This window comes from Zingiber officinale, chromosome 2B (genome assembly GCF_018446385.1).
Source record: "Zingiber officinale cultivar Zhangliang chromosome 2B, Zo_v1.1, whole genome shotgun sequence".
Classification (NCBI taxonomy): Eukaryota; Viridiplantae; Streptophyta; class Magnoliopsida; order Zingiberales; family Zingiberaceae; genus Zingiber; species Zingiber officinale.
The window spans coordinates 89,169,015-89,241,103 of NC_055989.1; the positions used below are offsets into that span (position 1 = coordinate 89,169,015).

Genomic DNA, 72,089 nt, shown 5'->3' on the forward strand with positions numbered 1-72,089 from the left:
TAAATAGATGTTGTACATATACTATAAAAGACAACAGTTAAAGATGTTGATGTGTTTACTAATTAATTTTGTAAAAGATGTTGTATATTATAAATAGATGTTGTGTACAATTTGTCTTACAAAGAATTGAATTTTTAACTATTGAAAAAATGAATAAAAACAATTGTTATAAACTATTGTGGAAAAAAAAATCGAAGATAACGATTTTTAACTATTGTCAAAATATTTTCTAATCAAGATATTTCTTGTTGTCAAAATTAAGTATTCAAATATAATAATTTTTAAATGTTACAAAATTGTTATGTATTAAAAGATAATAATTTAAAATATCTATCACATTCAAAGATAATGATTTTAATATTATTATTAGTTTAATATACTAATAATAGAATAGTTTTTAAAGAATAAAGATAAGAATAAATTTTATTATGGTGGGGGACTCCTGAGAAGAAATTCCTATGAACCGAATCGAATGCCTTGAGAATTAATTGGACAGTACACCTGACTTGTAGAAAACACGGAAAGAAACACTTTGGCTCAAGCCAATTATATATGTTGCTGAAGCAGAGAGAGCAGGATTCAGGATTCAGGATTCAGGATTCAGGAGTGATCCTGAGAACAATGGACAGTGAGTGAAACACACATGGAAAGAAGTGGATATGACAAGCCGTCCGTTGCTAGTGACGATAACAGTTGCTACGTACAAGGATCACCCATATTTATTGAAATTGATGCATGGCCATTGTAGTAGATGGGAATGATAAATATTTTACAATTGCAAAGTTATGTACGAGCTTATCTGTGGGAGTGATTCCTTTGAGGCGTGCAAACTCCCAAATGTTCGATTTAGAGATATTATCCATCTATTTTCATTCACACATTCAATAAATATTGACTCGTACACAATGGCTACTATCACTGTGGTATTATATATATTAACCTTGTGTACAATTTTTCTAGAGCCTAATCATGCTACGTACTATTGATATCACTTAGTTTGTAATACCATCATGGATACACAAGATTGGCCTACTTTGAGTCTTTTAAGCTATAGTTGTTCAATATGATCAAGTTATGCAAAACTATATTGGAGACACATGCATAAGCATATAAGTGACTACAAATTATAAATCCTATAAAATGGGTTAATACATACTTCCCTAAATGAAGCTTGATCATCTCTGAAATTGGGAAGATGATGGGTTGAGTAGGTGGCTTTGATGTTAACTATGAGAAGATTTTGAACTGAAAGCAGAGGGCGTCGATCGATTTTGCATGTCAAAAAAGAGAAATAGAGAAAAGAAAACGTTAACAACCGAGCCAGAGAAGGATTCTGATGCACTCTGATGCTCAAGTCAATCAGATGGCCGAAAGGAAAAACAATGCAATGAATAGTAAAAAGAAACAATGGACTCTGAGTGTGTAATATTGCATACTAACGCCTTTAGGAGGAGTCCTTTTATATAATGCCAATTTTCCTCTATACATGAATATCGATGTATTTCCCAAAAAGGTCCAATCATTCTAACACTCTGACACCTTTCTAAAAATAGACTTGCCTATTCTACGCTTTGCAGGGTAGAAGCTTCCATCGTAAAACTGTCCAAGTAATATTCCCCTGATTCTCTGACAACCATTACATAAAATATCAAAAAGGAATATTAGGTCGTTGGGTTGACGGACCCTCAATATGTTTTGCTGGTAGGCCGATTGAGTCTGTTCTTTTGTCCACTTGGACTTCGCTTGTGGATGGGATTGGGTCGGCTAAAGAATGATGACCCTCTCGAGGACTCAGCTTTCGCTCAGCTTCTCCACTCGGCCAAAGAGTTCAATCTGATCGGGACATTGTCTATCACGTTCAATTGGACCAACAGCCTGATCGGCCAGACCATTCGGCCGAGACACGTGACTTAGCTCTGAATGACACTAATATAACTCGAGGTTTTCTTGGTCCTAAGGGACTCGGGATCCAATCGGACTAGTGGACTGATTGGCTAAATCACTCGGTCGAGACATATAACCATGCTAACCCCGAGTATTGATCCCTCTTTGACTTGAAATGCCATGTTAGTCAATTTTCTTGACTTTGACCTTGACTTTGGGGGATTCCATTATTCATCGTATCAAAAATGATGTGGGAATATAGGAGCCTACATATGGCAAGGTTAAGTCAAGAGTTGAGCCACTAGATCAAAAGTTAAGCCAAGGTGTAAGTCGAAAAGATCAGATCAGTAATGACACAGATTGGATCAGGTTCGAAACCTATAGCCGACACCCGACTCTCTCAGTCCGGTACACCTAACTTCCTTAGTTTGATACACCCGACTTCCTCAGTTCAATATACCTTACTTCTTCAATTCGGTACATCTAACTCTCTCAATTCGATACACATGACTCCCTCAGTTCGCCATAGTTAGTCTCCTTCAACATAAGTTTCCTAAACCTCTCCAACTCGGGCCTCTTTGACTCGGTTCACTAGACTCCTTTAGTTCGGTCATCTGACTTTTCCTACTCGGTCAACAGACCTCTTCGACTCGGTTCACCAAGCTATTTCAGCTCAATCGTCCTCGGCTGGGACCTACATTCTACGTGGCTTGTTGTACCATTTTTCAGAAAACGTGGGTAATATAGTCTTTTCTCTTAGAAGATATGGGCAAACGCGTGGGTAACGTAAGAGCACAGCTACATCCATATATAAAGTTGTCCGCTCCGGCAGGAGTAGGTACGCACACATAATTATCTAGAGTGGTCACATCGAGTCCCATCTCGACGATCGTCGTAATATCTGGTTGAGTATCGTAGATATCTTAGATATTTTCTTTATCACTGAAGCATCTAAGATTGCCCCCTTAGCAATTACCTCCTGTTGACTCATCGAACCGCGATCTCATATAGGAATATAAGATAAAATTTAATATGGAAGATTGTTTAGTAGTTCTATAACCATAGGGGCAGAGGAATCAAATGTCGTAATCGATATCTATTAAGTAAATTTTGTTCGATAGTTTAACAAAAACTTTCACATGTATTTAGTTGGTAGATTGGTTGGACGATGCCTATAAAATAATTTTTAGATAGAAGTATTAGAAGAAGCCCTCTGTTTAGTTTAGTTGACATATTAGTCGGTTGACGGGTCTCCATAGGAAGCGCTCTCATCTTGAACCGATCCGCATCCGTTATCCTTACCCGCATGCGGCGTAAATCCATTACGGCGATATCCGAAAAAAAATTGCCCGCACCGTAAATTCGCACGCGTGGAATTTACGCTCGACACGTTCTCCGCATAAACAAATTTGGTAATCCTCGCCACCTCAGAGCGAACACATGAGGCAGTACGGACAACAGTTCTGGAAACTATTCTTCGGTCACTGTGACACATGTACGCCAATGGGCTTTCCTCCTCGTACTCCTTGATAAAGCGCGGGACCCACTCGGATCACGAGAGCACATGACCGGTGGCCAATGGGAGCAGCGAACGCCGGGCTCCACCGGCTCTAGCCAATCAAAAATTGACAACGAAATTACCCAAACCAGCCGGTTTTGCCAAACCACCTTGTACGTTCTCGATCAAGGTCTTGCGCCCCGTTCGCTCCTTCTATAAATAACGCCATGGCAAAGAAGCGATGAATGAAAGCGAGAGGAAGGGGAAAACATAAGGCGAAAATTCCAAAAAGATAGGGTTTCGGTGAAGGACGACGAGGGGAGACATGGGGAGGGGGAGGGTTCAGCTGAAGCGGATCGAGAACAAGGTCAATCGGCAGGTGACGTTCTCCAAGCGCCGATCTGGGTTGCTCAAGAAGGCGCACGAGATCTCGGTGCTATGCGACGCCGAGGTGGCCCTGATCGTGTTCTCCACCAAGGGAAAACTCTACGAGTACTCCTCCGACACCAGGTAGTCCTCGACCTCCCTTCCTCTGTCCGTCTCTTGCTTTAAATTTCTACCTAATTGGATGCGTGGTTGTGATTCTAGAATTGGAAAGATTTAGTTATTGTCACCAAGCTACTCACTGATTTTGAATCTCTTTGCTACGTATTCTTACATTTTTCTGGTTCAATATTGTTCTCGCCGTAATTTTTTTGGTCATAGAGATCCAATTTATTGGTCGTCCCTATCGCTTGCTAACGCACGACTAATCGTTGTTCTTGAGGTTAATTCGTTTTCCCCCTTTTTTTTTTTTTTTCTTTCTTTCTCATTAAATCTTCAATCTCTAATCCTCTTAACTTATATTTTCTCCATCGTACTCTGTACGAATCGTTCTTTTCATTGATGCGGGAGGGTCTATCCAGTCCGGATATTTATCCTGAACCCTGTCTAATTTCGAACTTAGCATCTTCCTTTCTGTTCACTAACTTTTAGACTGTATTCCCAGTAAGGCTAGTTACGATAAAGTTAATACACAGTCTCTCTCACACACGATAAAGTTCTTACATCTACAATCCATTTCTGATCAGATTGGTACCGTACGGTCATCTAGACATGGTGAGGAAAAATAGCGAGAAAAAATAGATAATTCTCACTCTTTGGTGACCATGTAAAAAACATATTAAAATGTTCCTTATTTCACTATAAATGAGAAATCAATACCAAGAGATATTAGAGTCTCCGGATCATAAAACTTAAAGTTGAGCAGACTAATGGAAGAATACGAAGAGCCTAAAACAAGTTATAGCGAACTATATGAATTCTAATAAATCATATGATCTCGAACAAGATTTATGCACATGATTTAGTAATATTAAAAATATTAAAATTTACCACAATAACTGAAAATAAATACTAAGATGACAAATTTGAATATAGTGAAATTGTCATCGTCATTCACAAAATTCCATAATTCTAGAAGAATAAACAATAGACGGATGGATGGTTAGGATGACAAAGTCGTATTCTCCTCATCAATTAAAAGTAGGGATATCATTCTACTATCAGTCCATCATTAATAACATAATACGGATGAATATATATATATAGATTAAATCTAACATAATAATAAACCTAAGGAATAGTTAAATGCCATGTCTTTTTTTTTAAAAAAATTTGATTATATTTTCTAATATATTGTGTGTTCTAATATATTTAGTATTGGAGATAATTTTTCCTTTTTTCTTTTTTTGAAAGGAGACCCTCTTAGTAGTGCCGAAAAGCATTTCAACATATATTTTTATCTCATTAACAAAAAATCAATCTCCAGTAACAGAAAATCATCGCAATTGATCTCATCCGTCGCAAACATCAACGACAATACAACTATTGACGAAGATTTCGTCACCTATAAATTTTTGACCAAACAAAAAGTTTTAGTGCACGGTGACTAGGCAAAAGTTATCATAAATTGTGATAGAAAATGCAATTGAAAATTTTTTTCTCACATATGATTAATCAAATCATTGTGACAAAATGTTGCCCCGGGCTACGGTGTAATAGAAAGATGTCAAGTTATTCATGGTTTGATCCCTAGTTATAAGTTACGATGTATTTATAGGGATTTTTTTTCTCTAAATAACCACGTAATCAGGGGATGTTGGACTTCCGGACTGCCCACCGCTAGCACTTCCCGATTTATGCTAACGACTGGTGAAAAATTGGACTGGACCATCTACCGTGTTACCTAATTCATCTTTCTTTTTCTTTTTTCTTTTTTCTTTTTTTTTTTAAATGTTTCAAACTGCAAAGCCCTTGTAGTTAATTACTTAATTATTCTCTCTCAAATCCAATGTAGAAGACTATTACGTAGCTTTTCTATCCCAATATCCTTAATGCCATCTTAAAACGGTATTAAGGATTCAAAATCTCCCACACAAAGATATAAAACATATTAATTTTACATTCATATTCAAACATATCAACTATTCAACAACAAACAGCAAATACAAATATTATCATATCCAATCATTATTTAATTTTACAAATTGTTCTATTTACAGTCACGTGCACGTAACACATTGAATCAATCATCTCATGAACAATATTTGACGGTATTACATATTAGATAGCTAGTCTAATATGACATTTAGCAATAAGGAAAAAAGATTAATATTTTGACTAAGGCTAACTTTATGTAAATTTATCTAGATCAATTAAGTAATAGTGATATAAGATGGGCTCGAAAAAAAGACTTGATCCAAGATAGCCAGTGTTAGGACATGTGCAAGTTAGAGGGGAGGGTGAATAGTTCCGATTACTTGTCGTCTTAATTTTGTGTTCGTCGTTTGAATGCACAATGGAAACTTAAATCAATACCAATGCCACATGTACAACTTCGGGATTTACTTGGTATCAATTTTTTAGGTGGCTAATCCAATACCTACTCCTAGTGATCTCCCTCCACTATGAATTTTTCATTTTCGGATACCTTCCGAAGGAGAAGAAGTCTCTTACAACATGTTCTTACATGAACACAACAACAAAACGAATACAAAGACAAAATAAAATCGAAAATGACTTTACAATAAGAAACTGGCTTTGAATGCTTTCTTGTTGCTTGGAAATATCTCTTGTTAATTCAAAAATATACCAACACTTTGCCTTAGAATCTCCAAGGACCGTCACCTTCAAATCTTCACGAAACCCTCTTTTATAGGGTTGCAGTCGGGCTGATTTCCATCTACTAATTGATTGGTAGATTTCACCGATTAATTGCCACATTAGATCTTATCATTTAAAATGTAAAACAACTATTTTTATCTTACCAATCAATTGGTTGATACTGATCGATCTAGTCAATCAATTCCGCAATGTTCCTATTCATTGCTACAGTGATACAAATTGAACCAACCTTTTGGCACAATCTATTGGTACAATAGCAAAACTCCCTAGACTAGGTCACTGCAACAACTCCTAAAATTAGTGCAACAACTTAAAGTTATTGTACCAACCCCTAAGTTACTATAGCAACTCTAGGAATTATTGTAGCAATTATATTTTCCGGGGTTTAAGACTTGCAACGAACCTTAGCTACTGTAGCAGAACCTTAGACTCTAAAAATACCTCAAAATATCAATTTCGAGATTTAGAGTTATCGGTCGATCGATCGATGAGCCCTATCAATCAACTAATACTCCTGATTCAACATTACCAAGTTGAATTACCATATTGCTTGGTATTCGGTTAATTTTAACATACCAGGATTTCTTTTGCTCGACATTTGGTCAACATTAACCTGTCGAGACTTCTCGTTGCCTAGCATCAGGTCAACCTTGACCTGCTAGGACTTTCGTCATGACCAAGTGTTCGATCCTTCATGATCCACTCGAACTTTCTGTCTCTTGCCAACTCCATGTTGAACTTTGGATCACCAAGTGTCTAGTCACCCATGATCCACTTGGACTTTTCGTATTTTGTCAAGTATCAGTCAAACTTGACTTACTTGACTATTCGCTCAACCAACTTAACATATTAATCAAACATCGTAATCTCAATTTGAGTTTGGTCAACCTGATCAATATTGACTAGAGGTCGATTGCACCAACAACTAGTATTTGGCCGAGATGTATTTTGTGGGAGATGATCATTTATGTTAGCTCTAGTATTTGGCCGAGATGTATAAGTTTGTGGGAGATCATCATTTATGTTAGCTCTGCACTCAAATCACTTGGGTAACATCAAAGCATTCGTTTGCTAGTAGTGTAAGGGATTTATGGTTAGTATCCTAATGTGAGAAAAGATGATTCGCTCACCCCAACGCCCTTGTCAATCCGTCCCTACGTCAACACGGGAGAGGTAAATCACGGGTGACTACTAGCCATTAGTGCAGTGGCCAAGACATGGGGGAAGACATACTCGGTCGCACCGAGTTTTAACCCCAGAGTCGAATGTGGCAACACCTCATCCCTAACCACCATATTGCCTCGAGGGAGCCTATGGAAAATGATTAATTAGGCTAGGTAACATCGACGCTGGGGTGACCAGTCCGATTCCACGAAAGTTTTCCACCTGCCACCAAGGTAAATCGGGAAGCACTTGGGCGGGCAGCCCAGAAGCCCAGCATCCCTTAGTTGCAAGTCCCATTTGGAGAAAAAATGTCTACAAATACGCCATAGCTAGGAGTTGAACCGTGGGTGTCTATGAGATAACTGAGCGCCCTTACAGCTACACCATAGCCCTTGAGACTTTATGGTTAGTGTTGGAATACAAACAATCTGCTGCCGGAGATTTTTAGGGGACTTAGTTGAATTTAAAATATTACACAGAATTTAAATTCAACTTACAGTTGAGCTGATCTGAGCAGATGATCTTAGGCTACCAGGAGGGGCTGGGTTTTATCCAAGCGTCAACCTCAGAGTGACCGAGTGAGCAGAGCGTCTGAGTAAAGAGGCCGTCAGACGAGGCAGATAGGCCTAACAGGAGAGGCCGGTCGGACGAGGCAGACAGGCCGAGCAAGAGAGGCCGATCGGGTCGAGCGGACAGACCGGGCGGACAGAGAGGTCAGCCGGGTCGAGTAGACATGCCGGGTGGACAGAGAGGATGGCCAGGTCGAGCAGACAAGTTGAGCGGACAGAGAGGTCGGCCGGGTCGAGCAGACAGGCCGGTCGAAGCAGACAGGTCGGGCTGCCAGAGGTCGGTCGGGTCGAGCAGACAGGCCGAAAGAAGCAGACAGGTCGGGCTGTCAAAGAGACTGGCCGATCGCGTGAAGATCCCGAGCGGGCAGAGAAGTCTGTCGGTATGACAAAGAGACCGACCGGGCGAGCTGACCGAGGCCTGTGAGTCGTAGTTTCCTTGAAACAAATTCGCCCACCTCCGGCTGTGCTTCGAGGCTTACAAGAGTCGTCTGTTTCCCAGAATACAACGACCGACTATGAATCCGACCAAACACGGGTAGTCACAGCGAGCTAAGTGGTACTCAAATGCTATCACGGGCACTTCGCCGAGCAGGAGATGCACGACAGAGGAGGAAGAAAAATGGGGAGCCTTTGCTTTGCTTGTCGTGTGTTCTCTGCCTATGATCGGAGCCTCCTTATATAGGAGCTCGGATCAATGACCAGAGTTAATGATCTTAATGGTCATTATTATGCATCCGTTTCACAGTAGCAAAAGATCTACGTGGCAAAATATTGGTTGTTCCACTTGGGCAAATTTTGCCCCGATCGGTCCGGTATTCGAGTCAACTTGGTTCAGTGCAATCCGGGCCCTGGATTTGCACCCTCCCCCCCCCCCTACGCACTCACACGTGAGAGAGAGTCTCTTCCCATGCATTTGTTCACATCCTCAATGTATGTGAATCAATATAAACCAACAAAAATACCTTGAAACTTCCAATGTGGGACTAAAGTCCCATTCACAATGGAACCTCTTTCCTCTTCCATTTCTTCTCCATTCATTTATTCAACAGTTAGTATCCTAGAACATAGATGGAGAGGAGCTTTGGTGCAACAGTAAGTTTATTATCATGTGATCTAGAGGTCATGGGTTCAAGTTGCGAAAATAACATCTTGCAAAGTAGGATAAGGTTGCATGATCACTCTCTAGAATTCCACATTAATAAGAGTTTCTTCGTACACTGGATTACCTTTATCTAGAGTTGTTAAACAGGCTAACTCGAAGTCGGGCGGGTTGGCCAGTGGCGGACCAACCATTTGGCGAGGCGAGCGAACCCATCATCTTAGAGGGTTGCAAGTTAGGTGGGCGGCCCTTCAAAAATTTAAAAAAAAAATAAAAATATTTTATATCTTCGACGTTTTACTTCAAAAATGTTTCATTAATCAAGTGTATTATGAAACAGATGTTTTAAATATAAATGGATGCAAACGTGTACTCATGTTTGATAAAAAAAATACTATTTCCATTTTAAAATTATAACAAAGGAAGATAATGGATTGATATTAAACTTGACTGATATGTATTTTTTAACCCACGGGTCAACCCATGGCCGTTGCGGGCTGACCCATGTGGGTCATGGGTCTAGGCGGGTCAGCCTGCAACGGGTTTGAGTTGATACAATTTCAGTCCAATTCACTTAAATTATTTAGCGGGGCAGATCAATTCGATAATCCAATTTAAATTGATGATTCTACCTTTATCCTAGAACATGGATACCTTACGTAAGATTTGTAGGTAGACCCGCGCGGGTCACAAGCTTAGGTAGGTTGACCTATAACGGACTTGGATTGATATAATTTCAATCCAATTCATTTAAATTATTTAGCAAGACGGATCAATTCGATTGATCCAATTTAAATTGACGATTATATCTTTATGCTAGAATATTATGGATACCTTAAGTAAGATTCTAGCATGTCAATTTAAATATGTTTTTGGATGTTCCCACGTGATGCCTTGCTTACTTTACATTAAAGCTTTACGAGGCGACCCCGATTCTAGTTAGCCTAAACATCCATTAGGTGCATTTTATTTATTTTGAAACATATTTTTTAATGATCGTATTTAAAATATGTCAAATCAATTGCAAACTTTGCAATTGTCTTTATTGAAAAGAATTGGAGATATGTGTTCAAACAAGTTGTCTTTATTTAAAATAGACTATTTTGTCTTGCCTAGCCTAGCCGAACTTGTATCACCTAGGCTTGTTATCAAACGTAGCACATGAAAATATATTTTATTGCTATGTTAATCCATTTTCTCAATCTAGAGAGATATTGGTACAAAGAATTTTGAGCCATTGAGTTCAGAGCCTTAACTTCCATGAAGATAGAAAGACAATTGTCTCAGGACTCATCCTAGTGAATGATTCATTTTTTTTAATTATACCTAAAGTAAAATGAGAGGCATGGACCCTAAATGACCGTTAAACCTATTCTCACAACTTTGAGACACGCACCAATGCACGACTCTTCTTTGAATACAATTTCTTCTCTGGTATTGCTTTTATTTGCACGTGATTTCTTCTCCAGCGTTCTTTTCTACCAATGCATGGATTCACTGAACAAGAGATAATCCTAATCTTCTTTTTTGACCATCTTCTTCGTCTTGCAACACGCGACACCAATTGTATCTTAATCGTGCAACAACGGTCGTTTGTGCAACCTAATCATGTCGATTCTCGCAGTGGCTATCTCACGCAACACAGGCTGATGGTTAACTTTTGCTTGTGTGACCTAATTGCACGGCGCGGTGGTTGTCGCACGCTACTCGGTCGCTTGTGCGAACGACAACCTAATTGCATGGTGGTTACTGCTTGTCGCCTTGTTACTACCTGCAACCACCGCATTGATCTTAGTATTACAGGACTAAATGAACTATCAATGTTATAGATTGAGAAAGAAATAGTCCAACAATTAGATTATTCAGATTTTATAAATATTTTTACCTCTAAAATCGTTAGGCATGTAGTGTTTAAAATAATATATTATTTTTTTATTTATTTATGTATTTAGTATATATATTATTTGTAAATTGAATTTTATCATTAGTTATCGTAGTAAAATGATTACTTTTTAGTATGCGCTTCAAGTCCTGTTGAATACAGGTACAACTCTGATTGAGTTAAATTATTCTTTTTCATATTTGTCTTGAAATATATCCTTAAATCAAATTGGAAGATAGCTTTTATATGAATATATTACAATCATAATTTTTTATATAGAATTCACAGTGTCATATATTGGCACGATAAATCAGGTTGGATGAATAAGTATATGAGAGTTTTAATTGTGGTATGCATTAAAATATAATATTTTTCTATGGTTTACGAAGGATAAAGGATAAGCAATTTCTTTGCTTCCTGAGAACATCATGTGGCACAAGTTTGTGATGGTTATATCATCATGGTTTTTTTGGTATAATAGTCAGAAATCGATTTTCAGGAACTGATGATATAGAATTTATCTCATTTTGTGTCTATGATTTATATATCTGCATGTACCTTCCTCCATATCTATAGAATCGATATTAGGGGGACCGCTAAGATAGTGAATCTATCTTTATGATGGTTATATGATAAAGGTACATCAATGAATTTATAACTACAGTTTTTTCCTTCATGTTAATAGCATACAAAACATCTGATAATAAAGTCACTTTTGTAACTTTAAATACTTGGTCATTTGGAAATTGATAAAGATACCATGTAGAGAAGTCATTTTGAAAAACACAATTCTTTTATAATTACACGGAGAAGTACAATTGAGTTTTGACTTCGTGAAAAGGGAGAGATTACATTGAACACAAGATCACTTCAAGACTATAAATAGGTTTTGAAATCTAATTTTATATCATCCAATATTGAGTGCCGAAACAAAGAGAAAGAGGGAGAGTATTAGAGACAATCAAGTGTAAGGCAAGGTTTCTCCTAAATATTGTCTTTCCTTTTGCCATTTCCCCTCTTGTGGAAGAAAAGGTGTTGTAATCCTTTTTTATATTGTGAGATTCTTTGCTCGTGGTTTTTGTTTCAATTTGATTGAAGCTTTTCCACGTAATTCTTTGGTGTTGCTTTTCCTAGATCTCATTTCTACTTCTACTAAAAGTGTGTGCTTCATACCACAACTATATAACAATGGTATAGAGCCAAGTTCGTACCATTTTTTAGTGCAACGATTTGATCAACTTAATGGAGAAGAAGCAGCATTAACAGTGGCAACAATAGCAGCAAAGTTTGAAATAGAGAAGTTCAATGAGAATAATTTCTCATTATGGAAAATGAAAATGAAGAAAATCTTAACAAAAGAAGACTACTTGGAGACAATTAGAGAACAACCAGTGGAAATCACCGATGATAGCAAAAAGAAAAAGACAACTCGATACATGAAGCTCTCACCGATGCAAGGTCCCGGAGAAGGGTCGATCATATATTTTTTTTTTGATGAAAGGGTAAATATATATCATCAAAAGAAAAAACACAACATACAAAACTTATGATCTCTCCTCATGTTATGTCTGACAAAGTGTCAGATCTGAGAAGCTATCTAAGATATAACATACAAGTGCTCACATGTATACCGACACTCTCTGTGTGTACCAACACTCTCTCTGAACCTCCACCATCAGATGCTTTACGGTCAAGTACTCATCATCGGTATAATTGTGGGGGATCAGTCACTGACCGGGCTCTGTCGTCAATGTTAAACAATCATCTCCTGTGGCCATCTCCATGTTGAAAGAAGCCCAGCATCCTCTAGAACTATCTTCACTATGTTGCGAAAAATCCGGCTCCTCCGGTCATCAGTGCTAGCCAAGCTAGGCCGAATGATGTGTGATAAGCTTGTCTCTCCTCTGCCCATGACCCAAGTGGGTCCTCACTTTTAGCATCAACTTGCACATAAGTCACCATCACCATCCCCTTCTCTCTTTTAGCAAGTGGACAACTATCAACTGATTTGTAATGCCTTTATCACGAACGGTTTGTTGTAGGCTAGATAGATTATTCTGGTAGATCTATTTACCCTCATGGACTTTTTGACAAAGTCTCAACCATAAACGGAGTTAGAATGTCTTTACCATGAGTCGTTTGTTGTGGATTAGATAGTTGATCCGGGTGGATCTATGCACCTATACATCCTCACCAACAATATATACACTCTCACTCAGGGTGGATGCTCACACTCAATTCTCACCATCTCAAGGGTTGACTGCATTGAGTCTATTGTATATAGTTTTATCTTGCATTTGCAAGAAGACTTTCCACGTCTCAAGGTCATATGATAACAACTTTATCATTACACTAAGCCTCCCTTTTACACCTGTTCCTGTCGAGAAACTAAGAAGACGGAACTGCCAGTGTGACGTGTCTGGAATGTTGACCGCATCTCCATGACCCGGACGGTGAGCTATCTTCTATGTTGGCCAAGTCATCGGAAGACCTCCGGTTGATACTACCTGCAGCCAGCGTCCGGGTTGCCCTGGTCCCTAATACCCCGATGATCGAGGCGGGCCCCACGAACATATAAGCAATCGAATAATAGCAGAACAATGAAATAAATGTAGGACGAGTACGATGACATACCCTGGCCCCGGGGGGCGCCCTCGGATGGGTCGGTGAGCTGGTCACGGTGTTGATCGAGTCGTCACGGCCCGGACGAGTAGATGGGTATGAACCAACTAAGGAGCCGGATCTGGGGGCGACGACATGGGGTCCTATGCAGCATGGATCCAAGAGGCGGTATGTCGGCCGAAATATGACGACGGCTCCTGAGCCGGAATACGTGGAGGTTGTGGTTCGGTCGGTGGTTGTCGCTAGAGGTGGCACCGGAGGGCGGCAATGAGCGAGGAGTAAGCGTTAAGGACGGAACTGACGATACAAGCGCAGAGGGTGCCAGGCGAAGTAGGCAACTACCCGCTCGGGGGAGGAACCGAAAGGGGAGGCGAGCTCGGAGATCTTGGGCAGGAGGTCATGGCCCTCGGAGAGCTGGTCAGCGGCGACAGTCTCAGCACAGCGGAGAAGGAGGCCGAAGAGGCGAATTCCACGGGATTCCTCGCCAAGGGGGCCGCCGTCCGAGGCTGACTCCTCGGCGGAAGAGGAAGCGGAGGCGGCTGGAGGTTCGGCCTTCGGTTGCTAGAGGAGCTTCTTGGCTGCGTGGTCATTGTCGAGGTCAAAGGGGGCGTGGCGGAGGCAGCCCTCGCTAGTAGCATCCGGCTCCGGACGAAGGCGGCGAGAGGCGACTATGATGCGTCACCAACGAGAGGAGAGGGAGAGAGGAGAGGAGGCAATCTCGTCGACCAAGGGTGGCCGGCGCCGGAGACGAGGAGGAGCAATGAGCGAGGTCGGCGGCGAACTAGGCGGAGGCAGCTCCCCCTCTTTTAACACAAAACCCTACTCATGCCAAAAGACAAAACTGCCCCTCTGCCTTCTCCTAACTACTCCTATGCCATTAGCTACATCCGCATCACCTTTCCTTCAGCTGGTGGCCTTTTGTCTCCATGACTTCTTTGAGCGTCTCTTATCTCAACATCTCAACTCGGACTTTCCATAAACGATGCTAAAATGATCCGACTGGGATCGGGATGGGTTGATAATGGACGAAGATCTCGGACACATCAACAACACTTACAAAACCATGACGAAGAGGTTGGATGCCGCATCGGGATTAGGATGACCACTGGACTATTGATATTTTATGCTAATCAGAGGAAGGTTAGAAGGGGGCTGAGGCAGACATTGTTGAGACCCCTCTGACGCTCAAGTTAAGCCTTAAAAATAAAAAATAGAGTAGCAGCTAGGTGAAATAACATAGAATAATGTACCTCTTGATGTTGACATCACTACCTATATAGGGGGGTGAAAAGTAGTGAAAAATTATATTGCCTCTTCCCAAAAGATTGTTGGAGAAAATAATCTGTTGCAGGAGATTTCGGGACATAGCTGAATTTAAAATTACATAGAATTTAAATTCAAGTTGCAATAGAGATGACCTGAGCAGATGATCTCAGGTTACCAGCAGGGGCTGGTTTCTGCCAAGTGATGAAGGCAGTCTGCACAATATTCACAGAACGAGATGATCGACCAAGTAGAACGAGCGGGCGCAGCAGATCAGAAAGGCCGACCGAGCAGAAAGGCTAACCTAGCGGGCAGACAGGCCTGGTGAGAGGCAGGTCAGGCGATCTGGTGTCCGACGGATAAACAGGCAGGTCGGGCGAAGCAGACCGGTCGAGCGAGAGGTAGACTGGGCGGACAGACAGGTCTAGCGAAAGGCAAACAGGCGAGTAGACAGGTCTGGCGAGAGGCAGACCGGGCGAGCAGACATGTCGGGCGAACAGACTGGCTGACCGGGTGAGCAGACAGGCCGATCGGGATAAGCAGGCAGACCGGGCGAATGAAGAGACCAACCGGGAAAACTGACCGTGGCCTGCGACTAATGCAGTTTCCTTGAAACAGATTCGTCCCACCTTCGGCAGTGCTTCGAGGTTTACTCGGGTCGTCTGTTTCTCAGGATACAACGATTGACTGTGATTTCATCAAGCACTAGTGGTCACGGCGAACTGAGAGCCACCCGAATGCTATCACGAGCACTCTGCCGAGCAGGAGTTGCACGACAGAGAATGAGGGAATGAAGGTGGAGAGAAGCTTGTGTCGCTGTATCTCTTCTGCTTGTAATCGAAGTCTCCTTATATAGGAGCTCAAATCAACGACAACATTAATGGCTAATTAAGGACCATTACTTGCCGAGTAGCGAAACGTCTACTGTTTCACTCATTATCGCTCGACCGTTTTGATTATGCATTAATCTCGACTTTAATGCATCAGTTACACAGTAGCAAAAAGGTTTACGTGGCAAAATATTAGTTGTTCCCCTTGGTACGACATTCGGCGCGCGCAGGTCGTGCCCGCACATGAGTCAACATGATTCAGTGAAATCCGAGCCCTGGATTTGCACCTCCCCTGCGTACCCACGCGTGAGAGAGAGTCTCTCCACATGCATTTGTTCACATCCTCAATACATGTGAATCAATATAAATCAACCATCATGCCATGAAACTCCCAATGTAAGACTAAAGTTCCATTTACAATGGAGTTTCTTTCCTCCTCCACATTTTCTCCATTCACTTGTATTCAACAAAGATGTCCTTTTTCACCGTCACTTGAGGGCACATCCTTTGTAATTGGTGCCATTATGACCGCTGAGTCAAGCTGGGCGTCATATAGAGAGCGTAACTCATTTAGACTCGGTGCTCAGTTGCTCGGTCTTTCAGCTGATCAATGCTTGGATGCTCGAGAGTGCAACTGGACTCGACACTCGATGATCTGCACATGACAGTCGACACTCAGTAGTATCAACACTTAGTAGTTGGCATTGACAATTGACAGGCGGCTATCGACACTTGCTAGTCGACACACGACAGTTGGTACATAGCAATCAACATTAAGCAAGTGACACGGGTGATCGAGATTCAGGGTGCTCGAGTGCTCCAGAGATCAACTCTCACAACCCACTTGGGCTCGGGCACTCAAGTGTGCAACTACTTAGTCGCTCACTCAAGCTTGAGCAACCGTTCGGCGATCTCAATCCACTCGAGCTCAGACACTTGAGAGCACAACCTACTCAAGTTCAGACACTCATTCAGCGATCACAACCCACTCGGGCACTTGAGATCGCAACATACTCAAGTTCGGACAGTCATTTGGCGATCACAATCCACTCAGACTCAAGCTCGAGCACTCTGATACTAGGGAGCACAACCCGCTCGGGCTCAAGCCCAACAATTGGCTGCTAGTCCAAGCCTGTTTTAGGTAACTCAGCATGGTGACTTGACTGGCTTGAGATGGGGTCGCATAGGTGCATCTTGCTGACTTAGCATGGACTAGATTTCGACAGTGTCAAACTGTCAATTACTAAGTAGAAAAATCATTTTGGAAAACACAATTCCTTTATGGCTGAGAAGTACAATTCGGTTTTGATGTCATGAAAAGTAAGATTACATTGATCATGATCACTTCAAGACTAAATATATATTGAATATAATCTTGTGTCATCCAATATTGAGTGTAGAAACAAAGAGAAGAGGGAGAGTATTAGAGAGAATCAAATGCAAGGCATGATTTTTCCTAACTACTTTGTCTTTCTCTTGTCATTTCTCCTCTTGAGGTAGAAAAAGTATTGTAATCCTTTGTTATACAGTGGGATTTTTTTCTCTTGTCATTTCTCCTCTTGAGGTAGAAAAAGTATTGTAATCCTTTGTTATATTAGTGAGATTCTTCTTGTTTGCCCGTAGCTATTTTGCTTCAATTTGATTGAAGCTTTTCCATGTAAACCTTTGGTGTTCATTGATTTCCCTAATTACTTTGGCTAAATATGTGTGCTTTGAATGCCACGACTTTAGAGCAAGCAATGTCAGCCCGGGAGATCTATCCGAATTGTAGATAGGGCTGTAAACAAATCGAGTCGAACTTTGGAGTGTTCAAGTTTATTTGATAAGGTAACCAAGTTGAACCGAGCTTAAAATGAACCAAGCTTTTGAAATAAGTGTTCAAGCTTGACTTGGTTTATTTTTTATGAGCTTGAGATTGTTTGAAGCTTAACTTGAACTTGGTTCATTTAGATGTTATCAATCTCTCAATTCAAAATTGGCTTGAGCTTGGTTCAAACTCTTGGTTCAAACTTGGCTTGAGCTTGGTTCATTTAGATGTTATCAAGCTCTCAATTCAAGTTTGTTTGATTGTTTAAAATTTTAGTTGTTTAATTGGTTATTGAGCTTGATAATTTAAATTTATTTATTTTATTATTTATTTAGCATATTGAAAAGAATTTTATTAATAAATATGGTCCGTGAACATTGTTTATAAACGTTGTTTATGAACATTATTCACGAACGTTAACGAGCTAAACACATATGTGTTTAAGTTTAATTGTTTAACTTAACAAGTTGTTTAAGCTTGTTTGTTTAATTAATCTTATGTATATTAAATGAACATAAATAAATTCTTATCACATTGAACATCAAACTTATTCACAAACGTTTGATTCATTTACAATCTTAACAGTATGTTATGAGCGCCAAAGCCGACATTCCAAACTGCCTTTCTCTTTTTCTCATATTTTTTTTTTCTCTCATGATATATCTGAATTTGTCTCTTTTTCAAATACCGTTCGACCCCGGTTATAACAGGGGTAGGCGTTAGCATGGCTCTGACCTTGAGAACAAGACAAACATAACGTTACCGAATAGATATTTTTAATACGCATCGCATTGCATTTAGAGTGCACTAAATAATCAAAGTATGTCTCTTTGACAACTAAAATATGGACAAGACTCATTGTCCACAAGTTCTTCCATACGACATTATACTTGCTGTCAGTGTCAGGGCATAAAGTAATTCTCTAGCTATATTCTTCATCTGACAACGTGGCTTGTGTTAATCGTTTCTTTTTTGCATGAGCAGTGAGTTGCCCACCGAGTAGTGGCAGAGATATGTTTCTGTTTTGCATGTGCACACCTAGTGAATTTTATTAAAATCGCACGTTCAGATGCACACGCACAAGCCACGTACACTACGTATGAGTCTTTTTCAGAACATTTCTTTTAAAAAATTTATTTTTCATACAGTATGGAAAATATTCTTGAACGCTACCAACGCTACTCTTATGCTGAAAGAGCTATTATGGAAACAGACAGTGAGTCTCAGGTACCATACATCATTCCACAATTGGCCAATTCCTTTGATATTGCTCATCATCTTTAACATGTTTGAGCTCGTTCATATATAGGAGAACTGGTACGGTGAATATCAGGACCTGAAGGCAAAGATTGAGGCATTACAAAAATGTCAAAGGTGATTTGTGATTGTTAGTAATATGTTGTGATTTTGTCCAATGGTTCATTTCTATAGATCTGTCAAAGCTATAAATGATGAGCCACTTTTCCTCTCTGTTCCAAAACATGTTACTTGTATAATTGGAAGATACAAGCATTTTTGGTCAAAGTTTGCATAGAGATTTACATGCATAACCCCCTTCGACATCAGGCATCTCACTGGGGAACAGCTTGACAAACTGACACTAAAAGAACTCCAGCAACTGGAGCAACAACTTGATACAGCTTTAAAAAAGATAAGATCAAGAAAGGTAGTTAACCTTCTGCTAAATATTATTCGTCAAAATTCATAATAATGTTATAGTAGTATATTGCCTCTCGACGTCTTATTGTTTCTAAAGAAAATCTGACAGCTCTGTTTCCTTAGTGGATGGAAGTATGCAGGTAAAACAAGTCTAGCTGACCATTCTGTTTTTGATTTTGTAGAACAATACGTTGTTTGAGACAATTGCCGAACTAGAAAGAAAGGCAAGTCCTAGTTTCTTTTGTTCACATGCAATACTTGTAAAGTAAACGAAAGCTCTGATTCACGTTTTAGAGACTTCCAAAGTTGATTTCAATTTGAGATTTTTAATAATGTGGAGCCTATGTGATTAACTTGCAATTCAGGTTAATATTATATATTTATCTTAGATTGACAGTTTTAATAAGTTATGTATAAATGATATTCTATTGTTAGTTCATAGGTTACATTGTTATTATACCCTTGAATAGTTTATTTAAGTGGATTAAGCTAACTGGAATAACACGTTAAATTTGTTTGAGTCATGACATTCCACTCAAAAGTTAAAGCTATGCCATGACTTATATTCTTTAAAATAATTCTACCACTGAGTGTGCATAATCTATCAGTGCTAAAAAATTATCAAGCATGTAAATCAAAGGGAAACCCATCTATCTTTAAGATTAAGCATCTGAATTATATATATATATATATATATATATATATATATATATATATATATATATATAACAATCCTATCACTATTTATGTCAGGTTTCCCCTCCACTCCCTAAATCCTAGAAGGATGTCCATGTAGGTTCCCTAAACATGCATATTTGAACAAATTGAGAACATTCAGGAAAATCAAATACATAGTTGCCTTATGTCGAATGCTATTAGTAGTTTAAGGAAATCAGATCACCAATATCTGTTTTCTGAGAAAAGTGGAAAACCCCAATTTGGTGAAAGCAGGATTTATAACCCAACGTCTTCCAATACCATTCAGTAGCAACACATTTATTACCCATATTGCCTCTGAAACATTCATAGCTCCTCCTTTTATTATAACTTTAATTAGCCTCTTGTCTTCATGCAGAAGAAGACGCTGCAAACGCAAAACAGTGATTTGGAAAGAAAAGTAAGTTGTAAAATTGGTGTTCTTGTTTAGAGATCTTATTCTGAGCAATCTTCTCTCTGGACCTCAAGTTGAATGAAAATGTTTTGTTTGGAACAGCTCGATGAGAAGAGTCATGCTGAGGCTCCCACCCAACATAATGAAACTGAGCATCACATTGAAGCACAAAGAAGCCCCTTAGCCATACTATCGCTATCAGGAAACTCCAGCATAAGCATCGGGTATATCTATAATATCTACACTTTTTTTTTAATGTTTATCAATATTTAGAACTGCAATTATCATTTCTAAATTATTATCGTCTTTTATCATTAATCAAGACCACTTTCCATTATTATTATATAATCAACATGTCTAAACAACATAAATGCTATAAATGGATGCTAATTGATTAGAGTGACAGATTTATTACAATAGATAAGGATCAATGTTCGACGGACGCATACCGTCATAGAAAAAATTCTTTCCATCTCCTAACCATTTGACGATCAGTTATAAGCTGACTCCGCGATTTATCTCCCTCACATAACCTATGGATGGACTATGAGAAACATCGGGTTGAGATGAACATAATCATCTTTACTATAACAACTGTTATAAATATCAATATGCATAAATGTCAACCATGATATAAGTATCAATATATGTATAAATGTCAACAATGACATAACTATGATAAATGAATTATGGGAGCTAATATTGCCATTGCACTTATGAGTTAAAAGCTCCCTCACCAATAGAAAATAATATTATAGCACCCAAGAACAAATAAATACTTACTGCATGCTTCAATACGATACCACAACAACTGTCTTTAATTCTTTTTATTACAATTGTTCAATTTTAAATACTGATTCAGTGAATGAGGGGAGGCCCCAGGTGGAGTCTGAAAGTCAACAGACCAGAGTAGATGGTAGTAGAAATCCACGATAGATCAAAGCCCGAGTAACCTGGCCGCTGAGATCTCTCCACGCCGATCGACCAAAGACGATGGGGCACCCAAGGGGGTACAACTCTCCACTCAACCAGATATTTATGGGGCTCTGCTCCCTATCTAATCCCGATCCGCTAATGTCGATCGGACATATACTTACGTATTCAGCTCCCCACTCAGTCAAAGACTCACGAGACTCAGCAACATATCATTCCGATCGGCTAATACCGATCAGACATATTTTCTGAGGTCTAACTCTCCATTGTGATGCTATCATGGCCCAGCCATTCCGCATGATAAACAAGTTCCATGTTCTTAGGTCCATCTTTTGACTGTAGCTCAATAGGCCTTTCGATTCATAAACTCGTTTTGCCATTAATATAGCACATGAATTTGTCAGAGAATAAGAAGATTGTATCTTTGCATGGTTACGCAATACCCCCATACTTACGATGAGACTGCAAGATACGATGAAAGCATGACGATTAGACAGATTATCTAGCAGCACCATTAAATGTAGAGATCACAAGAGGTATTATAAAAGGAATCCCTCTCTGCTTGCATAGATACACGAGTCCATTGCTTTTCTTCAATTTACTTCACTATTCTTCTTCCCAATAGTCTGACTTGATCGTTGCAGTAGTTGCGCTAGGGACCCCATACCTGCTTACTGACGATCTTCCTCCTTTCTTTGTACTGGTGATTGTAGACGTTCTCCAACATTCCCCAGTCAAAGTCTTCTTCCAGTCAACCTCCTTGCTAGTTCACCGATAGTCCACTATTCACAATTTCCAAATAGGATAAAATTTGGTATCATTTGTGAGAATCTCTACGCTTGATTTGGAACGCAAAGATGGACGACATCGAAAGTTTGCAACCATAATCTTGCCACAAGAAGATTTAGATTTACTGATAATGGCCAAAGCACATGCACGGTCAGAAAAGTAACAAACAGCTAAGCCACCTCTCTTAAAAGAGCTTGTGGCATTATTCCATGGATCACATACCACTGATAGAAGGTCCAAGCTAAGGCAACAAGCTTAGTTTCCCAAGGCCTTGCTTCAAATGCTCATGGAAGATTCAGTTAAAGTCGAGTAGTCCCAAGCATCCTTTGTGGGAGATTAGTCTCCTTGCGATCCTAAGTGAGGGAAGGTCCCAGCTGTCGATGATTCACCCGGCAGCCGAATGTGTCCTTCACCAAAGATATTTTTGAAGAAAAGTTGCTCAAGCATTTCTGACATTTACCGATCGGAGAATTTGAAGGCTCCATCAATCCTGAGGAGCATCTCCGATGATTCGAAAACGCCGCTCTGCTGTACCAGTACACAGATGGTGTCAAGTCTGAGCGTTCTTAATAACTTGTTCAGCTCGGTACAGAGATGGTTTGACCGACTCCCTATTGATTGCATCAAGTGTTTCAAGGATTTGAAAAGGATTTTCCTACGCCATTTCACCAATAGTCAAGGTACCACAAGACCAACTTGAGTCTCTTCGCCCTCAAGGGAGAGCAAAGGAATCTTTGAAGACTTATATAAAGCAGTTCAATCAGGTAGCTATGGATGTTTCTTTCGTCACCTCTGAAATATTAATGAGTGTCTTTTTACAAAGACTCGTTGATGGAGGCTTTTTTTCATTCCTTGGTGAGAAAGCCCGGCAAGGATTTTGAAGAAGCCCACACCACTCGGAAGAAAGATGATAGTTTGTTGGGGCGAACGATCAAATGCATCAACATTGAAGAAGCCCACACCACTCGGAAGAAAGAAGTGTTGGGGCCTTGATCACCGACTGGGGGAGGCGAATAGAAGGTCACTCATTTTGTTTACTTTCCTCTACTTGTTAGCACAATGGAAATACACATAACCAAATATAAAAGTTAACTCTAGAGACAAGAAGAAAGAAAACAAACCCTAACACGTTCGTTTACGTGGTTTAGAGATAATGCTCCTACTCCATGGTTGCCCGTAAGGTGGACGATCCCTCAATTCGTCGGTGGAGTAGTCTCTGAAATTCCGGCTAACTCAAAACTCCTTGTCGATGAAGAAATTTCATTACAAATTCGATCAAGAACTCTTGGATTGCTTTAAACTTTAAAGACTCTATTAGGGGTTAACCACCTCTAATTTCATCACCAAAGTCCGTCAATCCGAGTTCCATTATATAGAGCTTGGAAGGAAACACCCAAGCTGTATTTCCGCCACTAATCAACTGACATACTTACCAGTCGACTACTCACCATGGATCAGTTGGCTAGTCTTCATGGCCTGAGCGGACAGAAATATTCTGTTCGCTCCCAATCAATTGCCCAATCGACTGACAATCCTAGAATCACAAACCTTGGAATTCCATTTCGGATTTATTGGTTCTCAACCACCAGTCGACTAAGACATATACCATTCAACTGGTAAACCCTAATTTAGGATTTTTATCTTAGAGTATAATCAGTCATGCACTCGTCCTTGCTCACACAGCCAAATCACACTTGGATTTACACAACCAAGCCTCAAGCTTGGACTTACGCCGCCAAGACTCACATGCTAGGATTTCACCTTTGCCAAGATCACACTTGAACTTTCCTTTACACCTATCACCTGCACACTTAACAGCGCATATCAAATACAAATGCAAACCCTAACTTAAAACATTTGCCCAAATATTAAAACCTAAGAGTGCACTGATTGCTCTAACAATTTGCCCTTTTTTTATGTTTGGCAACCATTTAAATTAGAAAAATAATATAACAACAATATATATATATATATATATAAATAAATATGTAATATACTCATGTATATGCAACGGAACCTAATCTTTGGCTCTCTCTCCACTTAAGCTCCCCATTTCCATTTAAGCTCCCCCTTGAGTTAGGATTCCTTATAAAGGTATATATATTTCCCATTTAAACCTAAATTTTACCTCCTTTGTCATAGATCAAAAAGAGCTCCAATAATATCTCAATTATTGGACTCTTATATCTCTAATGATCATAATCATCATGTATTAATGTCCCATATGATTACATACATGTATATCATTCTTTTGGTCATTTCCTATTCCTGAAAACAGTTTCAGACTGTCTCAATCAACTGTCATAGTCCCCAATCGACTGCCCTTATCGAATCCACCTCATAGAGTTATTTTATGTTCAATGAATAATATTACCAGTCGACTCATTTCTGATAGCAATCAACTAGCAACCAATATTTTAGCCTAAACTCATTTTAGAACGAACTCAATTTCAAAAATAGAAATTTTCTAGACCTTCAAAAATTCTTAAATTTTATAGAGAAGTTTACTATTTTCTACTTGGGAAAAATAAAATTTAAAATTAATTTATCACGGATCCTAAGATAGATAAAATTAAAAACCATTTAAATGGTTAAATTGTGGCAAAAGGCGAATACGCTCACCCCCAGCGCCCCCGTCAACCCGTCCCAAGACCAACACGGAAGAGGTAAATCACGGGCGTTTTTAAATGGTTAAATTAAACCTTAATCTAAAGTCCTAATTTTAGCTTCTTTTTCATGTATCTGTCCATACTAAACCATAATATATCCCTAATATTAATTTATATGAAATCTATACATCTAAAACTAATTTTCATACAATCTGAATCTCATTTTATATTTTCATACATGAATCTCATCCAAATTATATCAACCAACTAGATTAGAGACTAAATCCAAACTTTTAGATTCAGATTTTTTTTCTAAGTCCTCAAGCCTTGACTTCAAGACTTGATTTTCTAATTCTATATTTCAATCCTAGAATCAACTTGTTCATCATGCACATTCCTAGACCTACCCTTCTTAGGCATGTATCTCCCTTTCTTGGGATTAGTATCTAGATTTTTCACCACCTTCCTCTCCTTAGGCAAAGTGGGTTGTTTTTTATTAGGTTTAATCTTTGAATTTGATTTCCTAGGGTTAACAACCATGTTAACCTTGTTCCTATTGTTATATCTAAAATCATAATTATGCATGGACTAATAAACAACATGATTTCTAATATATAAATTAAACTTCAAATTAAGATTTACCTTCCCCTTTACCTTTGAAGCTCCCCCTTGACACGAGTATCCACATGACTTGTTTCTCCTCCATTGCTTCAATTTATCCATTTTCATGAGCGCTCCCCTCCTTGGATATTTTGTGGGGCAATGTCCCCTTCCACCATACGTGAAGCATATAATGTGTCACTTCTTCTTGACTCCATTTCTACAACTCACATTAGTTTCTAAATCAACTTTATTGAGTTTAGGATTTACTTCCTTTATCTTTTTGAGCAACGAGCACCTACTCTTTAGTGTCCTATCTCTCGACATTCAAAGCATTTGATATGGGTCTTCCCACTCTTCTCAGCAGAGGTGGTTGATGGTTGAGCTTCCAAGAGTTCTTCTTCACTTGTCTTAGACTTTCCTTTCTCCCTTGAAGATGTGAACGATTCCACTTCTTTCCTCGAAGATGTGGATGATTCCCCTTCTTCCTCCTCTTCGAATGTTGAGCATGTTTCAACATCCGATTGGTCCTTCTCCTCCAGAACCAATGAGCCTTTTTTTTTCTTAAGTGTAGGATTTTCTTGAAAAGCAATCATTTTGCTCCATATCTCATAAGCATACTTGCACTCACCTACACAATAGGACAAAAGGTGATTCACTTGACTCAGCGCCCCCGCCAACCCGTCCCTAGACCAACATGGAGGAAGTAAATCATGAGTGGCTACTAGCCATTAGTGCAGTGACCAAGGTATGGGAGAAGACGTGCTCGAATGTGCCGAGTTTCGATCTCATGACTTAATATGGCAACACCTCATGCCTTAACAACCGCACTGCCCCGAGGGGACTTGTACTCACCTACACAAGATAACACATTAAGAGACAATAAATTTATTAAAAATTTTATTACCTCTGTGTTTTCCTCTGTGGTTGGATATGCTTTTCCTTCTTGTCCGTCGGAGCTTCAAAAGGTTCCTCTAATGCTATCCAATGGTTCCAATCCATTTAGAACCATATCTCTGAGCGCTTCCTCCAATACTCAAAGTCTTCGCGCTTGTATGGAGGTGGAATTCAGATGTCTCATCCTAGTGCTCCTTATTCCATTGCGATACCAATTGGTATAAGTCGATTTCTAAAAATCGTCACCTTCTTCTAGTACTTGCTCGTTTTGGCGGTTAGTCTTTCAAGAGCACTCCTCGCTCTGATACTAATTATTAGGGCCTTGATCACCGGCTAAAAGGGGGAGTTTAAATAGGCAATCACACACTTTGTTTGCTTTCCTATACTTGTTGGCGCAACGGAAATATACACAACCAATATGAGAACTAACCCTAGAGATAAGAAGAAAGAAAACAAACTATAAGATCGAGACGCGTTAGAGGAGGGTAAATAGCGTTCGTGGCTTTCACGTTCGTTTTAAAACAATAAAAAAAAGTAAAGGTAGCGGAATAAAGAAAGAGAAAAAACAATGCTAACTTGACCAAGATTTACTTGGTTCAGAGCCTGTGACGATCTCCTATTCCATGACCCGCACGTGAGAATGTTTTCATTGGGCAAATACTAATCAATCGGAAAATTACAATAAATGATTACAATTTGAACACAACTTGAATAAAAATAATACCGATGCCTTGGAAGATAAGATCTTTAACGCAATCGTCATCAAAGCAGCTTTTGGGCATCAAGGAGACATTTCTGAGCAACACAAAGAAGCGAAAGTTGATCGGAACGTTGTCTTTGAGTCACTAGTCGAAGTCTCTTTTTATAACCTATTCCGGGCCCCTAGAATCTCCCCCGGGTGCCTAGACCGTGATGACGTGTCGAAACTTCATCCTTGAAGTGTATCCACGTCCGGGCGCCCGGACCCTTTCTGGGCGCCTGGACCACTGACGTGGGTCAGTCAGTCGTCGCGCTCTATCTCAGCAAGTTGATGTGATTTGGTTGTCCAGGCACCTGGAGTAGCTCCGGGCGCCTGGACCCCCTCTCTAGGCACCCGAACCACCATGTTTCCAACTTCCACTTTATGCAAAACAAGGTCATTCTAGGCAATAATATTTAAAGAAAGATAAGTTTTGACAAACTTTGGATTGTCCGACCTTAACTTTAAGTTTCGCTGAAACTCTAGGTCGGACCGATGCTTACTGTTCCATTTTCGGGAAACGCGTCATCACCTACTCCTCTCAAAAGAAATTACCTTTTGCCAGATTGATCCTCCAACCCGTCTAGAATTTTGCTCAGTGTCCGAGACTTCAGAACTTCATGCTGGACACCCACTCCACGACCTGTCCAATTTTCGCGACCCCTAGAATTTTCACCTAGAGTAATTTTCACCTAGAGTCCTCAACTCTAGGATTTCACCCAAAGTCCTCGGCCCGTCAAGAGTTCGTCCAATCCCCCGGACCAAGACTTCGTTGCATAACCGCAACTAGGATTTTCCTTTGCCTAAAATCACTTAGGACTTTCTTGCACACTTAGTTACACTTATTAGATCACAAGACAACTTAACTTTGAATCTTTTTGTCATTATCAAAACACAGATTCAATCGTCTGATGCTTCTTACACCAATGCAAACTCGGTCTAACACGTTTGTTTATGTGGTTCGAAGATGAAGCTCCTACCTCACGATTATCCGTAAGGTGGATGATCCCTTAATCCATTAGTGGATTAGTCGCCGAAACTCTGATTAGCTTAATCCTCCTTATCGGTGGAGAAACCTCACCACAAACTCAATCAAAAAGTCTTGGATTTCTCTAAGCTTTGGACTCTATTAGGGATTAACCATTTCTAATTTCGTCACCAAGCTAGTCAATCCGAGTTCCATTATATAAAGCTTGGGAGGAAACATCTAAGTTGTATTTTCTTCACCGGTCGACTGTCATACTTACCAGTCGACTAACCTCCTGGAATTCGATCATTACAACGTAACAACTCGATTTCAGTCGACTGCTCATCATAAATCAGTCAACTGATTTTCATGGGCTGAGCAAACAAAAGTATTCTGTTCACTCCTAGTCGATTGCCCAGTTGATTGGTTACTTTACCAGTCGACTGGTGACCTTAGAACTATAAACCCTGGAATTCCATTCTGAGTTTGCTGGTTCTCAACCACCAGTCGACTGAGACATATATCAGTCAACCGATAAACCTTAACTTAGGGTTTTACTCCCGAATACAATCACTCATGCACATCCTTGTCCGCACAACCTTAACCTCACCTTCTAGCATTCTCCATCAGTCTTAGCCTCTCGGATGCTTCCCCATCATTCATGTCTTACCTTCAAGAGATTCTTTTGGCTTTGTTCTTGTTGTCGGATCTTCCTTTGCCAGTACATCCTTGACCTTGCTATCTAGCCTCTTCCATTAGCCTTGAATCCCTTAAATGTTTTCCCATTTTTCACGCATTACCTTCAAGAGCTTCCTTCGGCTTTGTCCTGATTGTCAAGTCTTCCTTTGCCAAGTCACACTTGGACTTACAAACTTACATCAGCAAACTTACACCGACAAGACTCTCATGCTTAGACTTACCTTTGCCAAGATCACACTTAGACTTTCCTTTACACCCGTCACTTGCACACTTAACAACGCATATCAAATACAAATGTAAACCCTAACTTAAACCCTTTTCTCAAACATCAAAACTTAAAAATACACTAATTGCTCCAACAAGAAGTACCTTCTTTGATTCCCTCCTTCCAAGCCGAACGGAAGGCCCCTCCACCTCTCGTGCGAGATAAGGAGCACCAATAGAGTCCTCTCTCCTCGGCTCAGGAAGGGAACGTAGTACAACATACTAAAGTGGCACGAACCACGTTTGCCGAGCCTCGCCATTGGATACCCACTTTATGTACCTATCACAGGACCAAACTAGGGCTGTAAATGAACCAAGTGTTCGTGAACAAGTTTAATGTTCGGTTTGGTAAAAGTTTGTTTATGTTCATTTAATATACACAAAGATCAATTAAACAAATAAATTTGAATAACTCGTTAAACTAAACAAATAATCTTAAATACATATGTGTTCATCTCGTTAACGTTCGTGAATCATATTCATTAAGAAAATTTTTATCAATATGCTAAATAAATAATAAAATAAAATAAAATAAGTTTGAATTATCAAGCTCAATAATCAATTAAACAATTAAAAATTTTAAACAATTAAACAAACTTGAATTGAGATCTCGATAGCATCTAAACGAACCAAGTTCGAACCCAAGTCAAGCCAAGCTTGAATTGAGAGCTCGATAACATCTAAACGAATCAAGCTTGAACCAGGTCAAGCCAACTCATAAAAAATAAACTAAGTCCAACTTGAACAATCATTTCAAAAGCTTGGTTCATTTTAAGTTCGGCTCGGTTATCTTATCAAACAAGTTTGAACACCCCAAAACTCGGTTCGGCTCATTTACAAACCTGTCCAAAACTCACAACACCCAAGATTACCAGTAGTACGCCAAGGATAGTTGTCAACCAGTTGAGTGAGGCCAGTCACCTCCCCAAATTGCGCCTCAGTTGATCGGACTTCCGATGTCGCACCCTAATATAGTTGGTCGACCATCTAGTGCACGACAACCATAGGACAACCAAGCTTGCTCTAATGAGGATGCAGAGCCTGCTCATACCAGGCAAGAAAAAAATCAAGGCAATGCTATTGTAAGAAGGATATGTATGATTTCTGAAGACCCTATCGATGGAGATTTCAATCAAGTACGAAAAATTCATGGTCGCCAACTCGAGATTCATGTAGTCGGTTCCAGCCGAGAGTAGACAGAAGGCCCCCAGATCAGTTCAGTTTTGGATCCTAAGACCTCGAGACGTTTTAATCATCAAAATTGTCATCATCAACTCCGAAGTAGCGAGAATTTTCGTGGATACAGGAAGCTCTGTCAATGTCCTTTTCAAGACCGTCTTTGACAAGATGTAAATCGACCAAGGTAAGCTCCGACCTATGACCATTGTCCTATATAGATTTACAGGAAATGAAGTATAACTGCTCGGCCAAGTTCGATTGGTCATCTCCCTAGTAGCCAAGCCTCTGATGAGGTCTTGAAGAAGCACTTTCATAGTGGTGGATGCTCATATGCTTATAATGTTATCTTATGAAGGCCCTCCCTATATGAATTTCGAGTGGCGATCTCCACCTTCTACCAAAAGTTAAAACTTCCTATAAAAGGTCAAGTGGACGATGTGAAGGGAGACTAACTAGTAGCACGAAAATGTTACATGGATATGGTCAAGACGGAGGCACGTAAAGCTCAAAAAATAGATGTAGCAAGAGTGCAAGTCATACAAGAGGAGCTCATATCCCAGTAGACTGAGAGGAAGTATAAATTCATCCCAATCGACTAGGAGTCACCCGAATTGCAAACAATCTTCTTCCAGAAATAAAAGAGCCTGGTGGCATGCTTATTCGATAACAAGGATGTTTTTGCTTGGTCGTTGCAAGAAATCACCGATATCACTCCATTCGTGATAGAGCACAAATTCTACATCCTTTCATATGCCCGAAAAGTTAAGCAGACGAAGAGGGACTTTGGAGCGCATCAAAACAAGATCATCTGAACGAAAGTCAGCAAACTAATAGAAGCAGGGCATATCCGAGAAGTTCAATTTCTAGTCCGGCTTGCCAAGGTAGTGCTGGTGGCCAAATCTGACGACAATGACAAGTCTACATTGACTACTAAGATCTCAATAAGGCAAACCCCAAAGACTGTTATCCTCTTCCCCGCATTGATCAGATGATCAATTCTACCTTCGGGAGTGAGTTGATCTGCATGTTGGATGCTTATCAAAGATATCATTAGATTTCTCTCGCACCAGAGCACCAAGAAGGTTAGCTTCATTACCTCCAACGGTATCTTCTGCTGCACTGTTATATCGTTTGGACTAAGAATGCAGGAACAACCTACCAAAGACTTATGGACAAAATTTTCTGACAACATATCAGAAGAAATATTGAAATCTACGTGGATGATATCCTGATTAAATCCGTCCGAGTAACGGACTTAATTCCAGGCACTCTGTGAAAGTATAAGCTCAAGTTAAATCCAAACAAGTATTTATTCGAAGTAAAAGGAGGTTAGTTCCTCGGATATATTGTCAATGAGTGAGGAATTGAGGTCAACCAAAAAAAAGTTCAAGCACTCATAAACATGAATGCTCTTCAAAACCTCAAAGAGGCCCAACAACTGGTGTGCCGGATCACTACAGTCTCCAGGTTTATCTCCCGATCAGCCGATCAGACTTTCCTCTTCTTCAAGGTACTTTGCGGGGCAACAAAATTTTAGTGGAGTGAAGATTGTGATAAATCCCTTGCCAAGCTCAAGTTATACCTGGAATGATGTCATCCCTTTCCAAGCATATAATTGGAGAGCAACTATGACTTTCCGTGTCTACTACGGAGGAAGCTGTTTGATTAGTGTTGGTTAGGCAAGAAAATAATGTACAACACCCGGTATATTTTCTGACTCATCTATTAAAGGGTGTTGAATGCCAATATACTACTCTCGACCTTATGTTCTTACTCATCCCATCATAGTCCTCACTAATAGTGTCTTGGGCAAAGTGTTGATTAATCCAGAGACTTTGGAGAGATTGAGCAAATAGACTACAAAATTGAATAAATATGACGTACAATATCAACCCCGAACAGCTATTAAGGTACAAACCTTCGCTGACTTCCTGACTGAAGTTCATAATCTAAAGTATGAGGGCATGTAGAAAATATATGTGGATAGATCCTCTACTCGACAGAATAGTGACATGAGAATTTTATTAATATCTCCCTACGAAGATGTAATATAATTGTCTGTTTAATTAAATTTTCGAGCCTCTAATAATGAGGTTGAAGATGAAGCTTTGCTAGCAGGACTTCAAGCAACCAAACATATGGGGGCAACACAGACGACCATTTACTCAGATTCTTATTTAGCGATCCATCAGCTAGTAGGAAAATTTGAAATCAACAGTGAGCGAATCAAGATATACATAGAAGCATATGAAAAGTTGAAGGCTAATGTCCTAGAAGTCACTCTGCACAAAATAGTCCGAATGGATAATCAGAAAGCAAATAAACTAACAAAAATGGCCAGCTCATTATCCACCTAGGTTGATAGCTCAAATCGATCTACAAACAAATATAGAAGAACCAATGATTGGTGAGCTTCACTAATTTCGTATCTTCAGCCGGAGATCTTACCGACCAGTGTGGAGCAAGATCGGGACATCAAGAGAAGAGCCAACCGCTTCACTCTAATAGAAGATCATCTATACAACCGAGTTTTCTTTCATCCATTACTCAAGTGTATTGAACTAGACAATGTCGACTATATTTAGGGTTAAGAGTTTAGGATTTAGGACTTTTGTAGTAGCCATGCAGGAGGTCGAACACTGGCTCAAAAAATATTAAAACAGGATACTTTTGGCCCACCTTGCAGGTTGATGTCGCTTTGCTAGTAGTCACTTGCGTTTCCTATCAAAACATTCCCCACCAACCAACCGAGCCCCTGAAGATATCTTTGGTCTCTTGCCCTTTTAATCAGTGGGGGATGGGCATCGTGGGCCCCTTCTTGACCACCCCTGCCCAGAAGTTCATACCCGTAGCAGTGGACTTTTTTTAAATGGATGGAAGAATCATCGGGCATGCAGTCATCAAGTTCCTATAGATCAATATCCTCTGCCGGTTTAGCATTTCTCACAAGCTCAACTTGGATAATGGGTAGCAATTCTAAGGGCACAAAATTCGAGAATGGTGTGAAGATTTTGATATTCTCCAAGCTTTCACTTCTGTAGCATACCTGCAAAATAATGGCTTACAAATCGAGAAATTATTTGAGAACTCAAAACTAGGCGACAACTAAATAGAAGAGCTATCAAGCATTTTGTGGGCGTACCAAACCACCTCACGGGAGAGTACTAGGATGACACCTTTCCACTTAGTCTACGGTGGTGAAGCGGTAGTTCCTGTCGAAGTAGATGAAGAATCTACTTGAAGATTGTTGCATGATCACGGTAATGCCAATCAGTGTCTCCTTAAACTTGACTTCATCAGCGAAACTAGAGAAAGGACAACCACAACTTTCTACTGACAAAGGACGAGGCAAAACTACGATCGGCGCATTATCCCCCAATTTTTTCAAGAAGGCAATTTAGTGGTGTAGAAAAGAGTTAGGCCGGTCGAAGATGTCAGTAAGTTGGAATCCCAATAGAGCAGGTCTTATAAAATTGTTCAAAAGCTCACCTCTAAGGCCAACTAACTTCAAGATTCCGGCGGCAGGAGGCAAGATCGACCATGGAGCGCTAACTATGGCCGCTCTACCGAACGTAAGGGTATTCCTACATTCCTAAGGAAAAATGTGATGTAGCATGTACTTTTTTCACCCCATAGTAAAAATGCAAGCATGCTCTCCAAGCATCGTGCAAAAACCTCCAAACTCTCGCATCTCTCGTCGAGTTATAAGCATGATCCCCAATCGTTCATCAACTTTTCGATCGGTAAAAATCTCGACACTCGCATCTCTTGACCAGGTTATAAGCGTGGTCCCCATGCACATTCGTCGCCCCCTCGGCACTCACTCTGTCGCTCGCTCAGCAATCGTTAAAAAATTCTAACAAAGAAAAAGTAAAGAACCAAAGTTCTTCGAGATTTCTGTTGCAAGCAATCTAGGTACAAAAATTACCAAAAATTACAAGGGTTACAAGGGAAAGCAAGCTTAGCAAAATCAGGAAAAGCATCATCTGTGATGTTATCAAAGATCTTCGGGCAGCTTATGAAGTTTGCAGGGAGCTCCTTCGTTAAGTACCTGGCCTCGCGAAGTTGTTTATGGCTCTATTAGCATCGTAAGAGAACATTTTTACTGTCCTCTTGCTTGGGAGCCCGTTGAATTCTATGGAGCGAAGGTACTCTATTCTCTTTGCCTCAAAGCGCTCAACCTCTCCGGTCATGCAGTTAGTCATTTTTGCCTTCAAAGCCTCCAGCTTGGCTCCTTGAGCTTCCAAGGCTTTTTGATGCTCCTGGACCTGGAATTCCTTAGCCACTAGCTCGACCGCCTTCCTTGCCATCTCTGTCGTGTGAGCAATATCGATCCTTTTAGCTTAAGGGAGAAGGTCTTGGTCTCAACAATTTTCTTGTCCAAGTCCAATAAAGCACTCGCCTTCGGGGTGCTCTCTAACTTGAGTCGAGATTCGTAGGTCTGCAGGATGGTTTAGAGTCTTTTCATGGTGGCCAACTAACAACCCTCTCCTCCTCAAGGAGGACCTGTTCAGCTTTTAGCAGCAGCTCCACCTGAGTCACAACCGCCTCCTTTAGCTTAGCTAGCTCTAGTCCTTTAGCTTAGCTAGCTCCTAGAGGATCTTATCAAGGGAAGACGGGTGGACTCCAACTCCACACGTTTTTTCAGTACCTAGTTCGCCCAATCCATATCCACTAATTTGTAATAGAGGGCCATCCCCGTAGACCAAAATTGGCCAAAATATAAAATTAAGGTTATCATAAAAAAGCAAGGTCGTTCTACTAAAATTAAACACTTACCCGAGTCACGTCTTGAGCGAATCCGTCCACCAATCCACTTGGCAACAGGTTGTTGTGTCACCCCATAGCATCCTCCCAGACCTCGACAAGTTTGCCTCTCAGTCTTATAAGATGTTAGAGTACTGGTGGATCTGAGGGGTACACAACTAACCCCTTGTGAGAAGGTACCCCAAATGTCACGCTTATTTTAGTAGAAACATGCCCGCAGGACAAACTAGGCTTGCACGTGGAACCTCCGGAATTGGCTCGGTCGGAGGAGGTGGAAGGACCGAGCGTAGTTAGGCAGTAATATGATCGATTGGCCAAGAGGGCAAGGGTGGCCCGATCGGAAGCTAGCTACCGAAGGTATCGATCGGGGTCAGGCCTGGGTTGCCTGCTTGCTGCTCTGCTAGAGCGGGTGTTGAGGTTTCTCTTTGAGTGGATGGTGGGCGTGTCGAGGGGACATGTGAGGGAGCCTGGGTAGAGGGGGTCACCGATCGCCATCTATTGCGTCGAATCCTGAGCGGCTCATCGGATTCAGTAGACTTCGGAGATACCCGCACAAACACCATTGAAGGCCTAGGTGGTGGCAGATCCCCTGTGCTTGTCACTGCATCACTACCCCTTGCCTTGCTGGCCGCCGCCTCACTAACATTAACCTCATTGATAGAGGCGAGCGATTGAGGGTCGTGCTTTTCCATCTCGACTTTCTCACGCTAATTCAACTTGGCCTCATCGGGCTTTAAGGTCTTAGCCACGGAGCCTTTCCATATGGTCCTAACTGTAAAAAGGAGAAAAGATCTCAATTAGCTATAATATAAGAGTAAAGCTGAGTTCCTTACCAAAGCTGAAGGGCAATCCAATCTTGATTGGACTCAGCTCAAAAATATAAAGAATACCCTCTTAGAGCAGTTTGTGAATGTTGAACTTCAGGTCGATCGATGTTTGCGACGCTAAGATAAAAGTAGGCTCCCAGCGGTAGTCATCCAGTTCTAGAGGCAGATCCATTTGCCAGCCGATCGACCAAGATACAGGCAAGTCCAGCCGGATGAAAAAATAACGAGACTTCCATTCCTTATTAGAAGAAGACATTTTGTCGAAAATGACAACCTTCAATCGAGATTGTAGACTGAAAACCCCCTCCTTCGATTTTTTTGGATAATAAAACTAATGAAAGACACGGGGAGTCAAAGGGATGCGGTATAATCGAAAAAGGATGACAACCCTGCACAACAATCAAATGGAATTTGAAGCTAACTGTAGAAGAGGAGTATAGAAATATTGAGATATTTCCGAAAAGAAATTGGCAATGGGGAGGAAAAGACCTCCCAGGAACTCATCCTTGAAAAATGTGATGCAATCAGGAGAGGAAGATGGGGACGATCAATAGTGTTGGGATGATGATGTGATAACCCTGGTGAATCTTGAAAATAAGTAAGATCTGATCCACCTCTCCGTCGTTAAAATCAAAGAGGTGGAGATATACCATAGAGTGAGAATATGCAAGGGGGTGTCAAAGACAATGGTTCGAAAAAAGCCATGAAGTGTTGAGAAACTTGCAGACGAGGGAGAGAGTCAAAACTCTAGGAGGGAATTGCCAGAAACTATGAATGGCCAGCACTGGAAGGAAGAAGAACGCATGTGCAAAAACCCTAGGTCAATGGAGCTTATAAACCCTAAGGGTCGAAGCACAAGCCGTTCGATCCCAAGGACAAAAGGCAAGCTAATTACCACATTTGTCCGATTAAAGAGTCGAAAAACACCAACAGCCTAACCGTCATACGTCCCTTTGGAAATTAAAAACCCGGCATGGGTTGATCACGTTGCGACACTATAAGAAAAGGCATTTATCATGGATGTGATTGGTAAATCATTATCATGATATGCCATCATGCATATCGCCGCACATTACCGTGCATTTATGACATCTGACATGCCCCTTTTTGAGATGGATAACATCAACGATATGCATAGCAGAGTGAGGTCTATCGAGACAAGGGAACTAATAAAAAAACTAAGCCTGAAGGGGTCTAGTCAGTTGGTCTGAGACCTCCTTGAAGGGATGACTTGTGATATGATAAATCAAGAATGACCCCCAAGTGGGGTCTGAAGGTTAACAGACTGAAATAGGTGGCAATATAAGTACAAGCTAGGCCAAAGCTCGAGTAACCTGCCTGATGAGATCTCCCCACGCCGATTGGCCAAGGTCGATCGGGCACCCCAGGGGTCCAGCTTCCCACTTAGCCAAATACTTACGGAGCACTACTCCCCATCTCATCCTGATCGACTAATGCTGATCAAACATACTTTTAGGGGTCCAGCTCTCCACTCAATCAGAGGCTCTTCCCGATCAGCTAATGTCGGACACTCTCTGGGGTCCAACTCCCTCACGAGACTCTGCTCCCCATTTCATCCTGATTGGATAATGCTGATCGGACATACTCTCAGTGCTCCAGCTCCCATTGGGATGCTATCATGGCCCAGTCACTCCCCATGAGAAATAGATTCCTTGTTCTCAGGCTCATCTTCTGACTGACAACCTAATAGGCCTTCTGGTCCATGAGTTTATTTCTTAATTAATACAACACGTGAATTTGTTAGAGAATTAGATGATTATATCTTTGCACAGATACGCAATATCTCCCATACCTACGATTGGACTGCAACATACGATAGAAACATGACAAGTAGACAAGTTATCTAGCAGCAATGTGATGTCTCATTAACTGTAAAAATCACGAAAGGCATTATAAAAAAGGTCCCTCTCTACTAGCATAGAAACACGAATCCACTGTCTTTCTTCGATTTACTCCACAATTCTTCTTTTTCTTAGTATTCTAATCTAATCGTCAGAATAGTTGCACCAGGGACCCTCGCGCTTACTGACAGATCTTCTTCCTCCTTTTCTTTTTACTGGTGCTTGCAGGCGATCCCTTGCGTTCCCTAGTCAAAGTTTTATTCCAATCAACCTCATCAATTCATCGGTAGTCTACTGTTCACCACTTCTAGACGAAATCAAATACATATCTTATCAATTAGTCTAAAAGATCACCCAAATCAACTGTTAATATGAAGCACGTTAATTCATTTAAGTATCGTTATAAGGTGTACGGGTAAAAGCTATACAATAGAAAAATACCAACAATAATAATAAGTATCAACCGTACAGAAGGTCAAGTAAAACTAAAGTATCAATGGAAAAATAATTTAGAATAATTAATTTTAATTTTTAAATCAACACTTCCCAATTTAATTCTCCTATAAAATCCACATAAACATGAAGTAACATAATTATTTACCCTCTAATAACTTAATTATTTTAACCTATTTTATTCTTTTTAAATATTATTTTAATTCCATTTTTGAAAATAAATATACAAGCATATGTATATATATATATATATGTATATATATATATATATATATAAAATTTATTTTATCAATTTATTTATTTATTTATTTATTTATGTATAAGAACATTATATTTTCAATTCCTAAACGGCATCCATTAGTATTGAATAATAAACTAGATAACCAACTTAAACTGAAATCTAATAAAATATAACTTCATAATATTCCTTCGAAAAATAAAACAATTGAGGTGTTTTGTTGATAATAAACGCTCGCACCAATCAAACCTATACAAAGAATTGTAATTAGTCCAAATTAACTAATTATATGTCAATATTAATATATAATTATTTATCCATCCTTATCCTTAATTGGTCATTGTATGCATACGACAATCTCCTTGAACATGGAATACCAAAAGATTCACCTCTTACGAGTGTAGTGCAGTGGTAAAGCACTTATAAGAAACATACATAAGCGGATCAAAGTTCGTATTCGCCCTTGGAATGTGAATGTGAATGTGTATAAGATGTGCTCCAGATTTAGGTTATAGGTAAATCAGAGGAAAGACTTCCTACCTCTAGGACTAATAGAATATGAAAACATAATATCTGAAGATTCGAAAACAAGGAAAAACTATGATTCTCCTTGGTTTGGGCAATACGAGGGTTGTTGGCTCTTGCCTTTGGCTCCGGCAGAGAGTGGCGGAAAATAGCATGCAGCGCTTGCTGTTATGAACAGCAGCAACAGTATTCATTGCTGTTGGTGTGAAGAAGGAGGAGGAGTTGCTTACCTTGGCCGAAGTACAGGGAACAAAAGAGGCTGATCTTTGCTGCTGTGGCTTGCTGGAAAAAAGGAACAGGGAAGGAAACTGCTTGTCCTTGCTGGAAATAGGAAGGAGAGCGGGCTGTTGTTGCTTCAGCTGGGCTTCTTGCTGGTAAAACAGCAAGATGACTGCTTGGAACTTGGTGGCTGGCCTTCTTGCTGGAAAAACAGCAAGATTAGAAGAGTTTTTATGCTGGAAGGAGGAGGAGGAGGAGGAGGAAAGAGCTGCTGTTCATGGTTTGTTGTTGACGGCTGAGCTCTTGCTCTAGCTGATTTGCTGGTGTTGGGAGTAGAAGAACAAGAAAGGAAGAAGGGTTGCTACTGCTGAATTTCTGCAGCAAAGAAAGAATAAGGTATAAGAAAGGAAAAGAGGGCTAGCTGTAGCTGGAGTTTTTGGTACTGGAAGTGCGGGGAAGAGACGGAGACGGGAACAACAACTAGAGAGGGGGAAAAGGAAGAAGGAAAGGGGAGCTCAGCACGTGGAAAGGAGGAGGTGACGGTTCAGTGGCGAGAGAGAAAGAATAAGAGAAAAAGCGAATTTTTTTCTTCAAAATTTCTCTCGTCAGTTTAAATATTTTTATTTAATATTTTATCTTTTTTTGGCCTTTTTATAAAAATTAATATTTAACAAGTTTATTCCTTATCAAGGGATTGCATATCCGTCAGAACCAAATCTTATCTCCTATCCCCTGCTAGCTGGTTATCAATAATCAGGCTGCATCGAGTTCTTCTGGCTTCCTCGGTGAGCCAGTCCGCGGCCCTCATCGATTCTCCTTGACCTGTGTTGCACCTCCGCTTGCCTGCCTGGCAGTGCCTGCCTGCCTCCTGCATGCTCTTGGATACTCAGCCTTCCCTGCTACCATCTTATAGGCATCCTTAGTGTTCATCAAGTTAAGGACACTGACTCCTCGGCGTTCCTCGACGTCCAAATCCCTTGTGGACTCCCTGTAGCTCCGCGTCCAGAGTGTTGCCTCCATAAAGCATTCTATTGCGCCCTTTGTCATTCCATAGTACACCTCCAATCCCTGCCTGTCTAATACTGATGTTGTAGGAATGCAGAAGCAGTCGTCCATAAGGCTCTTATTATATCTGAGATTCACGGGACAACTAAAAATTGGATATATATACACACACTGCAAAGTTTCTGTGATGTCTTATGTTATTTCTATAATTTCAGGACATACCAAGCTGCAGAGCCAGTCGTCGTAGTGGAAGAAGGGGAGCAACAATTCCCAGCACAGACGAGCGGCGTTAACGTTGTTATACCTCCGTGGATGCTTCGCCTGTAAAGAACATAAAACCTGCTCACGCAAAATCCTGGTGCGATAATTATTATAATATCTATGTACAGTAGACAGAGATCATGCATCCACGCCGGTTAATTACTTATGTATTGCCATAATGCCCTTGTAATTTACTCATGAACGCCTGGAATGTAGAGCGTCTGTCTTTCGCTCTCCCCTCACGTCGATTTTCCAAGCTTTTGGACACTGAGCTTGGTGAAAGAGATTAACAATCGGGACCTGTGCCTATGATCTTCAGTTTCTTTCTTTAATCCTTTTCTGAGATTGTGTTTGCACCTTGTACAATTCCATCTATATTGACATAATTCAGAGATGTATAACTTGGATGCTGAAAAAACTTTGTTAGATATCTCTCCATTTTGGTCGGTTTTTGCTAAACATGATCTGATTAATTAATGTCGATAAAAGTTAGATCATTATTTACTCGTTCATTCATGCTTTCGTTTTTGCTGTTGACATTTTATTTTAATAACTTCTCTTTCTTATTTAGGAGGAAAAGTACGGTTTTTTTCTAAATGAATGTTTTTTTCGTTGATAAAAAATTTATAGTGTTTTATATTCGTTATGCTTGCATTTTTTTAATGCATTAATTAGTTCCTTTTATACCTTCGATGATCATAATTCATAACACGTTGTTTTCAATTATATAAAGTACACTCGGCACGTGTCTATTTAATTGTGTGGATATTAAACCCCCCAACTTTTGGGAACATAATTATTTACCACGTTGATATTCCATTTTAGTCAAAGATTATCGGTGATGGGCCGTTCGGGCTGGGCTATAAAAGAAAGAAAAATGGGCTCGATGTATGAGCTTGGGAATAGGACAAGAAAATCAAGGTTCGGAGTTGTATGATGCTCGGGAAGTGGATTTGTGCTTGAGAATCGGAGTTGTATAATGCTCGGTGTTTGGGAATTGGAGGCGGAGTCATAAGATGCTCGGGAGTTTTGGATCCAAATGTCACTCTACTTTAGCAAGGGTGTAAATGAGTCAAGTCGTTCGTGAACTATTCGAAATTCGATCCGATAAAAATTCGTTTGAGCTCGTTTAATTAGACTTGTTAAGATAAATAAATCAAGCTCAAGCTTCATAATATTCGGTTCGTTAGCTCATGAATATATTTATTAAATTCATGAATCAATTTTTAAATAAAAAAATAATAATTCGTGAAGCATCGTTCGTGAGATTGGCATAGGGTCCGACTCTAATTTAAACATGAGAGGAGCCTTGTGGGGACAAGATCGGCACCCCTGATTACGTGTTGCTCTTGGACAGGTAATCGTTGAAGTAATCATTAATAATCGTTACATTTTCCCTAACCTTGTTTTTTCCACAACAATACCTTCCAATTCTTGATTGAATTGCTACTTAAGTCTTTAGACTTTAGTACCTTCCAAATTCCAAATAGCGAGAAACCTCCCTGAGAGACGTGTACCAAAATATTACATGCTTTAATTGCATTTTAACTGTTTATTATTAAAGAAAAAAAAGTATAATAATAATAATAATAATAATAATAATAAGTTAATTTGGACAAATTTTGATTGATTTTTTTTTAAAAAAAAATATCTGACATCTATCGCCATCATGATGTATCTTTGCTATAGGTTAGTATGGTATGCCGCCACATCCCCCTGTATTTATTCTATTGCAAATGGAAGCCATTAAGACCTCCCAAATCCCTAACGCATTAGGTATTCGTCTAACGGATCGGCGGCAAAAGCAATCATTGAGACCCGGCTAAAAACCCCTTTTTGTGGCAGCTGGAATCATTTCCCCGATGCGGCTCTGCATCGCATGCTCGGGGTCTCGATCTTCGAACCCTTACGATCCCATCGGTCCTGATAATCTTGATCTGAGTTCGGATTTTTGAGGCACTTGGATCATCTTCGTATTTGGTCGAGGTTGGCGCTGTCGATTTTGCCTACCTACTGACTGGCCTTTGATCATCGCCCCCTCGAGATCTGGCCGGAGCAGTCGTGTTTGATCGGCTCAGAGGAGTAGGGAGTGAGGCAAAGGTCGGTTTTTTAACGCGTTTGGGACTTCATTTTCTGGTTCCGGTTTGTGTTCTTAATCCCGCGGCGATTAGACTTGATCCGGCGCTTCCTGCTGCTCTGATTGCAGCATCTGCTGAAAGGAGTAATTTTATACGTTTTGTTTTCGAAATTTTTCCTACTGTTGCTTATATTGATTGAATCGCGTGGACATGCGGCGGAGGGCGCCCGAGTATCGGCGCCCATCCAGGAGGCGTCTCTCGTACTGGATCTGCTTGTTCCTTGGAATATCTATCGCAGCAGGTTTAGTTCTCTTCTTCTTTCAACATCATCACGAGGATGGATTTGAACCGCATGTAAGGGTATGTTGTTCTCTTTGATTTCTATTTGTACTCCTTTATCGCGATTCACTTTTCTTGCTCAGAAGTCAGTTGGATTTGTGTCACTCAACCTGATTTTGTTAGTTGTGATTCATAGGAAATTAGTTTGTTTTTGTTCGTTACATCTTCAACCTAGGGGATGAACCAATCAAATTTCTAGGGTGGCTGAAATGAAGCCATTATCATGGCCCCGTTGTTATTATTTTCTTTCCTTTCCGTGAAACCCAAATGTAGCGATATCATACATTTGAAAGAACTGACGTGGTTACCTGATTGAGTATCAAGGAAGAACTGTGCTTCTCTGTAGAAATTATAAAGCAAATTATCTTTTTCATCATTAAGGAAGCAAGATAAGGCACCTGAAATTGAAATGTCACTGAGAGGGATAGTGAATCTGTGAATGCTGCCGATGGCAATAACTGATGAAGGTGAGATGTCTATGAAGTTCAATACGTATTGAAGGATTCATTCAGAAAGATTGCTAGTTTGAGATTTGAGAGGCTGACAAGATTCCTCTTCTTAACTTATTGGCTATATTTAAAGCTATACCTGACCTCTAGCTTTTATTTACTTGATTATTTGGTTAATTATACTCAGAACTTAACTTGTTAGGAAATGACCAGTGATTGTTTGACATCCTCCTTATGATCAAGCTGGACTAATCTGAACATTGGACCGGGGTGCCTGAGATTTCAAGCTAAATGACCCAGAACTTTTCATTAATGTATCAATAATTCAATGGATGATCAAGACTTAAGATCGGGTACTGTGAATATAATGGCATTTGGGACAAGATTTCATATAAATTGATGACCCCTTAAGATTAATGCTTGGATCACCCTTAAAGGCTTAAACTGTTGTGAGATTATCTGGTGGTTTTAGAAAAACTATAGAACTCTTTCCCCTACTATAAGCCTATGGTAGAGGATTCTAAATAGTTAGTATGCCTCCAAATGCATCAGAAGATTCTTATAGACTATTTTTTTTACCAAAATAATTAATTATTAATTGTTCAGTAGTGAATTAATAAACTATTTAGTCATTGTCCATGCTAAAAGTTTTGTCCAGGGATCAGGATACATAAGCTTCCTCCTTTATTGAAAGGTCAATATGGATGATACCTACAGATCCCTATATTGTGCATTTTGGATATTTAAGCCACTGAAACAACAGTCAATCTTTTTTAGAGTTGATTCAGAGCATACATATACTAAGAGATCCAGCTATGGACAACAAAAACATTATTCTATGGATACTTATCCAATACAATAAGGTTACCATGGCAAATCAGGTGTGTATCAGATTTTTCAGATATGTTGCACATGTTAATGAGGTTATTTATTTCTAGACAAATCACAATAGTAATATACACTAAACAACAAAGTTTAGGTGATTTGTCATAGCATCTTAATGCTGAGTCTAAACTGCATTATACATCTTTCTCGTTTTTCCTGCTCCAATACAAAAAATCTTTTTCCTAATTTTGTTTTTTCTATATGTGGGTTCTAGTTCCACAGTTTAAGTTTTTTTCCTGCATTTGAGTCTTCAGGTGGTGTCATGATTTTGTTATGCCTTCAATCTCTCACATGTCACACCCTCTGTCATTGTTCATAGTATTCTAGAGTGATGGTACTGTGAATACAATAAAAAGATCTCAATAGATGGTCATAATGAGAATGCTGATTAAGCATTCTTTGGGATAGATTTGAATATGGTATATAGAAGCTAAAAAAAATCCATAGTTATTCTAGTACTAAAAATGAGATCTCTTTTCCTAGGCCCCAATTTTAGCCCGCAAACATTGCATGACTTGAATTTCTTAGTACAACCATGAACCAACTGCTAGGTTACTGGAGGACCAACTTATATATATATATAGCGGACCTACACTGCGGACTTGAGAGTCGGGGCACCTCGACTCCGACTCACTTGGGGTCGGGGTGCCTGGATCACTTCTAGGTGCCCTGACTCACTCAGGTCCGCAGCATAGGGGCGGAAGCCTAGTCTGCAACATATATATAATGAAGTTACGTTGCGCATCGCACGGTGCACAACTGTGCGTGACTGTGTGGTGCGCAACTTTTTTTATTTTTTGTTTATGTTTTTTTAGCTTGTGATTAAGCCATTTAGGGTTTTGCTTTAGGGTTTAGGGGTTAAGTTATAGTATTAAGTACAAAAAAAAATATTTCCAAATAAAATAAAAAATTGAGGTGCACACGGAGTGTGCGGCGTAAGGTGAGCGACATATCAAAACTCTATATATCTATATAGTTTGTTAGAATTTTAAGACCCGGTGATTGAAACAGAATGAGAAAATATATGAATAAAATCATTTGGAATCAATTAAGCGAAGAGTTTTATTTGGATAGAATGACAAGAAATCAAATATGTGCAAATTTAAGTTTGGAAATATGCATAGGTGGTTTTTTGGGGATTTCAGTTTTACATATTTAATCGAAATGAATTCATTAGGAAAGAGGTTGACAATAGAAAGTTGAAGGGTGAGATTAAGTCGGAGAGGGACAAGAAAGGTTTTGGCATTTTAGGTAGTAAAATTTTTTGACTTTTCAGTTCATTGGATGTCAACGTTAATCTTCAAACAATCTCCGAGTCTCAATGGAAGCTTCAAAATAGCTGAACCTCTTGTAGAATGTCATTATCTGAGCAAATTGTATGACTAGCCTCTTTACACTTGCTATTTTGTTGACATGTATAATTAAATTAGATGTTGAACTAGTTGAATTATGCAATTCAGTTATCCAAGCTTCTTTTTTTACTACCAACTCGCTTCCATTAATGTGTTTTGTACAAATTTGATTAGCACAGTTTTGTGAGCTATACTTGTTTATTTTGGTTTTTCCATCTAGAATTGCCTATTCTAGAAAACGGTTGTGTAATTTTCTTAGTAACTCTATTCCAACTGGCGTCCTTCTAAACATCTGGCCATTAATTTGTTCAACTCAGAATTTGATACAAATATTCTTGAATATGTCTCTATCTATTATTAAAAATGGTTTGCTTCATCCCTATCAATATCCATAGAAGTTTTTTGTTAGGTTTCTCAGAGTTCCTTTCATCTGTTTTCCATTTCTCAGAAGAAGATTGTAGCAGATAAGGAGATCCATCATGAAACTCTTAATCTCTCCCAAGAACTCTTTAGTGTTACTTCGTTTGCCAGACAACTTGCCGATCAGATGACACTAGCCAAGGCCTATGTGATCATTGCCAAGGAGCATAATAATCTTCAACTTGCTTGGGAGTTTAGCTTGCAGATAAGAAATGGTCAGCGGTTGCTCTCTCAAGCTGCCGAGAGAGGGAAAGCAATAAGCCTAGAAGAAGCTAATCCGATAATTAGTCAGCTAGCACAACTTATATACAATGCTCAAGATTACCATTATGACATCAGCACTATAATAACGACATTAAAGAGCCATATACATGCCCTTGAAGAACGTGCACATTTGGCAACCATGCAGAGTGCAGAGTTTGGTCAATTAGCTGCAGAGTCCATACCCAAAAGTTTACATTGTTTTAACATAAAACTCACAGAAGAGTGGTTTAGAAATTCATCTATTAGAAAATCATCAGAAGATGGCAAGAACCTGCCTCGACATGTTGACAACAATCTCTACCATTTCTGTCTATTCTCTGATAATGTGTTGGCTACTTCTGTCGTCGTGAATTCCACAGTTTCAAATGCTGAACATCCCCAACAGTTTGTATTTCATGTAGTCACAGATGAAGTCAATTACAGGGCCATGACTACTTGGTTTTTGAGGAATGATTTCAGAGGATGTACAGTTGAAGTTCGAAGCACAAAAGAGTTGGTTTGGTTGAATACTTCTCTGTCTCCTTTTACCGAACAGCTAATCCGTGCAGGATATCAGACTGGGGAAACAACATTGCAGGATCCTAATTCTTCTTCTTTGCTGAATCACTTGCGATTCTACATCCCACAGATATTGCCTCAGTTAGAGAAGGTGGTGTTTCTCGACGATGATGTTGTGGTACAAAAGGATCTAACCCCTTTGTTCTCAGTAGAATTACATGAGAATGTTATCGGAGCAGTGGAGACTTGTCTCGAAGCATACCATCGGTTCTACAAGTATCTTAATTTTTCCAATTCCATCATTAGCTCAAAATTCGATCCACAAGCATGTGGGTGGGCTTTTGGCATGAATATATTTGACCTCATAGCATGGAGGAAGGCCAATGTTACTTCAAAATATCACTATTGGCAGGAGCAGAATGCAGATCATATGCTCTGGAAGAAGGGGACTCTAGCTCCTGGTCTTCTGGCATTTTACGGGTTGATCGAACCCCTCGATCGCAGATGGCATGTACTCGGGTTGGGATATGATTGGGAAATCGATGATCGGTTGATTCACAGTGCTGCTGTCGTGCACTTCAACGGGAACATGAAGCCCTGGCTCAAACTAGCTATAAGCAAATATAAGCATTTGTGGGAACAATACATAGACTTTTCGCACCCATCGGTTAGAGATTGTATAATGCAATAAGCCTCTGGGTTTCTTTCTCCCTCTGTATTTTCTCATATTTCTTATAGCATTCTCGCGCGCATTGATCAATTCTTATCATTCGAGTCGAAAGACCTGATAGCAGGGAGGATCACCAGCATCATACAATGTGGAAATTCAACAATTCATTTTACAAGGTGTAATACTTTATTCATTTTTGGATTGCTTTTTTAGTCTTTTTCTAAACTCAACTCAGAGCATGGCCAGTGTAATACATATTGTACAACAATTGTCTTGGAATCTACATTACTCGATCCTTTGAATGAGATTATGCTTCATTTTCATTTGCACCAGGTTTTCCTTGGGATATATATTGCTTTTGCTCCTGAATTTTGAATATTATTCAGAGGATGGATCTATTTTGATTCGAATATGTGATTTTTAAATCAAGCGGTACTAACTTTATCGGAGAAAAAAGTGATGGTACCAAAATTTATTAAAGAAACAGAGGCAAATGCATTTGCAAAAATAAAGTGAAATCTGATCTTGAAAATGTAGTAATATTTCTATTAGTTTAATATCTGCTTCTTTCTTAAGCGTCGTCGTCTTCTTCGTGGTCTTCCAGCTTCCAGTGGCCGTCGGCGTCCTTGACCATGCTGTTGTTCTTAGGGACCCACCACGAGCCGGGGACGAGGAAGTCATTCCTGAGCGCGTTGGTGCCCTTGTTGACCAGCGCGATGTCACGGTCGATGGCGAGCTTGAAGCTCGGGTTTCTCCCGTTCTGAACTCCGGCGACTCCGTGGAGGTAGCACTCGAGGTCGTGCCAGGCGTCGACGTTGCCGGGCTGCTTGAGGTAGGTGGAAAACAGGGTGTTGATGAGCAACTCGACGCCGACGTCGACGTAGGGGGAGATCGGGTATTTAGGGACGATGTCAGGGACGTTGTGGACGCGGAGGAGGTGGAGATCCGACTGCTGAGTGAAGAGCTGTTTGAACTGGAGGTCGCCGGCGCGAGGGCTGGCGAAGACGAAGGCAGAGACAGGACAGGAAAAGGAGGAGAAGGAGGAGGAGGAAGGGCGGTTGATGCCGTTTATGACGATGTCGATGGAGTTGAGGGTGGCGATGGCGGCGCCGAGACTGTGGCCGGTGACGGTGATGCTCATCTGCTCGTCTTTGTATTCGTCGACCAACCTTCGAACTTCCTCCAGCACCTGACAAGGAAGATACTTTAATTTCGAAAATGCCACTCCGAATCTATAATTATATTCATAAAAATAAATTAAAATAATACATTGTCTATATTTTTCTATTTAAGATATTTTTTTCATCCCATCTTGGTACACATTTTTTTTCCATCTAATAAAATATACTTATTTTAGAGATATTTTAATTTTCTATCAATATTTTTTATTTTTATATATAATTTCCATAAAATAATAATGAAATAAATTTCAATTGAGGCATTATTGTTACGATGCTCTTAAACATTGATAAAATACCTTTTTATGTTTTTTTTAGTATTTTTGAAATATTATTTGTGTAAAAAATAATTTAAAATGTAAAATAAAGGAGAAGAAGAAAGAGAAGAAAATTAAATAATTATCAAATAAATAAAGACATTTTCGTATATAAATTTAAAATAACCTTAACTAATGAAATTTATAACTAAATTTAATATTTAATTTATCATAAACAACCTTTTGGAAAGAATTGCCTCGCTTTTATAGGAATTTATCCTTAATAAAATTACTTGTGATTAGAATTTTAGTCAGAATAGAAATTTTTACGAGCATAAAAAAATATTGATTTTCTAATTGGTTTATAATAATTGAAATAATTTATTTTTGAAAACTCAAATTAATATTTAAATTAGCTTACACTTTACTTTGAAGATGAACGAAGAATTGAAAACTTAAGTTGATCTTCATACTCATACTTTTGTTATTAGAATAAACTCTTTTAGAAGTATCTAATGATAAAAAAAACTTTAATTTCTAAAATTCAAGCTTAATTTGCACTTTAAAGATTAATACAAAATGATAATTTAAGGGGTTTTAAAAGATTGATTTTGAATGTGCAATTAGATTAACAATTCATCTTGTGACTTCATTTTGTTATTATTTTTTGACGTGTCTTTAAAATCATTGATTTTGATTTGTAATAAGTCTTATTTTAAAGAGTAACTTGATTTTAAAATATATTAATTGTAAATTTCTTGATAATTTAAGTAGAATATTAATGATTTGAGTTTGAGTCCGGTCCATATCCTTGGTTTTTTCAGGTCTCTTCCAGAACTTACACGTTGAATCACAATTAGAATTAAGCCAAAATTAACTGTGATCTCTCATATATTCACCTTCCCATTTATGTTATAGTTTTGAATTGAGCAAGATGGTCAGACGTCGTCGCCCGTGGATGAACTATATGATAGAGGTGAGTAGTCAACCCGTCAAATCGACTAACCTGTTCATACTGACCCAAACCGAATCGAAAAAAATTCCACCAGATAGGGTCGGATGTAGGGTCATGATATTGCATTATTTGATCTAGTAGGGCTGAATAATTTTTTACCCTAATAACTGAACCAACCTGATTCACGATCACCCCAACTTATAGCAGTTACTGTCGATAAGTTGTTACATATTATAGCAACTACTACCTACTACAACGTATAATGAGTAGTATCTATTATCATTTTAAAATATTTTATTATTTTTTGTTACATTTATATTTATATTTATATTTATATTTATATTTATATTTTAGTATAAGGTTGGATATCCAAATAATTGATAATCCGTCGAATATCTGATATATCAAAATCGTAGGATATAAGGCCGAATGTATGGTCATAATATTGCATTATCTGATCTAGTAGAGTCAGATAATTTTATACCCGAATAATCGAACCAATTCAATCCACGATCACACTTATTGTATGATGCAGCTCGAGGGTGGCCCGTCCATCGTCGAGGGTCTCCGGTAGCTTAGTTCAACCTAAAATTATAATCTATATGGGAAGATAAATTTAAAAAAGAAGATTGTAGTTAATTTTAATCAATCATGATTTAATATGTAAATTATAGAAAAGATTAGGGATTACGGACCACATAATCTAAGCTCACACTTCAACCCTTTAAAAATGTCACCCCTCTTATTCAGTTTAATCATGATTTATCCCCTCTAGATATTTATAGGGCCGGACCTAGGGCCACTTAGGTGACAATTACCCCTTTTGCAATACTTCAACCCTTTAAAAATGTCAATTACGATGTATTATAGAGATTTTTTTTTTCTCACGAAACGATAATCCAAAAAACGTTGCCTCCCGTATTAACCGATAAAAAAATTAAAATAAAAGATTTCTACTGTTATTATTGTTTACCTGCTGTCGGGCGCTCGTCTTGTTGTACGGCGACGTCGGATCGGCAGAAGTGTAAAGGGAGAGCCAGCCGCGATGTACCCGCGGCTCACTCGTCCCCAGAACCTCCGGCGCCGGCACCAACGTGAAGTCCAAGTTGTTGACCCACTCGAGCGGCATCTGCGTCCCTCGCCAGGTCACCACCACGTCCCTCCGCCCCAGCGCCGCCGCCCCCTCGTCGGTCGCCACGGCCACGTACCCCATGAAGTTCGACGCCTTGGTCCACGCGTCCGGCACCAGCGACGTCACGATCAGCGACTCCGGAAGCCCCAGCCCCGACATCGCGTACAAGTACCGCGTCACGCGGTACGTCCCCGCCTGCCCCTGCGTCAGCGCGGACTTCTCCAGCAAGCCCCGCTGCGCGTACCGCGGCGCGCCGGCGAACCGCGACTTTCGCTCGTGGATGAACCCGTCGTACAGCGCTTGATCGAGCTCACCGTACAGCACCAGGCTCCGCCGGAGGTCGGCGTCCAACGGCTCCAGCAGCCCCTTCCACCCGTCCTCGCCTTGGAGTCGCCTCCACCTCCTCGCGATGCCCCCCAGCTCACTCGACATGACCAATCAATTCTCCATCCCAACAGCCGTTTGTTGTTTTGCCACAACCAACAGAACCCCCATTATATAACTAGCTGGGACAGAGCACGATCTCGATCGCGTCTTGGTAGATGCTTGCACGTTTGAGGATCGTGAGTCAGAAGCAAATTTTCTAACCATGGATCAGAATGAAACAATAATGATCACTTCACTGGCCCAGGATGACTCGCACCCTAGGTGTTTGCTGTTTTGTCTAAACTAAACCAGGGAAAGAACGAGTTTAATGTGGCATTCTTGGAGGTCAAGCTTTTGATCTGCTCATGAAAATGGTTGCTTGTACGATAAATGTGTGACGCATTTCCTTCTTAATGGGCAGGCAAAGGGAAGCGTCCATGGCCACGGGTTAAGTCGAGCTACTCAACTGGAACTGCATGCGCACCTGTTCTACAGCTCGCAGTAATGGCGATTCAACAAACGCGCGATCAACTGCTTGTCCTGAAAACAGCTTTACAAAATAGCAAGTAAGAGCCTTGCGTTCCACGAGGTGTTTAAATATTTGTGCATTTATATTGACAACCAACTCCACGTTGTTTCTTGCATTGAAATTCTAACGTTTTTGGTTATTGATACGGTAAATAGTGAACGGCTCCAAGTGGGATCCATGGGTCAACGAATTGGTATAAGTGACCAACGAATTGGTATAAGTGACCGTCAAAATCTAAGGCAGATCAAAGGTCTGAGTATTTGGCTTGGCGGGACCTTAAAGGCCCAACTCTCCGACTCCATCGAACATCGTAAGCTCTGCTCTTCACAATTTCTCGATCGGCTAAGGCTGAACGGATAAGTTCTCAAGGGCCTAACTCCCCAACTCTGTCGGACACTTACGGGACTCTGCTCTCCATCATCTCTTGATCGGATAAAGTCGAGCGGACAAGCTTTCAGGGTCAACTCCTCAGCTTTTTATTGGACACTTACGGAGCTCTATTTTTCACCATCTCCCGATCAGCTAAAGCGGAGCGGATATGCTCTCAAGGGCCCAACTCTCTGGCTTTGCTAAACACTTACAAGGTTTTGCTCCCCACTTTCTCTCGATTGGTTAAAGTCGATCAAACCAACTCCCCCTTAGGATATTATCATAGCCCATTCACTCTCCATGGGAAACTAGGCTGCCTTTGCCTGGTCCATCTCACTATTAATGCAATACGTGAGTTTGTCAGAAAGTTAGAAGATTATATCTTCACACGGATATAGCTTTTGCTGTCGATCAACCACTACTTGAATCTAGGCCGTCAGCTCCACAATATATCCAGCTTTTGACTCTTCTGGTTGGGCGGAGAGGCGTTGGACTTCTATGATTTTTCTGTCTAGCTCGGTCACTATATTCACTCGATAAGCGGTCTATAAGCAGAGCCTATCTTATGCAATTTTCAGGGCGACCTCGGATTTTTGTGCTCGCTCTGAGTCAATTTGGCTCGTCGCCTGAACCTCTTGAAGTTCCCTTGCTAAGTGGCTCAACTGGTCGAGTGGAGCTTGGCCTTCTCGGGGCGAGTGGGCAGGAGTCTCGAGCGAGCTCTCCTCGGACAAGCGTTTCTTCAAGTCCTCATTTTCCTGGGTCAGAGTTGCAAATTTCTGCAACATGGTCATCCCGAACGCTCGTTGCTGTAAAATGAATATCGTCAAAAATTGTGCAAAATGAAAGATAGTTGAGGAGGTAAGAGCTTTCCGTGGTCAAGTCAAATGAGTATTCATCCATCATCCCGGGTGGCATAAGGCCCTCCAGTCTATTCATAATGGCTTCCCAAGCTTCCATCAGTTAACCCATAAATAATATATGATCGTTACCAAGGGAGTCGATGATGGGAAGTTAAAGTAAGGGCAGATGGTAGATCGCAGATAACAGAGAATTTGTAGTCTTTGGGCTCTACACTAGAAGTCGAAACAGGAGGAGCGTCCACCAGAGGGGTGATGGGAAGAATAGTGGGAGGAAGACATGCACCAATCAGAGAGCCAGTCGGTTGGGAAGTGACCTCTTAGAGTGAACTATCAAGGGGGAGACTAGAGATAATTGGGCGAGCGGACAAAGTTCGCTCGAAGGGCTGTGCCGGGGTCTTTTCCCGGACAAGTGTAAGGCGAGGCGGGGACACGAGAAGAGGGGATACTCATCCCCCCAAAACCTGGGAGGGAAGGACGAGTCGACGCCTCTTGAGTCTCTTCGAGGGCGCCTCTACCTCAGAAACTTGAGGCGAAGACCCCATAACTCACCTAATCATTTTCAAACTCTAACTCTTTTCACCAAGTCTTAAGGTTTATAGACTCCATCTAATTATTATTACAATTAAAAAATTTTATTAGTTATTTGAGGTCATCATTGTGATCAGGAGATCGATACGGACTCATAGAAACTTGTTTCATGTGATTCTGAGCTTTCTAGGTTCATCTTCCGCATTTTATACACATTTTTTTTTATTTTTAAAAAAATTAAATTTTGCGACAAACTTGGAAATTCGTCCCAAATCAGGGGCGAACTCAGAAGTTCGGCCCTAATTTGGGACGAATTTACAAGTTCGTCCCAATTTTTTTTTAGTTATACTTTTAAAAATTGGAAGATCGCCCTAGAGAGCTCGAAATGACACAAAATAAGCTTCTATGAATTCGTATCGATCTCCTGATCTTACTAATAGGCACAAACATAATTTATAACCAATACATTGACGTTTATAAATTTTTGGAACAAGAATCAAATATTTATCTATCGTTCGGGGTAAAAAATTTATAATCATCGATATATTTGTTAAAAATTAGGTTTGACCCCATTAATAAGATTAGGAGAACGATACGAACTCATAGGAACTTGTTTCGTGTCATTCCAAGCTCTCTAGGGCCATCTTCCAATTTTTAAAAGTATAACATAAAGAAAAATTGGGGATGAACTTGTAAATTCGTCCCAAATTAGGGACGAACTTCTAAGTTTGTCCTTGATTTGGGACGAATTTCCCAGTTTGTCGCAAAAATTAATTTTTTCAAAAATAAAAATAAATACGTATAAAATGCGAAAGATGGACCTAGAGAGCTCGGAATCACATGAAACAAGTTCCTATGGGTTCCTATCGATCTACTGATTACAATGATGGCGTCAAATAACTAATAAAATTTTTTAATCGTAATAATAATTAGATTGAATCTATAAACCTTAAGACTTAGTGAAAAGAGTTAGAGTTTGAAAATAATTAGGTGAATTTGATATCCAAAAATCACTCATCTAAATATATTGTGCGAAAAATTGTTTGAGGCCATCATTGTGATCAGGAGATCGATATGAACTCATAGAAACTTGTTTCATGTGATTCCGAGCTTTCTAGATCTAATTGATATAACTTAGTTAAGTCACACCCAAAGTTTAATAGTCGGACATCACAATTATCTTGTCGCACTCTACCAAGATAAAATGAGTCACTTTGCTTTGGCAAAACCTGACTACAAATGATCGAAGTAGTAGCGAGTACCAAACTTTGGTGGACATATGAAAATGACCTAATTATGAGAGCTACACATGCATCACGTACATTTATGGCATATCATGACATACATCAACATATATGTTAAATTAAACATGACATGGTTATGGCCCCATAATCTGCGATCCTCTCAAGCCAATGAGAAGATCGAAAAGTCAACCTAGGTCTAAGCATATTCTCCAAGTGTTTCCTTGATCGTTGTGTGTTATTGTCCTTCTTCCTTTTTCACCGTCGTCCAGTAGACTAATTATTCTCTAATTTGTACATTACAAAATCTAAAGAAACCTCGAGTTACATTCGAGGGTAGTCTAAATTTACAACAATAGTGATAAAAGATGAAGGTACGACACGCAGGTCGTATTATGAATTACAACATACACATACATCCAATCACATTGGGGTTAAAGGTCATAACCATGTACTATGTCATATAACATTCACAATAATTTATGATATAAATCTACTATGATTTCAACAAGTAGTTATGAGTCGCAACGCCACGATGACCCCGCTAGTCGGTTAGCAGGCGAGGTTCAAGGGGGCAGCGCCCCTTGCGGGGTTGAGGGGGCAGCGCCCCAGGTGAAATTTTTTTCCGCACACTTATTGTATGAGTTGCTGCCATACTCGATACCTTAAGCCCTAAAATCGACTTTGTTTTGTTCCCAACAAAATACCATTGGCCGAGACCTTGCCGGTCACAACACCAACTATGTTTCATTTCCAACAAAATAATTTTGGCCTAGACTCATAATCTGGTTGAGACTCACAATCTGTCCAAGATTCATGATTTTGATCGAGACTCGTGATTTTGCAAATCATAGTAAACCTATCATCCAATTTCTATATCACATATAAAAATTCTAACTACTACTTAGCAAACACCTTCGCAAGTGGCTCTAATACCACTGTAAGGAACTAGGGTGCTAAACACGTGAAAGCTTAGCTTTTGTATAAACATTTATAAGAATCACATTGGTCAAATGTCTACATTTTTGCTAAGTTAGTTGTCAATTTAATTTATATTGAAGATAACATGGTGTGAGGAGACACACAGAAGATTATGTTATCAGTTCCTTATAAATTATAAATAGTAGCTCACAACCAAGATGGAATGGGGCAAACCATTGGAGTGGTTGTAGTGTAATTTGGTATTAGTTTATCTTGACTATAAAATTACACTGGTACACTATAAGTGTATTGAGCAGGACCATCAGAGATAGTTTATTTTATACTGACTACATAAAATAACAAAATCTCTGTTATTATGGAAGTGCGTACTCTTAATCATGATATAATAACAAGCACGTATGCTTAATATTTATTTTCTTTAATTTATCAAAGGGTGTGATTTAGCTCGTTAAATCAATAGGCCCGATAAGTTGGGAAATGATATTATTTATATGGTGTGTTGCTGATTATAGAATGAAACTGTGTCCTAGTAATCTAGGTTGATGATGCCCCCTCGAGGAGCTCATAAGGATTGTCATGTAAACTCTGCAGCTGGACTTAGTCCGACATAACAATAAAGTTGAGTGGTACTACTCTTGGAGTTAGATATTAATTAAGTGAGTTGTCAGTAACTCATTTAATTAGTGGACATTCAATATCTTAAACATAGGGAGATTAATGCACTCATAATAAGAAGGCGCCTATAATGTAATTTGGGATTGATGCGGTAGTTCAATAATAACTCTTTAGTGGTATGAATTATTATTGATGAACTTGAGTTGGGTGTTCGGGGCGAACATAGGAAGCTCAAGCTCATCGGGAGACCAAAACCAATTTCTCCTCTCGGTCCATGTTGTAGCCTCTATAAAGCCTTGTATCCACAAAGTCCACTTCTTACCCAAGTAATGGGTCAAACACATCCTTGCTTGGAGCAAGGGGGTCGACCAAGCATTATTTTGGAGCTCATGTAGTGGCCGGCCAAGCCATGCTTGGTGACCAAACATGGGGCCGACCATAGGTAAAGGAAAAAGGAAGTTTTGTTTAAAACAAAATTTTGTTAAAATCTTTCCTTATTTGTAGTTATCTACAATGGTTAAAAGAGAGATTTTATTTTGTTAAAATTTTTCCTTTTTTGTAGTTATCTACAATGGTTAAAAGAAAGATTTTAATTTCCTTTTATAGCCATCCTTATGGTGTTAAAAGAGAGTTTTAAAATTTTAAAATATTTCCTTTTATAGCTTTCTATAAAAGATTAAAGAGAGATTTTAATTTTGTTAAAATCTTTCCTTATTTGTAGTTATCTATAATGTTTAAAAGAGATATTTTAATTTTTGATAAAACTTTCTTTTTTTTGTAACTATGATTTAAAAGAGAATTTTTAATTAATCTTTCCTTTTTTGTAGTTGTCTACTTTTTTTAAAAAGAGAGAGATTAATTTTAAAACTTTCCTTTATTGCCATGTACAATAGGAAATTTAAAAGAGAGAGAGATTTTAAATGTTATTAAAATTTCCTTTTTTAAAAGGGAGGCTACAAATAAGGAAGTTTTAATTATGTTTAAAACTTTCCGTTTTTGCCTTGACCAAAGATTATAAAAGAGAAGGAGAGGGTGCATCATGAGGAGACACAACCCTATTCTATTCCTCTCTCTACCCTTGGTGTGGTCGGCCCCTCCCCTTCTCCCTTTCTCTTAGACCGGCGGCACCTCTTCATCTAGTCTTCTCTTTTGCTTCCTTAGGGCCGGCGACATCAAGGATTTGAAAATCCTTGTGGCCGGTTACTTGGAGAGGAAGAAGAAGAAGAGGAGAAGCACTTGGTGGCCGGTTACTTGGAGGAGAAGAAGAAGAAGGAAATTTTCTATTTTGGTGTCCCTTGGTGGCTCAAGAGTCTTGGAGGAGAAGAAGCGGTTCAAGTGGATTCCATCTTGGTAGATCATTGCCCACACAACGCCCAAAAGGAGGAGACGAATACAATAGAAGATCAAGAGATTATTAGCTACAAAGAAAGGTATAACTAGTTATTTGTTTCCACATCATAACTAGTTCATGTTCTTTGTATAGATCTTGAAAAACCAAACACAAGAGGATATCGATTTTAAGTTATCGTTTTTGTTATCGATTTTATTTTTCGATTTCATGTTTCGATAATATGTTTCTATTGAAGTCTCTATAGTTAAATCTAGTTTACTGTAAGAAGTTAAATATCCGATTTCTTTGTGAGGCTTTGTCTAGGAAGTAGTGGATGATCTCATATCTAAGAAGGCCTAGTGTCTCGCCATGTTTAACCTGAAAGCCGATCTTTGAAATAGATATTTGATAACTTCTGTAATATGGTTTAACTTAGGAAGATCACATCGGTTGAACTTGGAGTAAGAATATTAACTTTCGTTCTCAATCCAAGTTTAACTTCTAAAGGGAAATTTGGATTAATAATGTTAAACATCGTTTGCAATCCAAATTTAACTTTAGTAGAGCACATGGGTAGCTAGGATAGTTCTATGCTTGTATAAATTTTTTGTACAGGGAAACTAGAACGGTATTCCGAGTAGCAACCAACAATTGTCCTTCTTCCTTTTTCACCGTCGTCCAGTAGACTAATTATTCTCTAATTTGTACATTACAAAATCTAAAGAAACCTCGAGTTACATTCGAGGGTAGTTTAAGTTTACAACAATAGTGATAAAAATGAAGGCACGACACGCAGGTCGTATTATGAATTATAACATACACACACATCCAATCACATTGGGGTTAAAGGTTATAACTATGTACCATGTCATATAACATTTACAATAGTTTATAATATAAATCTACTATGATTTCAACAACTAATTATGAGTCGCAACGCCATGGTGACCCCGCTAGTCGGTTAGCAGGCGGGGTTCAAGGGGGCAGCGCCCCTTGCAGGGTTGAGGGGGCAACGCACAGGGTGAAAAATTATTTCGCACACTTATTGTATGAGTTGCTGCCATACCCGATACCCTAAGCCCTAAAACCGACTTTGTTTTGTTCCCAACAAAATACTATTGGCCGAGACCTTACTGGTCACAACACCAACTATGTTTCATTCCCAACAAAATAATTTTGGCATAGACTCATAATCTGGTCGAGACTCACAATCTGTCCAAGATTCATGATTTTGAACGGGGCTCATGATTTTTCAAATCATAGTAAACCTATCATCCAATTTCTATATCATATATAAAAATTCTAACTACTACTTAGCAAACGTCTTCGCAAGTGGCTCTAATACCACTGTAAGGAATTAGGGTGCTAAACACGTGAAAGCGCAGCGAAAAATTTCTAGTTCCTTTCCAAAAGATCCATGCGATGAGAAATTCAAACCATATACTAAGTCTTGCATGAGAGGATTATACCTTTGATGCGTGCCCTTCGCAATCCCGGCGAAAAATTATTTCACACACTTATTGTATGAATTGCTGTCATACCCGAGACCCTAAGCCCTAAAACTGACTTTGTTTTGTTCCCAACAAAACACCATTGGCCGATGATCCTGTCGGGAAGCTGAGAAGACGAACCCGCCGGAATGACGTGTCTGGAAGGTTGACCACACCCCCATGACCCTGCTGATGAGCTATCTCCTGTGTTGACCAAGTCGTCCGGAAGTCCTCTGGTCAACAATCCCTGCAGCCAGCGACCGGGTTGTCCCGATCCCTGGTACCCCGATGCTCGAGGTGGGTCCCGCGAACATATAAGCATCCACATAATAATAGGACAATAAAATAAGTACGAAATGAATACAACGACGTACCCTAGCCCCGGGGGGCGCCCTCGGATGGATCGGTGAGTAGACCACGTTGCTAATCGAGTCGTCCTGACCCAGAAGAATGGATGCATCTGAGTCGATCGAAGAGGAGCTGGATCCGGAGGTGACGACACGAAGCCGAATACGGCATGAATCTGAAAGGTGATACAATCGGAGTATAGCGGTGACATGGCCGACATGTGACATCGGCACGCAAGCCGGAATATAACAATGATACGCGGGCCAGAACACGACACGCAGGCCGGATAATACCAATAACACATAGACATAATATCGGTGCAGATAACGAAACACGTCGGCTCAATGGCCGGCACCACATTGGCTCGCAGGACGAAGGTCATCTCGACTCAAAGGTTGGAGTATACTAACCTGAGCACCCAAATGACGGCTGCCCGGAGGCAGCGGCAGCGGCATCTGTAGTGTTGATGCCCGCTGGCAGCGACAGCGGCGGGAAGCATCGGCGGCCGCTAGAAGAAGTGTTGATGCCCGCTGGGGGAGTCGGCGGTGGCATCTGTAGCCGCCGGAGGCGGCGTGAGGTAGCGGTGATGGCCGCCGGAGGCAGCGGCATCAGCTGGCTCCTGCTAGAGGCGGCAGTGCCTGCCGGAGGCAGCGCCTGTTGGAGGCCGTGGCAGTGCTGTTGGAGGTGAGGGCATCGCTGTTGGATGGCGTCTTCGACGGAGGAGGTTATGGGAAGAGAAGGAGACCAAAGGAGGGAGAGGGAGGCGACAGCCTCCTCCCCTGAACGACGGCGCGATTGTCGGCGACGAGGGGCTCACCTGAAGTTGTGCTCCCCCTAGCGACGACTGCAGCTCCCCACGGAGCAGAGCGTGGAGTGAGTGAGAGAGAGATAGAGGGAGGGGTGGCTTGCCGGTGAGGAAGGAGGAGACGACGTCGACGGCAGCGTGGAGGAGAGGTGCTGGTCTCGGCTTTCCTGCGAGGATGGCGGCGGGAAAAACCTCCCCTAAACACGAACCCCCTCCTCTCTTCTTAATGCTCTAATAGTAAAAGGACAAAAATGCCCCTTCCTTCTCCTTAATTCCTCTCATACCCTAAACTATATCTGGATCACAAGCCTCCCCTTCAAGTCTAGTTGAAGGAGGTGCAAGTCCGACTGACTGGACAGTCTATCGCAAAGGATTGAACCACTCTCGATATCAAAGTCAAATCACTGAACTCATCGTATAATGGGACACAAGCGATTGCTGTCATAATAGCGTCGCACGAGAGAGGGTGGCGATGCTGAGCGAACTATGCAAAAATAGTACCGAGTCAGAAAATCGGCCAAGTGCCGAGCGAGCAGCACAGCATCAAGCGAGTGACGAGTAATATGATAGTCGCCGAGCGACATGCGGGGTAACGCGTAGACTAAGCGGACGAGCGTCGCGAGAGATACGGTAGCCATGCCGAGCGAATTACGAGAGGGTCCAAGTCGACAACCGGACCGATGCCGATCTAATGGCAAAACGTTAAGTGCGCAGCATGTAAAATAATAGCCGACTGAGCGACACGTGGGGGGCCTAACACAATACCACGAAGATGCCGACTGAGAAGATCGGAGAGATGTCGATCGTGCTGCCATAAAATGCGACCGAGCGACCTGTAAATGTCAACCAGGTGGCAATAAAATTCTGATCTGGCGAGCGAGCGAACGCCAAGTGAGCGCCCGAACAAATGCTGAGCGAGAGGCAAAGCAGCGCTGAGCAGGAGTGGAGCTCGAAAACTAAACGAGAAAATAACCCGTGAAATCGAGTGCGAACGGAGATGAAAGTCGTGAGCCGAACGGACGCATCGCACGTGAACTGAACTGAAGCGTAACCCGCGAGTCAAGGGCACGTGGAAGCAAAAGTCGTGAGCCGCACTGGTGTATCGCACGCGAAACCGAAACGAAAGTCGTGAGCCGACGGGCGCAGAGCCTATGAGATATCCTGGTCCGAGACCGGTGAAGGTCACTCGACCCCAAAAGGGGGAGATAGAGTGTTCGATACGACTGCTCGACCCCGAACGGGGGAGATAGATGCTCGTGAAGACTGCTCGACCCCTGATGGGGGAGGTAGATGCTAGTGATGACTGCTCGACCCCTGATGGGGGAGGTAGATGCTCGTGAAGACTGCTCGACCCCTGATAGGGGAGGTAGATGCTCGTGAAGACTGCTCGACCCCTGATGGGGGAGGTAGATGCTCGTGATGACTGCTCGACCCTTGATGGGGGAGGCAGATGCTCGTGATGACTGCTCGGCCCCGGATGAGAGAGATAGCATATCCGATGCTCTGATAAGCTGGTCGGTGAAGACGCGGGTTTATGTTCGCCGCTCGACCGCCGATGACGCGAGGGTTTAAGGTCGCTGCTCGACCGCCGATGACGCGAGGGTTTAAGGTCGCCGCTCGACCGTCGATGACACGAGGGTTTAAAGTTGCCGCTCGACCGCCGATGACGCGAGGGTTTAAGGTCGCCGCTCGACCGTCGATGATACGAGGGTTTAAGGTTGCCGCTTGACCGCCGATGACGCGAGGGTTTAACGTCGTCGCTCGACGGTCTTCAAATATAACTCAAACCTGGCCGATCGACACGGGGTCTTCGACATCGAGCCCGTGGCTCGGATAATATACGCCCGGCCGATCGGCACGGGGTCTTCGACATCGAGCCCGTGGCTCGGATAATATACGCCCGGCCGATCGGCACGGGGTCTTCGACATCGAGCCCGTGGCTCGGATAATATACGCCCGGCCGATCGGCACGGGGTCTTCGACATCGAGCCCGTGGCTCGGATAATATACGCCCGGTCGATTGGTACGGGGTCTTCGACATCGAGCCCGTAGCTCGGATAATATACGCCCGGCCGATCGGCACGGGGTCTTTGACATCGAGCTCGTGGCTCGGATAATATACGCCCGGCCGATCAGCACGGGGTCTTCGACATCGAGCCCGTAGCTCGGATAATATACGCCCGACCGATTGGCACGGGGTCTTCGACATCGAGCCCGTGGCTCGGGGGTCCTCGATCGAGGAACTAGGACAGATCATATAACTGAAAGAGCATAGATAACGGAAAAACTGACCAGGTCATGAGGATGGTAGAATTTTCCCGTGTCGTCCATCTTCACATTCCAGACCAGGTGTGTTCCCACAAACGGCGCCAATTTGATCTTGTCGGGAAGCTGAGAAGACGAACCCGCCGTAATGACGTGTCTAGAAGGTTGACCACACCCGCATGACCCTACTGATGAGCTATCTCCTGTGTTGACCAAGTCGTCCGGAAGTCCTCTGGTCAACAATCCTTGCAGCCAGCGACCGGGTTGCCCCGATCCCTGGTACCCCCATGCTCGAGGTGGGTCACGCGAACATATAAGCATCCACATAATAACAAGAAAATAAAATAAGTACGAAATGAATACAACGACGTACCCTGGCCCCGGGGGGCGCCCTCGGATGGATCGGTGAGTCGACCGCGCTGCTAATCGAGTCGTCCTAACCTAGAAGAATGGATGCATCTGAGTCGATCGAAGAGGAGCTGGATCCGGAGGTGACGACATGGAGCCGAATACGGCATGAATATGAAAGGTGATACAATCGGAGTATAGCGGCGACATGGCCGACATATGACATCGGCACGCAAGCCGGAATATAACAACGATGCGCGGGCCAGAACACGACACGCAGGCTGGATAATACCAATAACACATAGACATAATATCGGTGCAGATAACGAAACACGTCGGCTCAATGGCCGGCACCACATCGGCTCGCAGGACGAAGGTCATCTCGACTCAAAGGTTGGAGTATACTAACCTGAGCACCCAAATGACGGCTGCCCGGAGGGTAACGACGACCGCGAGTGGTGGCAGCGGCTATCGCTGGAGGTGGCACCCACTGTAGGCGCCGGCGACAGTGGCGGGAAGCATCGGCGGCCGCTAGAAGAAGTGTTGATGCCCGCTGGTGGAGTCGGCGGTGGCATCTGTAGCCGCTGGAGGCGGCGTGAGGTAGCGGTGATGGCCGCCGGGGGCGGCAACGCCCGCCGGAGGCAGCGACATCAGCTGGCTCCTGCTAGAGGCGGCAGTGCCTGCCGGAGGTCGTGGCAGTGCTGTTGGAGGTGAGGGCATCGCTGTTGGATGGCGTCTCCGACGAAGGAGGTTACGGGAAGAGAAGGAGACCAAAGGAGGGAGAGGGAGGCGACAACCTCCCCTGAACGACGGCGCGATTGTCGGCGACGAGGGGCTCACCTGAAGGTGTGCTCCCCCTGGCGACGACTGCAGCTCCCCACGGAGCAGAGCGTGGAGTGAGTGAGAGAGAGATAGAGGGAGGGGTGGCTTGCCGGTGAGGAAGGAGGAGACGACGTCGACGGCAGCGTGGAGGAGAGGTGCTGGTCTCGGCTTTCCTGCGAGGATGGCGGTGGAAAAAACCTCCCCTAAACACGAACCCCCTCCTCTCTTCTTAATGCCCTAATAGTAAAAGGACAAAAATGCCCCCTTCCTTCTCCTTAATTCCTGTCATACCCTAAACTATATCTGGATCAACTGAGATCTTACTGGTCACAACACCAACTATGTTTCGTTCCCAACAAAATAATTTTAGCCTAGATTCATAATCTGGCCGAGACTCACAATCTGGTCGAGATTCATGATTTTGACCGAGACTCATGATTTTACAAATCATAGTAAACCTATCATCCAATTTCTACATCACATATAAAAATTTTAACTACTACTTAGCATACGTCTTCGCAAGTGGCTCTAATACCACTATAAAAAATTAGAGCACTAAACACGCGAAAGTGCAGCGGAAAACTTCTAAGTCCTTTCCAAAAGATCCATGCGAAGGGAAATACAAACCATATACTAAGTCTTACATGAGAGGATTATACCTTTGATGTGTGCCCTTCGCAATCCCAGCAGCAACCTTTTCTTTGGATGCAGATCTCAACGCGATCAAGTGTCCATGCCTCTGTGGTATCCACACGAACATATCCTTTGTTCATCACATGAACTCTCAATTTGGAGAAGAAATAACTTTGTGGTGCTAGCCACTTGGAAGGTTCGGCCAAACATCAAGATTCGACCAAGGAGAAGAAGGGAAGATCAAGAAGAGTCTCTCTTTTTCATCTTATGAAAAAATCAATCTAAAATCCTATTTATATTCATCCAATGAATACTGATCTTGTCTGAATGAAGGAAGCTGAAAAGCCGGGGATGGGGTGACCGCTAACGGGATGAAGACTTCACTCTTGCAAAACAAAACCGAAACTAGGGAAGGGGTCTCTGACGTTGGTCCTCCGACGCTCAAGTCAAAATCAGGAAGAGAGAAGGAGTAATCAAGAAAATGATGATCTTGCCTTTCCTCATACCTAGCGTACTCTTTTATATCTTTCTTTGTTATCGTTTGTCTACCCTTATTTAATGATATTAATTGTCAGAGGAAGGCTTCTTTGTCTTACTTCCGTGCATTAATGATAGATGGAGTGCCCTTCTTTGTCTTGACTTCCATGTATTAATGATAGACGGAGTGTTCTCTTTTGTTTTCTCTCCTCCTGTGTAGTGTCATTCCTTGCGCTGGACAGGCGGTCCGAGCGGCCCGCTTTCTTGTCGATCGGAACAACTGACTACAGGCTTGTTTATTCGTCTGACTGACCCATCATGTCTGCTCGTCTGACCAGTCGAGTGATCTACTCGTCTGACCGACCAGGTGATCTGCTCGTTTGACCGACCGGGTGATCCTCTCGACTTATTCCTTTGCCAATCGGGATAAACAGACAACCACCTTAGGATGAGTTTCTTTCTGTAAGCCTTGACGTTGATCGCTTTGACTTTAACCGACACCGTGTCAACTGACCCGTGACAGGTGGGTTTTCCCTTATTGCCGCATCACACAAGTCTCCCCCTCAAGTCTAGTCGAAGGAGGCTACATGTCTGATTGGTTGGACAACTAGTTTCCTTGGTGATTTCTTTGTTCGATCAGAGTGTTTGATCCCTAGTATCTGATCGGCGAATCAACCAATGCCACTCGATCGTTGTCTAACCATGGCAAATGGACGATCGGTCTAGTAACCGTATACAGAGCAGAGCGAAGAGCGACCATACTTTGAAAATTTTCCAAATGTGCTTCTTCGAGAGAGCGCAGTCATCGCCGACGTCATCCATATTTCTTGAAGCTCATGCAAATTCTTGACAATTATGGCCTAGCACGCGGCTATCCCTTTTAATTAAGCTCATTAAATGTTGTCCAATAACCGCATGCCATGTGCCCCTCTCTCTGCCGTCGCACGCCTAACAAGACAGGCGGATATCCTTTGCTGACGTGACTAACGCCTTTTTGAATTCCACGGTCAGATCTTCTTCTAGGTTTTCGAAACCTGGGATCGAACGGTTTAGAACAACCGGCCATGCGGTTTATAAACCTCGCGTGTGCCGTCATCTTCTCCACTTTGTGCCTTCGTCTTCGAGCTTTGTCGCTGTGGCATTTCACTTCTTTGTTGGTGATCCCCTTGTACTTCGGTAATCTCCCTCTTCTGTGATCGATTTTGTTGTAATATTCCTTGTAAGTTTTTCGATTGATTCGGTCTAGTGTTCTTTTATCAGCCACCTTCAATCTTGTTCTTTCATTCTCTCGATGGCAAGCTCATCTCAACCTCCCGCCGTCGTCCTTGGACTCTGATACACCACCCTTGAGTCTAGGTTCAACGCAGACGATGTTGAGAGTTTGAGGGCTGCATATGAAATTCCACCTAACTATCAAATTGATCTTCCTTCTGCCTTTGACCGCCCGGACGAATCGCCGCCCGATTTCGTAACATTTTTCAGGGACCAATTTACCTCCGGTCTGCGGTATTCAATCCACCCTTTCTTATCAACCATTTGTAGATATTTTCGTATCTCCTTACATCAACTAGCGCCAAACTCCTTTCGGTTGCTGCGCGGGGTCGTCGTTCTATTCCGCTTGCACGACATTCTCCTTACTTCTCGGCTCTTCTATTGTTTCTACTATCCCAAGTTGTCCGAGCCGAGGACTTTTCTTTTCCAAGCCCAAGTGGACTTTGTTTTCTTTGATAAGATGTCGTCCTCCAATAAACATTAGAAGGACTACTATTTTTTTGTTCGCTTTCCCGAGCAGCCGGACTTTCCGACCAGATGACAATTAGAAGCGCCAAATCCTCCAGTGCTCAAGAAATACAAGAGCCGACCAGTCTACCTTCACGCAGCTTCACAATTGGCCGGGCAAAAATATCATATTCACAAATTACTGCATGAGGGAGTCCTCTATGTGTTCGGCTTGAGCCCGATCTGCACGAAGCTTCCGTCCAGCCTAGGTATGCTCCTTCTTGGCTTAACTTTTGAATCTAACTGATTTTTCCTTCTCTTTTGCAGCTCAAGTCATGTTGCATTAACGTTTGGCCGGCAAAGCCAAGCTTGCGGACGCTGAGATCAATGCGGCGACCGTGGTTGAATTGGAGAGCCGCGGTTTGCGGTCGATCAGCTCGCAAGAAGACCCGCTCGGAAAGAGAGAGGGAGCGCTAGCACTAGCGAGCGAGGGGATAGCCAACCGAACGCCTAGCAGTGGAGCAGTTGATGCATCGAATCCTCCCCTGCACGACTGCCGATGATTTCGGTTGAGGGGGCATCAGACTCGACCTCTTCTGGGGAGTCACTGATAAGCCTCAAGAGGCGTCGGGCGGAGGCTACATCTTGCTCCGCTTCCTCCATTGTGCGGACCCCCACCAGAACTAGCCCGCGCCTTCCCTCCGCTGAACGGGTTGAAACTTCAATGCCGACTCTCGTCATGGCGACCATTCCCCTTACATCATCTGATCGGACACCATCCTTTTCCGGTCTGCCCCAGGGAACCATTTGCGCGCCGCCAGTTGCCTTCATGCCACCGCTGAAGATTCAAAAGTCCGAAATCCAACCGGCGTCAACGTCTCGACCGTCCGGCAAAGCCACCTCAGCCCAATTAGCCCCGAGCGACCAACAAAACATAACAACGGTTATCCATCTTCCGGCTGAGGAATGATGTGAGTCGGACGACGCTGAATCTCGAGCCCCCGAACACCAAATAATCATTCAAGGTTTGCTCGCATAGATATGGGCGGATGCCAGAGCCCACCTAGCGGTCATGCCTCCAGGGGCGCTCGGGGACAACCATACCCAGATATCCACTGGGGTATGTTTTTTGTATGTTCTTTAATTTATCACCGATCGCCTCTTATATTTCTATGGTTCTTTGCAGTATTGGGTGGAGAGTCTGGTCATGTGCCAAAGGCTCACATTTTTGGAACAGGAAGTTAAGCAGCTGAAGGTGCCGAGCGGCCAATCATCTGCTTCTCATACGCATCTGGAGCAGATGAATGCTGAGATGGCTTAACTAAGAGCCGATCTGGCTAAGAGCGACGAGCAGCTAGAGGCGGAGAAAGGAAAAAATGCTGAGCAGGCCACCCAATTATCTCGGCTCAATAAACAGGCTAGCACCTTTGAATCTAAAATCCATTCGGCCAACACTAGGAAACTCCAAGCCATTGAAGATCTGGAGATCAAAAATAAAGAGTTTCGGGTGTTGGCCCAAAACTTGAAGGATGCTGAGGCTTCCTTGAAGGTAGAGTGGAATGGACGGTCGGCCGAGCAAACTGCAATGAAGGCCTAGCTCGATGCCAAGGATGAAGAGCTGAGAAAGTTGAAGGAAGAGCTAGAGGCCTCCCGAGTGGCCTTGGAGACTTATCAGGGAGCTGAGTCGAGTATGTTTGATCTCATGAAGCAAGCCTACATCCGCTCAGATGCTTTTAATGACAAAGTCGCCGATCCGACTCTTCATCTGTTCGACCTGGCGACTAAAGGGACGTTCGGCCAACTCAGGGAAGGCGACTACCTCCCCGCCGCTCTATCAAGCAAGGTCATCAGTCGAGACAAACTGACTGAGTCACCGCCCAATGATGTCTTAGATTATCTGGAGTGAGCCAGTTTGAGCATTTTTACCTCTGTAAAAATTTTGAAGTTTCAATGAATGCTTGTCCATCCGACTAACCTTTATTTTCTTCCCTTTATTTTCTTCTAGTATTTTAGTTTTCAACTCGATTTTCAAGCGTCGCGTAAACTCGTGCCGCCTCATGTTTCTTCCGATCGGCAATGGCTTATCTACTTAGTCGGTCGGTCCGTTTTGTTTTCAAAGTTGTCTCTTGACCGTTTTAGTGTAAACATGGATTTAAGGTCGCCGCTCGACCGCTGACGAAGACAAGAGTTTAAGGTCGTCGCTCGACTGCTGACGAAGATAGGGGTTTAAGGTCGCTGCTCGACCGTTGATGACGACAGGGGTTTAAGGTCGCCGTTCGACCGTTGATGGAGATAGGGGTTTAAGGTCGTTGCTCGACCGCTGACGTAGATAGGGGTTTAAGGTCATCGCTCGACCGCTGATGAAAACAAGGGCTTGAAATCGTCGCTCAACCGTTGATGACGACAGGGGTTTAAGGTCGCCGCTCGACCGTTGACGGAGACAGGGGTTTAAGGTTGCTGCTCGACCGCTGACGTAGGCAGGGGTTTAAGGTAGCCGCTCGACCGCTGACATAGACAGGGGTTTAAGGTCGCCGCTTGACTGTTGATGACGACAGGGTTTTAAGGTCGCCGCTCGACCACTGATGTAGATAGGGGTTTAAGGTTGCCGCTCGACTGCTGACGTAGATAGGAGTTTAAGGTCGTCGCTCGACCGTTGATGACGACAGGAGCTTAAGGTCGCCGCTCGACCGCTGACGTAGACAGGGGTTTAAGGTCGCCACTCGACCATTGATGATGACAGGGGTTTAAGGTCGTCACTCGACCGCTGATAAAGATAAAGATTTAAGGTCGCCGCTCGATCACTGATGAAGACAGGGGTTTAAGGTCGCCGCTCGACCGTTGATGATGACAGGGCTGACGAAGACAGGGGTTTAAGATCGCCGGTCGACCGTTGATGTCGATAGAGGTTTAAGGTCGCCGCTCGACCGTTGATGACGATAGGGGTTTATAGTCGCCACTCGACTTTTAACTTGGCCTGATCTGTCACGCCCCAAAGGAGTCTCTGTCCGAAAAAAATTTCGGCAACATCTCCCCTGTACGGCGGACAATATGAAACTTTCTACATATCATATATACATCAGCCACAAGCGGCTGGAATGATAACAAAAATAAAAACAAACACCACGCAGTTTATAAAGATATTCAATAACAATAGGACTCTGACTCGAAATCCACCCTACTCCACTACAGTCGTAAAGCTCAAATCCAACGAACTCACCTCTTCTGCCATCCAGGCAGGCACGTAGTAGAATGAAATCCAATATCATATCAAAAATCCATCAAAAGGTATCACTCCATACAATATCCATAGGAAAAATCCAAAGACAATACTAAAACAAAGTCTGATATAGCAAAAGGCCAAAATAAAACAAATAACGAACTAGTAGAGAACTGGCTCTACGTGCAGATGGGGGGCCAGCGATTGGAACTGCTCCGGATACCTAGTTGACATGCATAATAAATAATAACTAGTAGTAATAAATATGCGTACAGTCTCCTGAATAAATATCATATGAAAAATAAAAAAATCGTAAGGTTAGTATCTCTATTAACCAGGAGGAATAAGGAAAGGTAAGGTCGTCAGATGAAGAAATCATAATCCCGTATGCATGTCAATCAAATGCATCCATACAATGCAGCATATAATGCAGCAATCACAACAATAAATGCAATAAATGATATGGTGACTGCAGACTGACATCACCGCTCCGACAAAGGATCGAGTGGACTAATGCCGCTTGAGTACTCCGCCCTCCGCCCCAAATCATAAATGGGGAGCTCAATGCTCTCATCTCCCGTACTCAATGACGGAAGAAAATCTCGCCGGCTACCGAGTCTCCCGACCAACGGAGCCAAACAGAGTCCACCATCCGCCGGTTACCACGCTACTACACTAAATGCCAACGGAGCTAAACAGAGCACTACCGGCTACCACGCCGAGTCACCGACCAACGGAGCCAAACAGCAGAACCGCCACACACCTGCCTGATATACCACTAATCCATGGGTGGTGGTGGTGTGTGCAGTACATGTAACTGGCGGTGGGCTCAACCATAGTGGAGCCGACAATCGCACAGCATGCAAACATGATGCATGATACTAAGCATGACAATCTCATGAATAGCATAGCAAGATCCATACATAAATAAAAGGTGTACCACAAGTCAATGTATCGGATGGAAGGTACACAAACAGATAGGGTATCATATAAACCCTAGGTCCTGAACATGATGTATCACATGGTTGGGTCACTACCGAAAGCATGTATGGTCAGATAAATAATAACATGCAGTGCATAATAAATAAACAAACAACATGTAATAGATCATGTAGTGACCAACCGAATCAAATGGAAACACAATTCTTGCTATATGTTAGACACTTTATCATGCATATCAAAAGACATAAGTCAAAGTACCCGCCTCCAAAAAGAAAGGATCGTATCCGGTCCAAAGCCAACGTTGAGATACTCGTCTCGCGTCAAAACCTAAGTCACGAACAAATAAATATATTTTATTTAGCTACAATTTACATAAATAGCTAAATAAATTCTTAAGAACTATTTAGGGCAAAACCCTAAGTCAACCTACTAACCATATAATTCAAATTCACTACAAAATGTATCACGATCCTACACTTTACCTCAACTCACAGCCACTGATTGCTGCTAATCGTTTACTGCTGAAATGAGGGCTGCCGGAACAGGGGCAACTGCTGGGAACAAAACAAACAAACCAAATCATCAATTTTCCTTCCAAACTATGTTCCCAAAACATAACCATTACCTCTAACTGAAACACCCCTCACAACTAGCTGCTGGTGACCTTCTGTGGCCGGAGAAATGGCTGATAGTGTACACCGCCAAAAACCCAAATCCTAACAGCGCAAGGATTTGGTGAAGAAGGAACTCGGCAGTGGAAACTAGGGCTCGGCAGAACCCTGCGACCTCAACTAGAGCTCACGGCAACCGTGCTAGGGCTGAGGCTTTGTCAACAATGGCAGCAAGCTTTCTAATGACTGGCTAGGTCAAGAAATGGCGGTGCTGGGTCGGCAGATTTAGGGCAAGGGAGCTTGGTCGGCTGTCGGCGCTCGGAAGAGGAGAAGAAGAATCTCGACACCGAGGAGGCGGCCGGTGGAGATGCTAGGCAGAAGGGAGACCGGCGGCCAGTGATCGGGATCTCACGGCTAGGGCGACGGGCAGTGGCGAGGGGAAGAGGTGAAACCCTTAGCCGAGGGCTATTGTACGCAGAGGGGAAGAAGAAACCGCCGCGGCCGGCGGTTAGGGCTCGGAGGCGTCGGGCGCAAGGGGAAGAAGGTCGCGGCGTCGGGGGTTTCGGCAAGGTAAGAAAAAGAAAACAAATAAAGAAAATAAAAAGGAAAAAGGAAATGTAATTATAAACATTTCCTCGCTTAACTGGGGTAGCCAAAACAGGCTTTTCCGGGCCCTATTTTTATCCACGTGAACTCGTCCATACGAGCTTCGAAAAATTCCCGAAAAATTTCCAAAAATTCTGAAAAATTTCCTTGTTAATATTTCCTA

The 72,089-nt window shown here is 41.6% G+C and overlaps 3 protein-coding genes and 1 long non-coding RNA gene across 5 annotated transcripts; 3 read left to right on the forward strand and 1 right to left on the reverse strand.

Annotated features, from left to right (window-relative positions):
• Window positions 1-3,614: 3,614 nt before the first annotated feature.
• LOC122046278 (truncated transcription factor CAULIFLOWER A-like) lies at window positions 3,615-40,816 on the forward strand. The gene is made up of 8 exons (XM_042606888.1): window positions 3,615-3,892; window positions 18,932-19,010; window positions 19,093-19,157; window positions 19,350-19,449; window positions 19,625-19,666; window positions 20,518-20,559; window positions 20,656-20,777; window positions 40,341-40,816. Exons 1-8 carry the CDS (start codon window positions 3,708-3,710, stop codon window positions 40,450-40,452), a joined length of 747 nt encoding a protein of 248 aa, XP_042462822.1. The 5' UTR covers window positions 3,615-3,707; the 3' UTR covers window positions 40,453-40,816.
• A 1,326-nt stretch (window positions 40,817-42,142) lies between these two features.
• Window positions 42,143-47,666, forward strand: LOC122046279 (hexosyltransferase GAUT11-like). 2 transcript variants are annotated; one of them, XM_042606889.1, is made up of 2 exons: window positions 42,143-42,824; window positions 45,938-47,666. In XM_042606889.1, the coding sequence occupies exons 1-2, from the start codon at window positions 42,675-42,677 to the stop codon at window positions 47,360-47,362; spliced, it is 1,575 nt and encodes a 524-aa protein (XP_042462823.1). In that variant the 5' UTR covers window positions 42,143-42,674; the 3' UTR covers window positions 47,363-47,666. The 2 variants fall into 2 exon arrangements, with proteins under 2 accessions (XP_042462823.1, XP_042462824.1); XM_042606890.1 differs by lacking the exon at window positions 42,143-42,824 and adding an exon at window positions 44,034-44,133.
• Window positions 47,667-47,772: 106 nt separating this feature from the next.
• On the reverse strand, window positions 47,773-51,655 carry LOC122046280 (phospholipase A1-II 7-like). The gene is made up of 2 exons (XM_042606891.1): window positions 50,705-51,655; window positions 47,773-48,530 (listed from the first exon to the last, which is right to left on the reverse strand). Exons 1-2 carry the CDS (start codon window positions 51,293-51,295, stop codon window positions 47,913-47,915), a joined length of 1,209 nt encoding a protein of 402 aa, XP_042462825.1. The 5' UTR covers window positions 51,296-51,655; the 3' UTR covers window positions 47,773-47,912.
• LOC122046281 lies at window positions 51,435-51,873 on the forward strand. The gene is made up of 2 exons (XR_006130248.1): window positions 51,435-51,574; window positions 51,651-51,873. It is a non-coding gene; the product is annotated as an uncharacterized LOC122046281 (long non-coding RNA).
• The last annotated feature ends 20,216 nt before the right edge of the window (window positions 51,874-72,089 follow it).

What these genes read in the sequence shown, in the direction of transcription:
- LOC122046280 (XM_042606891.1), bottom strand. Translation starts at nt 51,295, where the DNA reads ATGTCGAGTGAGCTGGGGGGCATCGCGAGGAGGTGGAGGCGACTCCAA. An exon ending in AGACGAGCGCCCGACAGCAG is followed by an intron (nt 48,531 to 50,704) that starts GTAAACAATAAT and finishes CTTCCTTGTCAG; the next exon opens with GTGCTGGAGGAAGTTCGAAG.
- LOC122046279 (XM_042606889.1), top strand. Translation starts at nt 42,675, where the DNA reads ATGCGGCGGAGGGCGCCCGAGTATCGGCGCCCATCCAGGAGGCGTCTC. An exon ending in GATTTGAACCGCATGTAAGG is followed by an intron (nt 42,825 to 45,937) that starts GTATGTTGTTCT and finishes TCCATTTCTCAG; the next exon opens with AAGAAGATTGTAGCAGATAA.
- LOC122046278 (XM_042606888.1), top strand. Translation starts at nt 3,708, where the DNA reads ATGGGGAGGGGGAGGGTTCAGCTGAAGCGGATCGAGAACAAGGTCAAT. An exon ending in AAACAGACAGTGAGTCTCAG is followed by an intron (nt 19,011 to 19,092) that starts GTACCATACATC and finishes GTTCATATATAG; the next exon opens with GAGAACTGGTACGGTGAATA. An exon ending in AAAAGATAAGATCAAGAAAG is followed by an intron (nt 19,450 to 19,624) that starts GTAGTTAACCTT and finishes TTGATTTTGTAG; the next exon opens with AACAATACGTTGTTTGAGAC.